The 72,089-nt window shown below is 38.3% G+C and overlaps 3 protein-coding genes and 1 long non-coding RNA gene across 4 annotated transcripts; 1 reads left to right on the top strand and 3 right to left on the bottom strand.

Annotated features, from left to right (window-relative positions):
- The first annotated feature begins 2,646 nt into the window (after positions 1–2,646).
- LOC121051148 lies at positions 2,647–4,583 on the top strand. Its single transcript, XR_005805269.1, has 2 exons — positions 2,647–3,480; positions 4,201–4,583. It is a non-coding gene; the product is annotated as an uncharacterized LOC121051148 (long non-coding RNA).
- A 37,451-nt stretch (positions 4,584–42,034) lies between these two features.
- On the bottom strand, positions 42,035–45,312 carry LOC112189196 (AP2-like ethylene-responsive transcription factor AIL1). The gene is made up of 9 exons (XM_024328470.2): positions 44,913–45,312; positions 44,213–44,810; positions 44,034–44,116; positions 43,799–43,807; positions 43,509–43,597; positions 43,341–43,414; positions 43,187–43,237; positions 42,929–43,005; positions 42,035–42,837 (listed from the first exon to the last, which is right to left on the bottom strand). The coding sequence occupies exons 1-9, from the start codon at positions 45,106–45,108 to the stop codon at positions 42,281–42,283; spliced, it is 1,734 nt and encodes a 577-aa protein (XP_024184238.1). The 5' UTR covers positions 45,109–45,312; the 3' UTR covers positions 42,035–42,280.
- A 14,157-nt stretch (positions 45,313–59,469) lies between these two features.
- Positions 59,470–62,041, bottom strand: LOC121051309. The gene is made up of 7 exons (XM_040513530.1): positions 61,782–62,041; positions 61,382–61,594; positions 61,200–61,292; positions 60,987–61,100; positions 60,207–60,662; positions 59,848–60,108; positions 59,470–59,727 (listed from the first exon to the last, which is right to left on the bottom strand). The coding sequence occupies exons 1-7, from the start codon at positions 61,869–61,871 to the stop codon at positions 59,470–59,472; spliced, it is 1,485 nt and encodes a 494-aa protein (XP_040369464.1). The 5' UTR covers positions 61,872–62,041.
- Positions 62,042–62,431: 390 nt separating this feature from the next.
- On the bottom strand, positions 62,432–65,842 carry LOC112184731. Its single transcript, XM_024322969.1, has 4 exons — positions 64,976–65,842; positions 63,393–64,771; positions 63,189–63,294; positions 62,432–63,097 (listed from the first exon to the last, which is right to left on the bottom strand). The coding sequence occupies exons 1-4, from the start codon at positions 65,840–65,842 to the stop codon at positions 62,432–62,434; spliced, it is 3,018 nt and encodes a 1,005-aa protein (XP_024178737.1).
- Between the last annotated feature and the right edge of the window lie 6,247 nt (positions 65,843–72,089).

The following is a 72,089-nucleotide window of genomic DNA, read 5'->3' as shown; positions in this document are numbered from 1 at the left end:
GTCAGCAAACAAGAGAACCATGTCAGAGTACAAAGTGACATGGTCTGTGAAAATAAGCAAAGTTGTAAAAACAAGCAGAACCTGCACAAATCCGACCCTTATTAAAGCTTAACATGTTCCTCTTGCAATTTCTAGAAACATAAACGAAGGCAGCGAAATTGGAGTAAGGGCTTACCTTATCAACCTCCATTGAAGCTAGATTTGAGCTGAGCATAGATTTGAATCCTAGCTGCGACTACTTTGGAGATTTTGCAGATTTAGACTTCTGAAATCTGAAATTTGAGCTCCGTTTAACATATTGCTACTGCTTTTACATGAAATCGAAGAAAAATTCATGAACCAAGTTCAAAATTGAAGAAATACTTACTCTGCTACTGCGTTGACTCCGTCCCTGGGGTTTTAGGGTTTATGTTTTGAGGTTTACGTTTTGGGATGTTGGGTATTGGGTTAGTGGCATGGGCGTAAATTTTGATGAAAACTAAGCATTTTGGACATTTTTCATTAAAATTTGGAGCCAAAGCCTGCTTAATTTAGTTTTGGGTCTGGACTCATGTCTTTATTTGTATAAATCTATTTAATGATAGATTTTCTATGTTTACATCTTTAATCTGGTGTTACTCTATAATATTCTAGAGTCATTTACGTCAAAATTAGTAATTTTGGAAGACCTTATTAGGATTTGTTCATGAATTAAAAAAAGTTTCAACATGTAGAATAGGGAAAATCGTCCAAACAGTATCTTAATTTTTCTAGACTATTAATTTTCATACCTATACTTCAAAAAATATCAAAATAGTACCTGAGAGTTTGAGTCCGACCCAATTTTCGTACCTAGAAACAGTAAAATCGTTAATAGAGTTAACTTTTGAAGGATATTTTCGTCATTTTACTATTCACCGTCTCCATCCTCTTCTCCTCCTCCACCGAAACCATCAAAAAGCCTGCAACGTGTCACTCATCTCCTTCCTAGCTCCACCCTCCCCCGCATCGTACCTTCCATGAACAGATCCTCTATATAAACGTTCCCTCACTTCTCCCTTCCCATCAGACCATCACTCTCACAAACCCAATTTTTATAACAACAACTCTTATATTTTTCTGTGATTTTTTTTTTCTTTTAATCAAAGAAAATGGAAAACCCGACCCTGGCCGGTCTGTTGAAGAAGGCCGCCTCGGAATTCCTGAACCGCCGCGCTATTTCCGTTTCCAGCAAATTCGACTTGACCCATGCCCGATTACATGAGCTCCGTCGGAGAAAACCGGTAGCTAAAGTCTTCAACAGAACGCCGGAGAGAACTGGGTTTTCATCTCCGTCGGAGTTTTCGACGGCGGCGAGGCTGGAGTCGAGTTCTCCGAGCTTGGTTGTTATGGTTTTCCATTTTCCGACGAAGATTTTGATGGAGTAGGTGAGGGAGATGAGGGACGAGATGGACTGAATGGCTTGCCGGAGACTTGATTCTCCGGCCCCGGAGACTTGATTCTCCGGCCGCGGAGGGTTGGTCTGGTTTTTTGCCTTGACTGCTGCTCTGCTCTTCTTCCCCCATTGTGGTTGTTGGAGCTCAGTCCCTAAGCTTGCAGGTAAATAACTTAGTACTCCAACTCCTGAAGTCCATCACTTTCAACAGGACTAAACAAAAAAAGTTACTTTCTCTAATTATGTGTCATATGATTATGGTGTATGACGGTGTACATGATTTTCAGGCCTACAAAGATGGGGGAAGACCGGAAGAGTTGCAGGTTGAGGTGGATGAACTACCTGAGGCCTTATTTGAAGAGAGGTCCATTCTCACAGCAGGAAGAGAATTTGATAATAGAGCTTCATGCAGTTCTGGGCAACAAGTACTTGATCTTTTTTCTTTTCTTTTCTGGAAATTATTCAAGAGCTTTTATTCATCTTCTGGGTTTTAGAGAAAATGAGGTTTTGTGCTACAACAGGTGGTCTCAGATTGCAGCTCAATTACCCGGAAGGACAGACAATGAGGTGTTGGTGATGGTGAAAAGAAAAATAAACACTAATTTTGAAGATTAGTGAAAAGAAAACTATGATTTGTTGAGTTTCTCATGTATTGTTGCAACTGATACGAGTGTCACTTCGAATACTCATACATGTGTTATTGACAAGAAAATGAAATCTTAGTTCACAGCCCCTCCAAACTCTAAACTCCAAGGAGAAAATAAAAGAACTAGAACTCTGGTCATTGCACATGCTAATGCATAGACATAATTTATGTTAAATAAATTAACCCAGTAAGAGAGGTGATGGTTTCGGTGGGGAACCCAGTAAGTAAATTAACCCAGTAAAAGAGGTGATGGTTTTGGTGGAGGAGGAGAAGAGGATGGAGACGGTGAATAGTAAAATGACGAAAATATCCTTCAAAAGTTAACTCTATTAACGATTTTACTGTTGCTAGGTACGGAAATTGGGTCGGGCTCAAACTCTCAGGTACCATTTTGATATTTTTTAAAATATAGGTATGAAAATTAATAGTCTGAAAAAGTTCAGACACTGTTTGGACGATTTTCCCTGTAGAATATATAAAGCGTCTTATACAGTTGCGGACTGTTCCCCGAGACAGTGTAATGACGGTTTTGCCCTCGGTCTTTTTCTTTAATTATGGTTGTCTTTCCTTCAGTTACGAACTTCCGATCCTGAAAAGGTCGGCAACGCTCAAATCCCTGCTTGCGTCCTTGGCTGCTCAATCACACAGCAACTGGTAATTCATCTCTCCCTCGGTTTTTCAGGTCAATTGCTTCACTCCCTTCCCGTTTCCTTTCACAGTTCACATAAATCTCCAATCTTTTTATTTTTTCAGCAAAAACAAACTTCCAGGTAAATTTGGATCCTTTAGGGCTTTTACCTTCTTGGGCTTTTCTGATCACTCTGAACTTTTGTTCTGGGTCTGTTTAATTTGATCGGTTTCTTTGATTTCTGAGCTGAATTGACAGAGAGTGGGGGTTGATCGGTTCGATTAGGTTTTGGGTGTCAACTATTTGATTCGAAAGTTTGGTTTTTCTGAGGAATTTTTAGTGTGCCTCCTTTGTCACCGTTATCTTCTCACCCCTGTTTCAGATACAACCAGCTTCTAATTCATTGATTACTTACCAGAAACTATAAGAAGTTGTCCATCTGCAAAAGATAATGATGATGATGATGATTTAGGAGTTTGCTACTGTAAATATCTTAGAGATGATCGATGAGTTTAATTTCTCTATACTAAGCAATATGGTTGAAGAAGTCATATTGTGCTTTTCTTGGAATTGTTTATTCGTTTATTATATAATGAAATTGCTTCTGATTTTCATCAACTTCTTTAAGCCTTTTGTTTTGGTTCCTTTGATTATAAATATAACTAGCCTGAACAACTACACCTCGAACTTGACCATTTATGAAACTGATGCTATTGTTAATAGCTGTTAAGTTAGTGCGGCTGTGGAAAAGTGCAAACTTGAAGAATATAGGATGACATTTTCTCTTTCTTGGTAAGATTTGGGTGTTCTTCGGTTATGTCAGATTATGGTTTTCATAGATTTATTGATAGTGTTTTCTGCAAAACTTATATTTTTATAGGCTTTGTTTGTCTGTTACTTTTTGTGATACAAGCTCTTTGTTAAAGGTTTAATCTTTTTCTATAGTTCTAGACTACTTTGATAGTCAAAGTTTTGGTCCATTGTTTGTGCCTTGGTCATTTTCAAATGTGATAGTTGGGGCTCGAAGGCCATTGGGATGTCAAACAAGGAATAAAGTAATGTTTTTTCTTGGTTAAATCAATCAAGGGTTGCGTTTGAGCTTTGTAATCAATCAACAGTTACCTATTGTGATTTTGTATTTGTGTTCCTTTCTGTGATGCAAGCTATTTTATAAATTCTGGTAAAGACTTTTTCTCTATCTCTTAGGCTAATTTGGTCCATGGTTTTGATGCCTTCCTCATTTTCAGACTTCATTGTTGGGTTTCAACTGACTCTTTGGATTTTTCTATTAATTAGTACTTTCCTAATTGTCCTACTCCTAATAGCAATTAGTATGAAGGACACTGATGTCTAAGAAGGAATAATCTAAAAATGGTGCTTTGTAATTTTTTTTCTTGGATAGAGGCAGCCATTTCCTGCATAAATATACCAAATTCAATATTAACACCTGTGGCATACTTTGGTTATGTTTCACTTTGAGGCTATGGCTATAAAGAAGGCTTTGCAATACAGATTCAAAGAAGTGAGCTTTCTGTCCAGACCAACCACTAATGGTAATGAGTTTCGACTTTCAAATGCAAGCATTCAAGAGTATGTCCCAAGCTGGTATGCAAATTTGATGGAGAAGTACATGAGAAAGCCAGCAGGGAATTGCTTGAGAAATTAAAAGACATTGGAGACGAGGACATCCGCGCCTTCCATTGACAACAGCAACAATTTGGAACCTTTTAGACGTGGTAGTGGTGTTTGCTATTTGGCCTAGATTTTGCTAAGATGTTTCATATGCTTACAAAGCTGGAAGTCTCATAATAAGTACTCCATTATTTTTACTTTTCTTCTTCTGTTTTACAAACACTTCCATTACAGAACTAAATAGAAAGCTTTGTTCAACACAATACTGTCAATTTTGCTTTGGTTTCATTATCCGGTTGCCAGCATTAACTTCATTTAGAAGTTTTTAGTGTTATTCCTTTATTTGTGTTGTTAAAACATATTAATTTGAGGTATGATATACTATTTTATCACTTTCATCAAATAGCACCTCATTTTGGTTTATGTTGATGATCATTGTGAATTCCTTTTGTAAACCTAAAATGTTCACAAATCGATCATAATCTTTTGCAACATTTGACACTTTATAACAGACCGGAAATCATTTTTTTCCCTGTGCACAAATCTGTCATAATCTACTTGAGCAGGAACCTATAACATTCCCAAATTGACATATTTTGTCAGTAAACCTTGCATACAAAATGGGTAACAGTAACAAACCCCCGCGTGTATGCGGCGGGTACTATTTCTAGTATAATATATGCTAGACATACAGTTTTAGCAAATCCCATACAACGCGTGTAAATCAAATAAGTATATAATATATATTGGGCAGGTTGGGTTTAGCGGGCAAAGCGTTGGACACATGTTCATTGTGGTGGACGGTTTCTGACCCAATAATTTCTTGTTTTGTGTAACAAACTAACCCAACCCACCAAAATGTGAGTGAGCTGGGCCGTGGACCAACAGAGATGCCCACTCCTTACCCATTGACATTTCACTTTTTGATAATTTCCATCTTAAATTTTCTAATTTCTACCAACTTACTTGTATTGGCAATTTTTCCATCCATTTTTGTATTTCTTTTTAAAATTTTCGTTAACTTACATGATAGGTTTGAAAATAGAAAATAAAAATACTTGCCTGCTTGGCATTAAGAAATATTTCTTTCCAATTGTTTGTGTGTGTTTTTTTTTTTAAGAATAACTTTCCAATTGTGCATGTCCTTAGAAATATTTTATTATAAGAAAAAGAAATCGTGTTTGATGGAAATAATGAATATAACCTCATGTGCTAAGCACATGAAGTTAACTTAAGTGAAATTTTTTTATGGTTTACTAAAAATATGCTGGCAAGGGATAGACAAGTGGAAAAGAAAAATAAAACACATTAGGTGTAGTTATCGAAATTAAAATGTTAAGAGCTAAATCAGCAAATACTATTGTAGTGTATTTCCCTTTTTTTGGTGTGTGTTTTGAGAATTTATGTTGTTTGTTAAAGGAAAAGCACATTATGTGCCTTCGTCAAAGAAACTGACGAAGAGGGAATCAAGCAATTACAAATCACAGCTCAATCAGCATTTAGTATCATCAATGTAATTGATATTTCCGTTGTAATCTTATCCCTATATAAAGGGGTTATGAATGAAACGAGTAGACCAGATTTCCAATCTCATTTTACTTTAACACGTTATCAGCATGCTCAGAGCCAATAGCCAAAGAAAAAATCTAATTTTCTAGTTTCATTCTTCTTCCCGTCGAAAAACAAATCAAAACCCTAGAAGAAGAAAAAAATTTCTTCTTTTTCTGCCGCCACAAACAACAACAATTCTCAAAAAATAATAATAATAATAATAATTTCTCCGTCCAAGACCGGCCCCATCCAGACCGGCCTCACCTCCAGATCCTTCGCCCAGCCTCTCACAACCGGCGGCGACCACAGCCCCTCCAAATTCTCCTCTCCAGCCCTCATTCCCCGTGCTACTGCAACAATGCCACAGAAACAGCAGCGCACCGATCTCCATCTTTCCCGGCGGTCTCCACTCGATCCCAGCCCACCTGCCAGTGCATCTGCGCAGATCGCCCTCCACACCTAATTGCTGCAGACAGCCAATCCCGCCGCCAGAGGACTAACGCTGTCAAACTCACCGTAAATTCCGACGTCCGTGATCGACCCGAAAATTGAAAAGCCCGGCCTGCAGCAGATCCCAGCAGCAGCGCGCCCAGCCTCTCATCCCCGCCGACTTGCTTCCCGGCACCCTCACCCCGCCTAGCCCAGTCACCGGCCCGCCCAGGCCCTTCGTTCCCTAGCCCGTTTTGCAGTCTCCGGCATCGACGCAACAGCTCTGCATCGAAGAAGAAAACCCAAAAAAGAAGGGAGATAGAAAAAAAAAAAAAAAAAAAGGGCTGACCCGGCCCAAAGAACAGGTCCGGCCCAGAAAAAAAATCCCGACCCAATAAAAAAAAACAAATGGGCCTTGAGTGTGATGCGGCCCAGCAGAAATAATAAAAAATATATATATAAAAAAAAAAAAAAAGTAGGCCTGCGGCCCAGAAAAAAAAAAGCAAAGAAAAAAAAAAGGCCTTGTGGCCCACTGTTGAAAAAAGAGGAAGCGGCCCAGTTTTTCTCAAGCCCAAAAAAACATCGCTACGCACGCCTGCATCAACACGCGCATGTGCTAGGATTGTTTTATTTTCTCGAAATCAAGTATGTTTTCTTTATTTTATTTTATGATTTTAATCAAGCATGTGAATTTTATTTTCTATTTTTTTAAGCATGCTTTATACCTTATTGTTTATACATTTATTACATTTTGTTATTGAGCATGTTTAGTTAGATAATTTTGATAATTTCAAGTATGTCTTGTTATTTATGCTTTATATGATTATCTTTAAGCATGATTATATATTTTATTGTTTTTATTTTGTTATATATTAATTATGCAATTTTGAAGCATGTTTTGTGAATTTTATTTACGCTTATATAATTATTCCTACGCATGCCTTTATATTATGCTATCGTTTGTATTTTATTTTACGCATGATATATATTAGGTGTAACATATATATTTGGTATATATTTGTGATTTTGAGCATGCCATGTAGTTTATTTTAATATATGCTATGTTTTTATTATTTATTACGTGCTATGATTATTACTTGTTTAGAATGCTATACAAAAAGAATTGCGTTTTGCCATGATAATGAAAGTTCATGCGCATTATAAATACACACTTACTGTGATAAAGTATTGTCAAATAGCATCGGAAAAAAAAATGTGACCATTACGAATCTTGGTCTTGAAATCTAATTCATATTTTTGGAAAATAATTCACGTGGATGTCTTTATGACTGCGTAATTTATATCTTCCCTCTTGTTTTATGTAGATGGCTGATCCAACTCGACCTGAGTTTGACAATTTGGACTTAGAAGGACTTGAGTACCATCGTTGGGTTTCTGATATGGAAACTGCATTTGTGGCAAAAGACTACACTGCCACCATTACTAACCCCAAAGAAGATGAACTATCTAATAAGGTGAAAGCAGATACCTTACAGTTTCGGAGGTGACATATTGATACTAGCCTACGCTAGGAATACCTACAGCTGAAGACACCCAAAGAACTGTAGAATGCCCTTAAGGGATGTTTTGAGAATATTCATGAAACTTTACTCTCAGAACTGACCGTTCAGTGGAATGAAATCCGCTTACTTGACTAAAAATGGGTAAAAGACTTCAACAAAGACATGTTGCGCCTCAAGGCACGTCTCAATTTCTATGGAATGAAACTCACAGAAAATGATATGATATGATCTACAAGACTCTTACCACTTTTCATACTTAAGCAATTATACTAGCGAATCAGTATAGCGAACCAGTATAGGCTGGAGTACGATAACAAAAGAATCACAACCTTCAACAAGCTGATCAACCTACTGCAAGTGGCTGAGAGGCATAATGAGGTTCTTTTAAACAATGCCAGGCCTTTTGGGACAAAGAAAATTCCTGAGGCTAATTATGGCAAAGTGAAAGGTGGACAGAACCTCAATGCAAAGGGGGTTGGACGTGCTGATACCTACCCACATGGCAACAATGCACCCCGTGGAAAGGGACATGGGGGTCATTATATGGACCGTGGAGGCCCTCCCAATGTATGGCGCAAAGATGGTGGTGCTGTCCCTAGTGGTCATGGAAACAAGGTGCAAAGGGCACCTAAGAACCCTTCAGTCAACCAGAACAGAGTTGGCAATGAACCATGCTATAGGTGTGGAATCATTGGGCATTGGTACAAGAACTGTCAAGCAAGCAATTGCAGACTTCAATGGCACAGAGGAACTTGCTAAGTCAATGGATGCTCTCAATCTTGACTGATCTGTTTTAATTTTCAAAAGACAGTTGTGAAGGCATAATGCCTCACTTTTAATTAGACTATTGATTGGTCTTAAAGTTTATTTTCAATCATGGATTGATGAATAAGATTTCTGAACAAGACCTTGATTTGATTATCGTTGGCTTATTAATAAATTTTGAATTTTATTCTGAAGCACTGAATTTATTCAAATTTATTTACTATACACATTTTTACACGGTTCGACATAGCACTATAAAGATGTAAAGCAATACATCTAGAGAAAAAATTATTAGAATGAAAAGAATATCATTCTACGCAAATAGAAATACTCTAAAGAATATGAGCTATATTTTCTAAATACCTCCCATTTATTTGTAGGAATGAATGGAGGAGAACTTGAGTGCTTAGATGATAGTGGGACTACCCACACAATATTAAGAAATAGACAATTATTCATTGAACTAATAGCCTATAATTCCTCTGTGACTACGATGATTGGATTATCACAACTAAAAAAATGGAGAGGAACTGCCAAATTTTTGCTGCCTAATGGCACAACATTTTAAAGTCACAGACGCTCTATATGCACCAAGAGCTAATCGAACCCTGTTAAAGTTTCAAAACTATTGTGCCAACGGTTATCATGTAAAAACACACCGTGAGAATGGAATTGAATACCTTGATATTACATCTAATGACTGTGGAAGGAAACGCATCTTAAAGAAACTTATGAGTGAATCTAGCGGACTGTACCTCACTACGATTCGGATCATTGAATCCTATATTGTCACCAACAATGAAATGTGGGACACTGACTCATACAGGCTTTTGCATGACCGCCTATGGCACCGAGGTCGTGACATGATGATCCGTATTTTTAAAGAACTCACATGGACATCCCTTCTTTCGAGTGAAAAATGGGAGAAAAATCTGCCACATTGTAAGGTGTCGGTTCTAGTATTGCTCAAATGTAGTCATTGCCTTCTGAAGTACCAGAAGCACTACCTCCCTCCCATTATGCCTCATTGACTAGTTCAAAGACACATCACTCATTTTGCAAAGCCTGCTCTTTAGCAAAAACAGGATCGAGAACTTCCTAGGCTAAAGATACAAAACAAAACATTTCATTCTTACAAAGGATACAAAGAGATGTCTGTGGACCTATCCATCCAGAATGCGGACCATTCAAGTTCTTTACGGTTCTGGTAGATGCTTCGACAATCTGGTCACATATCGTTTTATTGTCCACAAGAAATGCTGCAATACTCATAGCACAGATTATACGTTTAAGGGCTCACCACCATGATCACCCTATCAAGTCTATAAGGCTTGATAATGCTGGAGAGTTTACATCAAAAGCATTTGATGATTATTGCATATCTATTTGGATCGATGTAGAGCATCATGTACCCCATGTGCATACACAAAATGGTCTTGCAAAAGCCACCATCAAAAGGCTACAGATGGTGGCTAGGGCATTGGTCATGCGCACCAACATGCCTATATCTGCATGGGGTTATGCAATATTGCACGCAGCTTTACTTATTCATTTAAGACCCACAGCAAGCCAGCCATTTTTTGCGTACCAGTTGGTAACTGGATATGAGCCTGACACTTCACACTTACGCATATTTGGTTGAGCAGTATATGTGCCTATTGCGCCCTCACAGCGCACCAAAATGGGTCCTTAGAGACGATTAAGTATTTATGTTGGATACGAATCCCCAACAATTATCCGCTTTTTGGAAACCTTGACAGGCGATCTATTTACCGCTAAATTTGCGGACTGTCACTTTGATGAGACAGTCTTCCCGTCATTAGGGGGAGATAGGAAAAAGGATTTTCCAAGGGAACGACAGGAATTGTCGTGGTTTGTCCCCACTCTGTCTCATTTTGATCCCCACACTTCACAAAGTGAAAGTGAAGAGAAAAGAATAATCGATCTTTAGAACATAGCAGATTCGATGCCTGATGCGTTTACTGATATCGAAAAAGTGATGAGATCACATATACCAGCTGCAAATGTGCCTGCAAGGTTAGAAGTCCCCACCAAGGGGCTCGGTGCCACAGATAGAGGCACTGCAACCGCACTTAGTGGAGGTGTGGTTGAGGTCGTGGCTCCCCAAGGAAGAGGGGGAGGTCACTTGGTTCGATTGACACTCACCCAAGGAAGAAGAGGGCGAGTAAGGCACAAACCAATCATCAATGTATAGAATCCCTCTCATGAGATTGTCTCTGATTATAGTTATGTCCATGAATCAATACTGGAGGACGCTCCGATGTTAAAAATGATTCCAGAGAACAAAGAAATCTCAGAGGATTATGAGAGTGCGTATGAGTTGATAGAAAGATCTTCCATACACATTTATGATATATACTGTTGCTCAAGAAATCATAGAGCACGATGATATTGAACCACGCTCTGTTGCAAAATGACAACAAAGAGCAAATTAGCCTAAATAGAAAGAAGCTATCCTAGCAGAATTAGATTCTCTGAAAAAGAGACAGGTATTTGGTCAGGTAGTGCTAACCCCACCAAGTGTAAAGCCTGTAGGACATAAATGGATCTTTGTCAGAAAGTGTAATGAGAAGAATGAAGTCCTCAGGTACAAGGCTCGCCTTATGGCGCAAGGTTTCTCACAACGCCCTGGAATTGACTATGAGGAGACATTCTCTCCCAAAATGGACGTTATAACGTTCCGCTACTTAGTTAGCTTAGTAGTTTCCAAATGACTGGAAATGCAGCTCATAGATGTGGTTACTGCATATCTCCATGGGGATCTAGATTCAGAGATATATAAGAAAGTGCCTAATGGCCTTACATTACCCAAGTCAAGCGACTCTAAACCACGGAGTGCGTTTGCAACTAGGTTCAAATGCTCACTTTACGGATTAAAACAATCCAGGCGGATGTGGTATACCCGTCTAAGTGACTACTTGATTGGGAAGGGATATAAGAACGATGAATTATGCCCCTACGTATTCATAAAGAAAACAAGTTCCGGATTTGCAATTGTAGCAGTATATGTCGATGATATGAACATAACAGGTACTCTTGATAAAATAAGAGAAACCGCGAGCTATTTGAAATCCAAATTTGAGATGAAGGATCTTGGGAAAACTCGATTCTATCTAGGCCTTGAACTAGAACACCGAGTTTGTGGAATACTAATCCACCAGTCTGCATATGTCCAAAAAGTCAGGCGATATAACATGGACAAAGCCCATCCTGCTAGCACTCCCATGATCGGTCGAAGTTTGAATGCAAGGAAAGATCCATTTCGTCCAAAGGAAGATGACGAAAAGGTGTTGGGAGCTGAAATTCCCTATCTAAGTGCAATAGGCGCATTATTGTACTTAGCCCAAATTACTCGACCAGACATTACATTCTCAGTGAACTTGTTAGCTAGATTTAGCTCAGCACCAACGCAGCGTCATTGGAATGGTATCAAGAACATTTTCGATCCTAAAAGGAACCATTGACTTTGAACTGTTCTTCCCCTACCGAGAGACAAGAGGGACCGCATATGGAATTGCAATCCCTAAAGGAAATGTTGATGGCGAAAGAGCCACTCACTACACTGAAACACCAAATGACGTTTTGGTTGGTTTTGCTGATACTGGGTACCTCTCTGACCCACATAAAGGTCGTTTCCAAAATGGTTATGTATTCACCATTGGGAACACGGCGATATCTTGGAGATCAACTAAGCAAACCCTTGTGGCTACCTCCTCGAACCACTCAGAGATCATCGCTCTACATGAGGCGGTCCATGAGTGTGTATGGTTAAGAACTATCATCACACATATTCGAGGGACTAATGGTTTGAGTTCTACCATTGAAGAGCCTACTTGCATTTATGAAGATAATGCAGCTTGCATCGAACAGATGAAGCTAGGACATATCAAGGGTGATAATACAAAACACATATCGCCAAAGTTTTTCTACAATCAGCAACAACAGGCCCTCCTCAAGATTCAAGTGAATCAAGTAAGGTCGGAGGCGAATGTGGCAGATTTGTTCACCAAATCATTGCCTAAGGCCATATTTGAGAAACATGTGAAAAGCATAGGAATGCGAAGACTTTCCAAGCCCCCCTGATCAATGTAAGTATTAGGGGGAGGTGTAGACGTCAGGGGGAGTCTAACACACGCATGTCATACTCATATGTAAAAGGTGCGTTGTGCTCTTTTCCTTCGACCAAGGTGTATTTTTGTCCCACAGGGTTTTTATTATTACTTGGCAAGGTTTTTAGTGAAGCAACAACTCATGCACCATTTCATCTTTGACTTGGAGCAAGGGGGGTGTTAAAGGAAAAGCACATTATGTGCATTCGTCAAAGAAACAGACGAAGAGAGAATCAAGCAATTACAAATCACAGCTCAATCATCATTTAGTATCATCAATATAATTGATACTTCCGTTGTAATCATATCCCTAAATAAAGGGGTTATGAATGAAACGAGTAGACTAGACTTCCAATCTCATTTTACTTTGACATTGTTTTGTTTATTTGTTTTTATCTAAGTAAAATTGATCAAAACAATGAGAGATGTCACTTCAATAAAATTGACAATGATGAATGTCTCAAATACTTGCGTAAGCAGAAAATCTCACAGCAAAATACGCACTATCCTAGGTTTTCTCTCCACCAAGTTGAGAGTTGGTGGCATTCATTCTCACCTACTATGGGAGCTTTTGCCAGAAGTTAGTCTTTGATCTCAGGCTCTGTGCCTCTATTTTTTATTGCTATTGTTTCTCTTTCCGTTTTATGTCTTCCTTTTGAGTCTGCTTTTATCTGTTTGTCTTCACCCCAGTTTCGTTTTATCTTTTCCTCTCAAACTATTTGCTATCCTTGTCTACTGCTATCTCTGGCGACTTATATGTTTTTCCCTCTACTTTGATTTGTAAATATGCTCCTTAGAGATCTGTTCTAAATAGGGTTTGCCTATTACTGCACATAAATCCGTTTACGGTGGTGCAATATGGCATTGAACACTCTTTGGGTGTCGGTGCCTTGATCCCTTTATGGATCTTATCTGTCTCTCTTCTTTTCTAGTTCCTGTTTTGGCAGAGGATGATCTACTTTATGGAGTTGGTTTGAGTTATGTGCTTCTACTCTTTGATTCTGGATCGGATTTGGCTATGCGTTTTTCTATTGAATCCGCCATTGGTGTCTCCTTCATTTTCTCGGTCTAGTTAGATTACGATGTTGGTAGCTCTTTTCTTCCCGGCAGCGAGGCCTTCCTCATTGTTAGTCTGGTGGTGATGTGCGTGGGGTCGCCTGGATTGGGCATGTTGTTTCTTTCCTTCGCTTTATTTTGGGCCTTGGTGTCCTCTTTTGTCTCATGTTTGTTTTGGAAGACCCGTTTGAGACTTCTTTCTTCTCATATTTCTTCTTTAATTTAAGTTGTTGTTCTCTATTTTCAAAAAAAAAAAAAAACAACACATTTAAAGAGGCCCTGCCCGGTTGACCTAAGCATGTTATTCTAACGGGTCGAGTTCGGCTGAGGAATATGAGCCTAGTGACCTGACCCGAGCATGAAATATTGTAGCATGCGATTCGGCCCATTAGTATAATATAAATTTTTTTCATTTCTAATATAAAGATAATATATATTTATGAACAAAAAATTTATATTTGAGTGTAAACAATAAACTTACATATAAAAGATAAGAGAAAATGTTACAAACAGTACCCGAACTAAAGCTCATTCTTAACTTCAGTACCCGACTACGTAAAACTATCAATTTGGTACCTCAAGTTTGAACTCTGACCCAAGAATGGTACACGTCATCTATCACGGCGTTAACTAGCTAACCACATAACATATTTTGAGGGCCTTCATGGTTTGCCACGTAGCAAAGACTTAACGTCGTGATGGACGGCGTGTACCATTCTTAGGTCGAGCTTCAAACTTGGGGTACCAAAGTGATAGTTTTGCATAGCCGGGTACTGAAGTTAGGAGTCGGCCTAAGTTCGGGTAGGCCTTATCAACGGGTCGGGCCGGGCCAAGCCCGGCTAATTGGTAGCGGGCTTGGGCTTGGGCCGGGCCTTACTCCATTTTTAAATAGTAGCGGGCCAGGCCGGGCCGGGCTAAGCCTTGCGAGCTTTTTTGGGGCGGGCCTTGGGGGCTTTAATTACAAATAAAACTTTAAAGATAATATTTTTTATAAACTTATATTTATATATCATACACTCCAAAGAGAAACCTCTATCAACTTAAATAAAATGGAAAAACCGACCGTTGGATGAGATTAAATTATGAGTGTGGTAAAAAATTTAGCCAATTTCACCATATTTTTGAATCCGATCGAATTGGTCAACTGTCCTTACTTGTATGTTTTCTTGGTTGACCGATAGCATGACGACCGCGAAACGTGCTTATTTTTTCACATCATGTCTGTAAATATTCCATCGATGGATGTGCGTGGACATAAGATAAAAATTTCAATTTTAATTGCAAAGATGTTGGCCTATATCAATTTGCCTCCTAAAGTCGTATGACTTGTATATTGCATTTAAATTGTTGAGGTTCATTCTAAAGCAACCATGAAGTGGAAAATGAATTTAGATAAATCAACCGCTCGATTCAAAGATTGTAATGTTTTATAGTGATTGTAAAAAATTCAGCTAATTTGATTCTCGTTTCGAATTCGATCAATTAAGTCAAATTTAGTTACTCTTATAAACCTATATCTATATATCATACACTCCAAAGAGCAACCCCTATCAATTCAAAGAAAATGGAAAAATTGACCGTTGGATGACATTATTACAATAAATTATGAGTGTGGTAAAAAATTTAGCCAATTTCACCATATTTTCAAATCCGATCGAATTGGTCAACCGTTGTCACTTGTATGTTTTCTTGGTTGACCGATGGCATGACGACCGCGAAACGTGCTTATTTTTTCACATCACGTCTGTAAATATCTCATCGATTGATGTGAGTGGACATAAGATAAAAATTTCAATTCTAATTACAAAGATATTGGCCTATATTAATTTGCCTCCTAAAGTTGTATGACTGGTAAATTGCATTTAAATTGTTGAGGTTCATTTTAAAGCAACCATGAAGTGGAAAATGAATTTAGAGAAATCAACCGCTCGATTGAGAGATTGTAATGTTTTATGGTGACTGTAAAAAATTCAGCTAATTTGATTCTCGTTTCGAATTCGATCAACTAGGTCAAATTTAGTTACTCTTATAAATCTATATCTATATATCATACACTCCAAAGAGCAACCCCTATCAATTCAAAGAAAATGGAAAAATGGACTGTTGGATGACATTATTACAATAAATTATGAGTGCGGTAAAAAATTTAGCCAATTTCACCATATTTTAGAATCCGATCGAATTGGTCAACCGTTGCCACTTGTATGTTTTCGTGGTTGACCGATGGCATGACGACCGCGAAACGTGTTTATTTTTTCACATCACGTTTGTAAATATTCCATCGATGGATGTGTGTGTACATGAGATAAAAAAAAATTTAATTTAATTACAAACACATTGGCCTATACCAATTTTCTTCCTAAAGTTGTATGACTTATACATTACATTTAAATTGTTGAGGTTCATTCTAAAGCAACCATGAAGTGAAAAATGAATTCGGAGAAACCAACCGCTCGATGGAGAGATTGTAATATTTTATGGTGGTTGTAGAAAATTCAGCCAATTTGGTTCTCGTTTCGAATTCGATCCACTAGGTCAAACTTAGTTACTCTTATAAACTTATATTTATATATCATACACTCCAAAGAGCAACCCCTATCAATTCAAAGAAAATGGAAAAACCGACCGTTGGATGAGTTTATTACAATAAATTATGAGTGTGGTAAAAAATTGAGCCAATTTCACCATATTTTAGAATCCGATCGAATTGGTTAACCGATATGTAGAATATATATATGCACTAATGCACATATTCTATATAGAAGTATAAGAACTTCCACACACACACACACACACACACACACACATATATATATATATATCCAGGGCCGGTCCTGACATTTTGAAGGCCTGAGGCAAATAATTAAAATGTGGCCTCACATAAAAAAACCATATAATCGAACAAATTTTTTTATATATATAAATTAAACCCCTACATTAATAGTAATGCAAAAAAAAAAAAAAGGTTTTCAATTCCAAAATAATTTCTCTTAGAAGGTGAAAAAATAAAAAAGAACAGAATATAATATATTCTTTACAGAAGAAACAATGAAAAACAAAGGGCAAATACATTAGTATTCAATTTCAAAATATTCTTTCCATAGACGCTAGAAAAAGAAGGAACAAAAAAAGTTTAATTGAAAAGAAACTAATTAAGAAAAAGAAAAAGACAAAAAAAGTGTAATTAAACTAATTAAGAAAAAAAAAAGGGTCGTGACCACTTACCCAATTTCAACCTAAAAAATGCCCACTTACTCCACTAAGAGTTTTTTGACCCCATTTACCCAATTCAACATCTACTGACAATTTTACCCCTATTAATCAAACTAAAACTCACATATCTCAATCCTCTCAGACTATCTCTCCTCTCTCTCTCTCTCTCTCTCTCTCTCTCTCTCTCTCTCTCTCTCTCTCTCTCTCTCTCTCTCTCTCTCTCTCTCTCTCTCTCTCTCTCTCTCTCTCTCCAGCCGGCAGTGGCGACCACCCCTTCAACACCTTCTTCGTCGACCTCGATCCTGGCGCCGGCTAGCACATCCCAAGCCCCATCTTCGTCGACCTCTGCCACTCACCGAACACCGTTCTGGTACCGATCACTGATTTGGTGCCGACCATCCTCAATCATGGATCACCGATTTGAAGCTCCCATCCCGCTGCGGTGCCGGAACCTCACCAAATTGAGACCGATCGGAGATGGGCTGTAGGTGAGCGACTGGAGAAGATGACATGGGGAAGACGAAGGCGGAGATGGGCTGCAGGTGAGCGACTGGAGAAGATGACATGGGGAAGACGAAGGCGGAGATGGACTGCAGGTGAGCGACTGGAGATGGGCTGCGTCGGGGCTGGGACCGGTCATAGATGGGCTGCAGGTGAGCGACTGGAGAAGATGACCTAGAGAAGATGAAGGCGGTCCAGTCAGAATCGTGCCGGAATCGGGCTGGAGAAGCATGGGTGTCCACAGGGGAACTTTGGGTGGCCGGAGAAAAATTCTGTTGTTTTTTTTTTTCTGATTTGGTTGGTTTTTTTTTTTTTTAATTCTGATTTCGCTGGTTTTTTTTTTTTTTTCTGATCTCGATGGGAAGAGCTCCGAGAATAGGGAAGGAAAAAAAAGTGAACGTTTACAATTGAACATATAAATTGATCAATTGTGTCTGTAGTGTATTCATTTTTGTTCACTTAAGGGCAATAATATGATTATTGGAGGGTAATAATATGATTATTGGGGCAATAATATGAGTATTGGAAGGCAATAATATGATTACTGGGGGGCAATAATATGATCAATTGTGACCTATAATGTATTCATTTTGGTTTTGGGAGTTTATACAATTCACTGGACGGAAATAATATGAATTTGGGAGGCAATAATATGATTACTGGGGGAATAATATGATCAATTGTGACCTATAGTGTATTCATTTTGGTTTTGGGAGTTTATACAATTCACTGGACGGAAATAATATGAATTTGGGAGGCAATAATATGATTACTGGGGGCAATAATATGGTTACTGGATATTATTAGGGACCGGTCGTCGGATTCCGGTCAAGGTCACCGGTCGCAGGATTTTGATCACCGTTCGCCGGATTTCGGTCACCGGCGCCCTGCCACTGGTCATTGGAGGCCGGCAAGGTGGAGGATGACTTCTCTCTCTAAGTGAAAAAGAAGGATAGGGCAAAAAAGTCTCAAAAAAAATAAAAAAAAATTAATTGGGTAAAGGGGAAATAATCTCTTAGAGTGTTTTGGGTAAATAGAGTTAAAAAACAGTTTGTGGAGCAAGTGGGTAATTTTTAGCCTAAAGACGGGCAAATGATCATGACAAAAAAGAGGCCACTATGCTTTGAACTTTGGTGCTGCCAGCAACAGCAAATCTATGTTGCCACTGCAGTAGCGTGGCCATATTGTAGAGTATACGCAAAAGACAATTATAATTATACAATGAATATATGTAAAATTTAAAAAAAAAAAAAAAAAACTTGGCGGAGGCCCGCAGGAGAGTGGTGGCCTGAGGCGGCTGCCTCAAGGCCAACTCTGTATATATCCATATATATATAAACACACACACACATATATATATAGATACATATATCTCTCTCTATATATATATATATATCTATATATCTATATATATATATATAGATATATCTATATCTATATCTATATATATATATATATCTATTATATCTATATATATAGATATATATATATATATATATATCTATTATATCTATATATATAGATATATATATATATATATATATATATCACTCTCTCTCTATATATATATATATAAACACACACACACACATATATATATATATATAAACACACACACACAAATATAAATCTATATGTGTGTGTGTGTGTATATATATATATTTATAAACACACACACAAATATCTACATATATATATATATAATATTTTACGGACTTTTACGGGCCGGGCCTAGCGGGCTTTTACGGGCCGGGCTTATCTGGCCTTTGGCTGGCCGGGCTGGGTTTTTGCCGGCTTTTGGCGGGCCGGCCCACTACCCACCAAGAAGGGATTTTTAACGGGCCGGGCCGGGCTTTTAGCCCTCAGGGCCGGCGGGCCTCCATTGGCCCACTTGATCCGCGGGCATTTTGATGAGGCCTAAGTTCGGGTACTGTTTGAAATATTTTCTCAAAAGATAATATATATTTGAGTATGAATTTGGATTCCGTTCAGACATTTTTGCTGAAAGTTTATTACATTGTAAACTAGTTTGTATACAATGAGCATTTGTCACTTATTTATCTATTTATTTACCAAAAAAAAAAATCAATAGTTTAGGAATTAGTTATGGTTGGTGATTGGATTGTGTATAGTTGAGACTTGAGACTTTGAGTGGAACTGGTGGTACACGAGTTGCAACTTATAATTATAATATTGGCTTCGATGTTAAAGTAAAATGATAATTGGAATTGTCTACTCATTTCATTTTATAGCCCCTTTATATAGGGAGAAAATTACAATAGAAAGAACAATTACAATGATGACATTAAACGTAATTGATCCGTAATTGTGCTTATTGATGGTAATTGCTAATTGCTTGATTCCCTCTCCGTCAATTACTTTGACGAAGGCACATAATGTGTTTTTCTTTTAACACTACCCCTTGTGCCAAGTTAAAGACGAAATTGTGCATGAATTGTTACCTCACTAAAAACCTTGCCAAGTAACAATAAAAACCCTGTGGGACAAAAATACACGTTGGTCGAAGGAAAAGAGCACAACACACCTTTTACATTTGAGGATGACATGTATGTGTTAGACTCCCCCTGACGTCTACACCTCCCCCTGATCTTTACATTAATCAGGGGAGCTTGGACAGTCTTCGCATTCCTATACTTTTCACATGTTTCTCAAATGTGGCCTTAGGCAGTGATTTGGTGAACAAATCTGCCACATTCTCCTCAGAACTTACTTTATTCACTTAAATCTTGAGGAGGGTCTGTTGTTGCTAATTGTAGGAAAACTTTGGCGATATGTGTTTTGTATGATCACCCTTGATATATCCTAGCTTCATCTGTTCGATGCAAGCTGCATTGTCTTCATGAATGCAAGTAGGCTCTTCAGTGGTAAAACTCAAACCACTAGTCCCTCGAATATGTGTAATGATAGTTCGTAACTATACACACTCACGAACCGCCCCATGTAGAGCAATGATCTCTGAGGGGTTCGAGGAGGTAGCCACAAGGGTTTTCTTGGTTGATCTCCAAGATATCGCCGTGTTCCCAATGGTAAGTACATAACCAATTTGGGAACGACCTTTATGTGGGTCAGAGACTTATCCAGCATCAGCAAAACCGACCAAAACGTCATTTGGCTTTTTAGTGTAGTGAGTGGCGGTTTCGCCATCAACATTTCCTTTCAGGATTGCAGTTCCATCTGCGGTCCCTCTAGTCTCTCTGTAGGGAAAGAACAGTCACAAGTCAAAGGTTCCTTTTAGGTATCGAAAATGTTCTTGATACCATTCCAGTGACGCTGCGTTGGCGTTGAGCTAAATCTAGCTAACAAGTTCACTGAGAATGCAATGTTTGGTCGAGTAAATTGGGCTAAGTACAATAATGCGCCTATTGCACTTAGATAGGGAATTTCAGCTCCCAACACCTTTTCGTCATCTTCCTTTGGACAAAATGGATCTTTCCTTGCATCCAAACTTCGACCGATCATGGGAGTGCTAGCAGGATGCACTTTGTCCATGTTATATTGCCTGACTTTTGGACATATGCAGACTGTGGATTAGTATTCCACAAACTCGGTATTCTAGTTCAAGGTCTAGACAAAATCGAGTTTTCCCAAGATCATTCATCTCAAATTCGGATTTCAAGTAGCTCGCGGTTTCTCTTATTTCATCAAGAGTACCTATTTTGTTCATATCATCGACATATACAACTACAATTGCAAATCCGGAACTTGTTTTCTTTATGAATACGCAGGGGCATAATTCATCGTTCTTATATCCCTTCCCAATCAAGTAGTCACTTAGACGGGTATACCACATCCGTCCAGATTGTTTCAATCCGTAAAGTGAGTGTTTCAACTTAATTGCAAACACACTCTGTGGTTTAGAGTCACTTGACTTGGGTAATGTAAGGCCATCAGGCACTTTTCATATATATCTCTGAATCTAGATCCCCATAGAGATATGCAGTAACCACATCCATGAGCTGCATTTCCAGTCCTTCGGAAATTACTAAGCTAACTAAGTAGCGGAACGTTATAACGTCAATTACGGGAGAGTATGTCTCCTTGTAGTCAATTCCAGGGCGTTGTGAGAAACCTTGCCTTGTAAATCAGGACTTCATTCTTCTCATTACGCTTTTTGACAAAGACTTATTTATGTCCTACAGGCTTTACACTTGGTGAGGTTAGCACTACCGGACCAAATACTTGTCTCTTTGTCAGAGAATCTAATTCTGCCTGGATTGTTTCATTCCATTTAGGCCAATCTGCTTTTTGTTTACATTTTGCAATAGAGCGTGGTTCGATATCATCGTGCTCTATGATTCCTTGAGCAACAGTATATATCATCAATGGGTATGGAAGATCTTTCTATCAACTCATACGCACTCTCATAATCCTCTAAGATTTCTTTGTTCTCTAGAATCATTTTAAACATCGGAGCGTCCTCCAGTATTGATTCATGGACATAACTATAATCAGAGATAATCTCATGAGAGGGATTCTATACATTGATGATTGGTTTGTGCCTTACTCACCCTCTTCTTCCTTGGGTGAGTGTCAATCGAACCAAGTGGCCTCCCCCTCTTCCTTTGGGGAGCCACGGCCTCCACCACACCTCCACTAAGTGTGGTTGCAGTGCCTCTATCTGCGACACCGTGCCCCTTGTTGGGGACTTCTAACCTTGCAGACACATTTGCAGCTGGTATATGTGAACGCATCAGGCATCAGGCATATGTCACTTTTGCGATATCAGTAAACACATCAGCTGGTATATGTCACTTTTGCGATATCAGTAAACGCATCAGGCATCGAATCTGCTACGTTCTGAAGATCGATTATTCTTTTCACTTCACTTTCACTTTGTGAAGTGCGGGGATCAAAATGAGACAGAGTGGGGACAAACCACGACAATTCCTGTCGTTCCCTTGGAAAATCCTTTTTCCTATCTCCCCCTAACGACGGGAAGACTGTCTCATCAAAGTAACGATCCGCAAATCTAGCGGTAAAGAGATCGCCTGTCAAGGGTTCCAAATAGCGGATAATTGTTGGAAATTCGTATCCAACATAAAACTTAATCTTCTCTGATGACCCATTATGGTGCGCTGTGAAGGCGCAATAGGCACATATACTGCCCAACCAAATATGCGTAAGTGTGAAATGTCAAGCTCATATCCAGTTACCAACTGGTACGTAGAAAATGGTTGGCTAGCAGTGAGTCTGAAACGAATAAGTAAAGCTGCGTGCAATATTGCATAACCCCATGCATCAGGCAGGTTAGTGCACATAACCAATGCCCTAGACACCATATGTAGCCTTTCGATGGTGGCTTCTGAGAGACCGTTTTGTGTATGCACATGGGGTACAGGATGCTCTACATCGATCCCAATAGGCATGCAATATTCATCAAATGCTTTTGATGTAAACTCTCCAGCGTCATCAAGCCTTATAGACTTGATAGGGTTATCAGGGTGGTGAGCCCTTAAACGTATAATTTGTGCTAGGCGTTTTGCAGCATTTCTTATGGACAATAAAGCGGCATGTGACCAGTGTGTCGAGGTATCCACCAGAACCAAAAAGTACTTGAATGGTCCGCATTCTGGATGGATAGGTCCACAGATATCTCCTTGTATTCTTTGGAAGAATGGAATGTTTTGTATCTTTAGCATAGGAATGTCTCAATCCTATTTTTGCTAAAGAGCAGGCTTTGCAAAACAAGCGTTGTGCCTTTGAAATAGTCAATGAGGCATAATGGGAGGGAGGTAGTGCTTCTAGTACTTCAGAAGGCAATGACTGCATTTGAGCAATACTAGAACCGACACCTTGCAATGTGGAGGATTTTTCTCCCATTTTTCATTCGAAAGAAGGGATGTCCGTGTGAGTTCTTTAAAAATACGGATCATCATGTCACGACCTCGGTGCCATAGGCGGTCATGCAAAAGCCTGTATGAGTCAGTGTCCCACATTTCATTGTTGGTGACAGTATATGATTCAATGATCCGAATCGTAGTGAGGTACAGTCCACTAGATTGACTAATAAGTTTCTCTAAGATGCGTTTCTTTCCACAGTCATTAGATGTAATATCAAGGTATTCAGTTCCATTCTCACGGTGTGTTTTTACATGATAACCGTTGGCACAAATAGTTTTGAAACTTTAACAAGGTTCGATTAGCTCTTGGTGCATATAGAGCGTCTATGACTTTAAATGTTGTGCCATTAGGCAACAAAAATTTGGCAGTTCCTCACCATTTTATTAGTTGTGATAATCCAATCATCTTAGTCACAGGGAAATTATAGGCTATTAGTTCAATGAATAATTGCCTATTTCTTAATATTGTGTGGGTAGTCCCACTATCATCTAAGCACTCAAGTTCTCCTCCATTCATTCCTACAAATAAATTGGAGGTATTTAGAAAATATAACTCATATTCTTTAGAGTATTTCTATTTGCATAGAATGGTATTCTTTTCATTCTAATAATTTTTTTTTCTAGATGTATTGCTTTACATCTTTATAGTGCTATTTCGAACCATGTAAATATGTGTATAAAAAAATAAATTTGAATAAATTCAGTGCTTCAAAATAAAATTTGAAATTGATTAATAAGCCAACGATAAGCAAATTCAGGTCTTTGTTCAGAAATCTAATTCATCAAACCATTCTTTAAGACCAAATAATAGTCTAATTAAAAATGAGGCAGTATGCCTTCACAACTATCTTTGGAAAATAAAATGAATAAAGCAGATCAGTCAAGATTGAGAGCATCCATTGACTTAGCAAGTTCCTCTTTGCCATTGAAGTCTGCAACTGTAAGGTTGACGTTTAGGTCATGACCTTCTTCTTCCATATAGTGAGCCTCTTGTTCTTTAGACTCTTTATACCTCTTGTAATTTGCTGCTACTCTGTTGTTTGCTTGGCAGTTCTTGTATCAATGCCCAATGAACCACACCTATAGCATGGTTCATTGTCAACTCTTCCCTTTTGCATCTTGTTTCCATGATCCCCATGTCCCTTTCCACGTGGTGCATGGTTGCCACGTGGGTATGGATCAGCACGTCTAAACCCCTTTGCATTGGAGTTCTTTTCACCTTTCATTTTTCCATAATGAGCCTCGGGAATTTTCTTTGTCCCAGTGGGCCTGGCATTGTTGTTCAAGAGAATCTCATTATGTCTCTCAGCCACTTGCAGTAGGCTTATCAACTTATTGAAGGTTGTGATTATTTTGTTGTCATACTCCAACTGATACTGGTTCGTTAGTATAAAAGCTGAATTAGGAAAGGTGGTAAGAGTCTTGTAGATCATATCATCTTCTGTGATTTCCCTTCCACAAAAATTGAGACGTGCTTTTAAGCGCAACATGTCCTTGTTGAAGTCACTGACCTTTTTATAGTCAAGCAAGCGGATTCTATTCCACTGAATAGCTAGTTCTGGGAGTAAAGTGTCATGAATGTTCCCAAAACGTCCTTTAAGGGCATCCCACAATTCTTTGGATGTCTTCAACTGAAGGTACTCGCAGCGTAGGCTAGGATCAATATGTCGCCTCAGAAACATTAAGGCATCTGCTTTCACCTTATTAGATAGTTCATCATCTTTGGAGACAGTAATAGTGGCAGTGTAGTCTTTTGCCACAAAGGCAGTTTCCATATTGGAAACCCAATGATGGTACTCAAGTCCTTCTGAGTCCAAAATGTCAAACTCAGGTCGAGTTGGATCAGCCATCTACATAAAACAAGAGGGAAGATATAAATTACGCAGTCATAAAGACATCCACGTGAATTATTTTCCAAAAATATGAATTAGATTTCAAGACCAAGATTCGTAATGGTCACATTTTTTCGATGCTATGTGACAATACTTTATCACAGTAAGTGTGTATTTATAATGTGCATGAACTTTCATTATCATGGCAAAACGCAATTCTTTTTGTATAGCATTCTAAACAAGTAATAATCATAGCACGTAATAAATAATAAAAACATAGCATATATTAAAATAAATTACATGGCATGCTCAAATTTCACAAATGTATACCAAAATATATGTTACACATAATAATAGCAATAATATATCATGCGTAAAATAAAATATAAATAATAGCATAATATAAAGGCATGCTTAGAAATAACTATATAAGCGTAAATAAAATTCACAAAACATGCTCAGAATTGCATAAATAATATATAACAAAATATATATGGCATGTTCAAAATAAAGTATAAACTATAGCATAATTAAAACATGCTTAAACATAATTATTTAAAACATAAATAACAAGGCAAACTGTAAAAGGATTAATATTATCGAACAAAACATGCTTAATAACAAAATAAAATAAAAGCATAAACAATAAAGTATAAAGCATGCTTAAAAATAAAATTCAAATGCTTGATTAAAATCATAAAAACAAAATAAAGAAAACATACTTGATGTCTAGAAAATAAAACGATCCTAGCGCACGCGCGTGTTGATGCTGGCGTGCGTAGCGATGTTTTTGGACTTGAGAAAAACTAGGCCGCTTCATCTTTTTTCAGCAATGGGCCACAAAGACTTTTTTCTTTTTCTTTTCTCTTTTTTTTTCCTGGGCCGCAGGCCTACTTCTTTTGTTTTTTATTTTATTTTTATTATGTTGGGCGCAAGGCCTGCTTCTCCTTTTTTTTTTTTTCTTGGGCCGGGTCACACCGTTTTTTTTTTTTTTTCCTTCTTCTTCACGTGTTCTTTCTTCCTTTTGGTTTTTTCTGGATTGCAGATGGAGAGCTGCAGCGATGGTGCTCCTTGGGGAGTCTGGAGGTTGGGCCGGGGCTGGAATGGTGGGTCGCCGGTGTTGTTGATGATATTGGGTAGCTGGTTATGGATTCAAGCAAGAATCAACTCGATGAGGAAGATGATGGGCTGTCTAGATCAATGTGTTGGGTGCCGAGAGCAATTTGCTCTTGGCTGTAGGATGCAGCAGCAGTGTGGTGCAGGCGGGTCGTGCAGCAGGCTCGGGGCGTGGGGCTGCTGTCAGGCGGCGAGGGCTGACTGGAGGCCGGTCTGGGCAGGGAAGAAGAAGAACAGCTGCGGATGGATGTTGGGGCGCGAGTCTGCTGCAAGATGCGGGTGGGCAGATCAATTTGTTGGGTGAGGCCGCGCAGGGGAGGAGGCGGGGTGATGCTAGGCTGCAGGGATCGGACGTGAAGGTGATTAAGGCCGATTTGGTCCGCCGGAATGAAGCGCTGTGGCGCTGGGGCGCTAGGCCAGGTCGAAGGCGCTGGTGCTTGGCCGTAGAAGAAAAGATTTTTTTTTTTGGGTTGCGGCAGAAAGAAAAGGAAGAGAGATTTTTTTTCTTCTAGGGTTTTGGTTTTTTGACAGAAAGAAGAAAGAAACTAGAAAAATTAGGTTTTTTTTTGTTTTGTTTTTCTTGGCTATTGGCTCTGAGCGTGCTGATAATATATTAAAGTAAAATGATAATTGGAATTGTCTACTCATTTCATTTCATAACCCCTTTATATAGGGAGAGAATTACAATAGAAAGAACAATTACAATGATGACATTAAACGCTAATTGATCCGTAATTATGCTTATCGATGGTAATTGCTAATTGTTTGATTCCCTCTCCGTCAATCACTTTGACGAAGGCACGTAATGTGATTTTCCTTTAACATTCGACTAATTTTAATTGTAGGCATAAAATGAGTACGACAAGACACGCTTCTGGGCCCGGCAAGTTGTGAAATTGAGCCATGAGCCGGGTTGAGCCTAATGTTTAAGTATATGGGCCGACTCTAGCTGGCCCGAAGCCCGATTAAGTGGGCCGGGCCAATTTGTTTGCCACCCTCCTTTTTTTTTTTTTTATCTATGCATAGACAAATAAGAAAGGTATCATTGCAAAATTTACTAATTAATTTACCGATTTTTATGCTATATTCTATTTCATTTGCTCCCTATAAAATTCAGCTAAGATTATTGCAAGACCCGAATTGGTATTACTAATCCGTCCCTCTGTCATACACCCTTTGTGTGTCACACTGTCATGCATGTTGGTAGCAAAAAAGAAAAGAAAAAATCTTCCTTTTTTTTTTTGAAAGGTCCAAATTGTTTTTCTTTTTTCCCGAAACAAAGCAAATCTCATCCATAGCTGGGACGAAAAATGACATTGTTAAACATCTTGTGGAACAAGACAATGAATGCAACACAAGTACTACTACATTTGCAGATGGCATGCATGCCATACTACACCCAAGTAATTTGACCTTTCCTTGTCGGCAAATTGACAAAGGTACCCTCCTCATAGCCATTCATAGAAAAGGAGCAACAAGGTCACATGCGTGAGTGGGAGAGAGAAGAAGAGCCAGGCCTTTGGTCCATAGCTATAGTGCAGTTCATGAAGCTAGAAAGAGAGAGCAGGAAGCATATTTGGCCGGATCCAAGTCCCCCAGCGGCAGCATGCAGCATCATATCGCAGTCTCTTTTTGACAGTGTCGATCTCCCCAAACCCAAACAGTGCATGCATGTCAGCCCTAACCGTCCTCTAGCTCCATAGCTCTCTCAGTCCCAGCCAAAACCCTAGCTCTTGTCCCATCAAAATTCCTCGATCTTCCAATAAAAGACAGCGAAAGTGACCTCTTAGCTCTTGTCCGGTGGCAAATTGGTCATTGAGTTATGTGAGCTCCACTTTGAAGAGAGAAATGTTGGAATTGCAGGGACAGATAAAGAGAATAAATGGGGAAGGGATGGGCCAAAGCTGATGAAGGAAATATCGCCTTCATCTTATGAATACACAAGGCCTTTGCAGCTTACCAACACATATATGGATGGTTGCATGCATGATGTTGATATGCTTCGGAAATTGGTGCTCACCTTCCTTTTTTCTTTCTTTACTTGTTTAAGGGGTTAAATGTTGAGACACAGTACCTGTCTAGAGGCACGCGAAGCGACTATAAGAATGAAAGCTTGTTCCCATAGTCCCATATAACATTATTGCATTTCGGATGCCGACCTCTGCTTAATGCTAATTGGAGTAAACTGGTTAAACTAGGGTTTTGCTTGAGCTTAATTGGATACCCACAAGTATGTGCAGCCGTGTAAGGTGACTGATTCTGCATACCTGTGTTGAGTGTGGGATTGATTTAATTTGATAATTATAAGGTCGAGTGTTATACTTAACTTACAGTACAATTCATGTCACACATTAATCTAAACAATTTGATGTAAGTTAATCTTTTCTGAATGATAAAAGTTGTAATGACATGAAGGAGTATGCGGTTATTATAAATAAAAGATAACAAAAATATTGAAGGTTTGTAGATAAAGAATATTAATGTGCATTGCAGTAAATTATCGTAGTGGTGACAATGAAATAAAATCTTTGATATGAAATATCATATTGAGTGACAATATATGAAAACTTTAGCTTACTTTTCTTCTTTGTCAATTAGATTTGGTAGATGATATTTTTAGAGAAATTAAATTATAGGTATAATTGTAAGCATTTAGATTAATTTGTCGTAACTCTGATATTAAGTAATGTTCATAATCTTATATTCTTAAAAGTCAAATATGTTTTCTTAAAAACGAAGTGTTGTTATATAGTAAATATGGGCCAATACTGTTCATTAATCATTCAACAAAGTAGTTTAAGTAGTTTACTTGCTTCAATTATTATTTACAGGTACTATTTGATTTTCTATTTTTAAATCTTTGATTTATGATCTTGTGATTTTTACCTTTACTTCATTGTATCTTGGTTGGGTACTTTGACAATTGACGATTGATTGCGTTACATCAAAAGCCAAAATCAAAGAGAAAAGAAACCAATGAATGGGTGCAAGCACTGCGTGCAGTACATTTACGTATAGGCTTCTCTTGCAAGATCCAAAATCCTCTTCCCAATTAAAGCACAGAGCAAGCAATACCTATAGCAGCTGGTAAAGCTTAGATACTATACTTGCCGCAGACTTGACAAGAAACACCCCAGACGAGCATGCAAAACAGAGCCCTAGAATTCGACTAGTCCTACACTGATCTCGAGTCTCTACACAACTAAGATAAAGTCTTTATTGAAAAAAATCTAAAGATAAAGCCATCTCTGATAGCCGCTAATTCTAACCCTAATTGAACCCCTCAGAAATCAGACTAGTACTGGTGCCTCTAAGTAAGGGGCAGTGTAGGGTTTTAGGGGTAGTACGGTAGCAGCGATGATCGATGTTGAAATGTCTCTGGGGCTGTGAAGAAGGAAGGGGTATCTTAATTGTCCTTGGAATAGATATTGTCTCTTTCTGTGCGTTGTTTAATGGATACGGATCTGCTTGTCAGGTCTTCTTGCTTGCTTAGATACTCGAGTGGATCCCGCCTCCTGCCCCAAAATCTATCTCTAAATTTTCTTCCTGCAACATATCCGTACGTTAAATGAGTTGGAACGGATTGGATAACAATAATAGTTGGAATGTTGGATATTCGAAAAAATTAGCAATAATCAGCATCACATTCTCTTAAACTTCGAATATCTAGAATATCTAAAAAAGAAAAAAAGAAGATAATATTCTCGAAACTACCAGTGAGGGTGTTAGCTACAACATTTTTTCTTCTTCTGATATTTTTCTTAACTTGGAACATTTTCGGTTAATGTGTAAACCTTACTTGAATTTTACATTTATTGGTACCTCATATTTTCTGAAATTTTAATGAAATTTTTAATAAAGAGAGTCTCAATATTTCGTGATATCCAATATTTTTTATCATCAATTATATTTCACGTACAATTTGTTAGCTTTAAGACTTTTTTGGACAAGTTCTTTCTATACATTTTACTCAACATCATAGATGTTTTATTTAAAATCAGTAGTCAGTCTATTAGACTTACATTTGCTCTTGATATTGGTTAAGGGATAAACCTTGAGAAATGGACTGATTGAATCATCCATTAACACATTTTAAGACAGTGTTTGTCAAATTATACATAACAAACATAATTACGAAAAGGGAAAATTTCACAAACAGTACACCAAGTAAAGATCACTAATAATTCTTATACACAAAGTTTTAAACCAAACATTTCGGTACACGAAATCTGAAACTCGACCCACTATCAGTACACGACGTCAATTTTTGACACCAAAATATCAATTATGCCCTTAATTCTTTTTTTTTTTAATAATTTTTTTTTCTGTTATTTTTTTTTCCTTCGTTTATAAATGACTCGAGTCATTTTTTTTCTGTTATGCGAGATGAGGAAGGCGGAGTTGGAAGCGAGGGAGTGATCCCGGAAGAAGGAAGAAGAAAGAGATAAAACGAAGGAAAAAAAATAACAGAAAAAAAAAATTATTAAAAAAAAAGAACTGAGGGCATAATGGACATTTTGGTGTCAAAAATTGACGTCGTGTACTGATAGTGGGTCGAATTTCAGATTTTGTGTACCGAAATGTTTAGTTTGAAACTTTGTGTATAAGAATTATTAATGACATTTACTTGGTTTACTGTTTACGAAATTTACCCTTATGAAAATTCACTTTACTGTCCGATTTAGGTCTTGCCATGTGCCATCACTGCCATGTAGTAGTCAATAACAATAAAACATGAGAAAATTCAATATATTTAGTCAAATTAGGTTCAAACATGAAAGCTAGGAGTGAATGAGCTTGATCTGTACCCCTCGTTGTTCAACAATTCAATTGCTCTACAACCTCTACTTATGAATGCATAGGGTCTTCACCAATCACTACCTGTGTAACCCTCACAACTTCTTCGTAATGGCTCAGCTACGTGCCTCTTTTCATATAAACCTCAAGGGGCTTCTATAGGAACGGCCTGAGGAGTGCCAACTCAGGCAGCCTCCTCAAGCACCCATTTCCTGAAAAACTCATATTTATATAATTGTCTGAGTTAAATATATATATATATATATATATATATGTCTTTCTTGGCTAAGGATGTCCTTACCTTAGCTTAGGAAAGGATTTCAAGTTTTTGACCACTTTTCAGCCACATATTCACATCTTAACCATTCAATTTTTATATCCTAATGTATAGATCACTTCTGAAAAATTTCAGCCAAATTGATAATTGTTAAAGTATTCAAAATTGCAATTTACAATAATGAATACAAACGGTTTCGGTTTGACACATTCGGTTCGTTGATTAGTTTAATCGAGTTTGATATCTTAACAATCATCAATTTGGCTGAAAATTTGCAGAAGCGATCTATACATTATGACCTAAAAACTGAACGGTTAAGATGTGAATATATGATAAAAAAGTATTCAAAAACTGAAAATCTATTCCTAAAGCTAAGGTAAAGATATCCTTACCTGAGAACGACTATATATGTGTGTGTGCGCGCGCGCGTAAGTGGGGTAGCGGACAGGCAACTTTTAGACATATCAAGATACCATCTTTTAAATTGTCAAAGAATTAAGGGTTTTTCACATATTGCATGCATGGATCAGTTCCTAGAAAAATAAACACACAATTTAAAAAGGTTTAGTTGTCCGAAATGAATTTCTAGGTCTTTTGAGCTTCTCAAAAAACCCCAAATCATGAGCGTCGCCTAGTTTAAAAGACTTTCCCCGACCCTAAAATTTACATTTCTTCAATGCTCAAAATTGCCAACTCTGAACCAAGAGGCTTGAGGTTCATGTACATTTATTTTCTTTTCTACTGGATTACTGTAAAACCCGTGCAGCCATGCTTTAATGGAGAAAAAAGTAGACTAACGGGTTTGTTCTTGTGAACTAGAATGTGAAGATTGGAAATTCAGTTTGGCAATCAAGTTGAAGCCCCCAAAAGGTCTTGTCTTTCACATTTGAAGCTCTCCTCAGAGAAGAAAGATGGGATATATCTCTAGGCTTGACTTAGGGTGTTAAAACCGAGATTTGCATGAATTTGACTCGGCTTTGATTTGATTAGACTCATGGATGCCTGAAATTGAATGCCTGCAGAAGAAGCAGAGAGCTCTGCAAATCTCTGGGCTAATGCCTAGTCATGAGCGTGATGACGACGACGAAGAAGCAGAAGGACATTAGAGGCCACCGGGCACGCAAATTAAGGCTCCTTTGCTTTTCTTGGATTCTCTCCCTTCGAGTCAAAGGGCGTGTCCCACTTCTTTGACTTTTTTTACCACACCGCCAGTCCTCCATTCTCCGCGCTTCCATTTTTTTGTTTTGTTTTTTATTTTATTTTTTTAGAAGAATATCACAAAGGATACAGCTATTTCTACCATACTAAATATTCTGTTAACTGTATAATTAAGTTTTTCCTTTAAAATCTCAAAATTGTCCTTAACAACAATTATTAACAAAAATAAAATGAAAATGAGAAATCAATTTTATTGATAAATCCATTTTATCATCTCTGTTTTCTGTACAAAAAAAAAAAATTATCATCTCATCTTCTTCATTGCTAGCCTACCAAACAATTAGTTAGACAAAATTTTCATGTTATATCAACAAGTGAAAAGAATTATTGGTTAGTATTGTTTTGTTCTACTTCATGTGATTCTAGGTCACAGTAGTTGATGAAGGGAGAAGATGGAGAAGAGGAAAAAAACTGAAAGAGTAAAAAGAAACTAGAAGGCATGGCCGCATGGGTGTGTTTTTTTCTTTTCTTTTCCAGTTTCACATTTTCAATGGTGATATTTTGTTTTTAATCTAAATCATTTTAGGGTGAAATTTAAAATTTCAAGATAATTTTTTTTATTGTAGGGTGAACAAAGTATTTGGTGGGATGGAAATAGCCTCACTGGCCCACCCCATCACTAATGATCACTTAATTTTTACATGTTCGACACTTTGGTCATTCACTTTTTAAATATATAACTTTATTTACTCAATTTTAATTATGTTATTTACTTTAGTCAATCCGTTAATTTTTTCATTAAAAAAATTTTATTTGTCACAATATCAAAGATATTTTCGTCCGACCAGTTGTGAAAAATTGAGAAGTATGAATTAGAATGATTGAAAGAAGTGATTAAAGTAAGAAAAAAATGCTCATTCGGTGACTAAAGTGATTGACGGAATAATAGTTGAGTGACTACAATTATATATTTGAAAATTGAGTGACCACAGTGTCGAATGAGTCATAGTTGAGTGATCATTTGTAAAATTTTCCTTTCTTTTTTTTGACAATGGGTAATTAGAATTAGCCCAAAAAAAAACAAAGACAGGTAATTAGAACTTTATTTGTAAGAAATTAAAGTTACCACGGTGATAAAGTTATTAATGATGCATATCTAGCTACAACTACTAAAGAAAAAAATTTAATAAAAAAAAAAACAGAAATTTTTAAAGAAAAAACAACCTCTAGAAATTGATAAATGCAAGACAAAAGAAAGATCCAGATACTAAAAATCAGGAAGTCAAGATGCTCAATGTTGCAGCATCCTTTAGAAGTTCGTGTTGCAACAAAACAGGCACCTTCTGATATGTGGCCGAATTTCTACCAGACCGTCCATATAGAATTATCTGCAACCCGAGAATGTAACCATCTTCTGTTGTTACTTAATGTTCTTGGCAAGAAAACATAGCCTCGTGTCTCCACCAAAGGTTTGCAAATACCATTATCAATGTTAGAGGTGGGCAGAAACCGAACCGAGAGCAGAAAACCGGTCGAATTGGGCCGAAAAAAGGATTTCCGTTACCGAACAGAAAAAAACAGTGAAGAAAAATGCATCAAACCCAATCGGACCAGATTGAACCGGGCTGGAACCAGGTTCTCACTCTGAACCAACCAGAATAAACAGAACCGGCCGAATTTATATAAAATATTAATTTTTAATAGGTGTGAACTTCTAATTGGTTTCAGGTGAACTTGACCTTAGCTGATCATAAAAAACCCTAACTTATGCGACACTCACTCTCAGACTCATTCACTCATTCATTCTAATAAAGCCGTTTTCTTCTCTCTCTACTCTCTAGAATATCATACACAACCCCGAAAAATCTCCTCATCTATCCCCGACTCTAACTCAGCCACTCATTTCTCCTCTCATCTCTCTCGATCAACCACTCTCTCAGTCTCTCACAACCGCCGACCAACAACTACCACGTGGCCGACCAATGCCGCCTACCAACACCTTTGATATGTACAACGCCGAGCAAGATCCTCAGCCTACCAACGCTGCCTGCCAACCCCTTCGATCTGCACAACGCCGAGCCCGACCCTTCAATCTTCGATATGCAATTCTGCACAACGGCGCCCACCAACAATGATGAGCGACGATGTCGATCAACCGAAACCGAACCGGGCCTACTTGAAAGTTCGGGTCACCTGAATTTTTCTACCTAGTCCATTAACATTCAGTTTCCGGTTCTAGTATTCAACCCACCGAAGAATACGGATCAGATGTAGTTTTGGCCCAAAACCAGTCCGACCCGACTCGCGCCCACCCCTAGTCAATGTCAAAACCATTGGCTTGTGCAACTCCTAAAACACAAACTAGAGCCACAAGAAGTAGAGTACTAGCTGAAGTGAGAGGTTGTGACTTCGACTCACTTGTAACATTTGAGTTGTTTATCTGATAAAAAAAAATACAACCAAAATTAAATTGATCCAAATTAAAAGTCGGGAGGGCTGAAAGAGGAAGCTTCTTCACCCAAAAGAGGGGGGTTTAACATGTGTAAAAGTTTTACTTAATTGAATTAGAATAACATTCAATGTATCGCGGTATTGTAAACTACATCTAAACCACATGACGTGTGTGTTGGTATTAGAATTTTTACACAATTATAGTATTTTTACTCAAATATACTGCATTTTCTCTACATAAAAACTTCACTTCTCAACAAATAGCGTCAGTTGTTTTCATAATTAACTGAAATTGTACTTTTTTTTAGTTGTATCGCGGTATTTCAACCTACATGGAACAAACAATGGCATAATACATGGGAGCGGATCCTCTCCTGATCTTTTATTTGCCTAATCTTATCTAAGCTTTGAAGAAGATCAAGACACATGTATCTTATAAATCTAATGGTCTAGAATTCTAAAACTTCAGCTACTTTGTTTCTTTCCTCTCTCTCTAGTTCCTCTTTTCCTACAGAGCCTTCTCGTTGTCTCCCTTTCTCTCCCTCCTGTTCTTCGTCCCTCATCAGATAAAAATCTTCTTACGACACCAAAAAAAAAAAATCTCTCTCTTTTCAATCTCTGTTTTTGCCACATCTCTCTCTCCTTATCAATCTCTTCTGCACTTAATCAAATCGCCACAAATCAAGTTAACTAATTTCACTACAATCCTCTGAGTCTTTAACTATCGCTTCCAACGCCTTGTTCCCATGAATCAGTTCTATTTTCTACAGCACCATTACAACCTTTAAATAATCATAGTAATGACTAATGAGGTTGCAAAATGGAATATGTTCCTTGTACCTAAAAAAAAATGGCATATGTGTTGACATGTGAGTCATGTGAAGGCAAAGGCAGCAAATCTTGACTTGAAGATTATGGCTGCAGCAGCACACCTTGTGTAATTAATGCAGCACACCTTGTGTAATTAATGTTAGCACACCTTGTGTAATTAATGTAGCCGTAGTTCTTGACTTATATATTGTATTCACACTTAGCTCTATGCAATTTGTACCTCTATATATATCCTCCAGTTTGGAGAAGAATATATACTGAAAATTATAGCATAAACCTCTACATTTGACATGGTATCAGAGCAGTTTAGCTCTTGAGACCGATATCCATATTCCGCTGCCAAAAATACCCCTTCTGATCTATCGATCACCTCTTTCTCTCACTCTCTCTTTCTCACAAATCTTTAGCCTGTTGGCTTTGTTGAATCTTTAGCTTGTTGGCTTTGTTGGTGTCAGTACCTCTTTCTTTCTTTTTTCAAGCAAAGGAGACTTGGTATAAGTTGCTACTCCAAAACCAAGTCATCACATTATATCTTTGGAAGAGAAAGTTGCCTCTCTTTATTTTTCTCCTTCTATTAAAGCCGACCCACTTCCCCACACCCTTATATTCAGGTTTTCAATGGCTGGCCTTGATGCTCCACTTTTAGAAGGAAGAAATACCAGCAATTCTGGACTTCAGAAAATTGAAGTTTCTGTTCAACACCCAGATTCTTCCTCAAGTTCATTCGGAGGAGCAAAACTAAATGGACCTGGGAATTACAGGACGTGGAAGAAGATGATTTCCGCTCACCTTCGTGGAATCCATAAGATGGGTCATGTCGTCGGTACCATTAAGGCACCGCTGAATGAAGAAAGTGAAGAATATGTCAAGTGGGAAGATGCTGATGGACTTGTACTATCAATTTTGTACAAAGCCATGACTGATGAGGTGATCCAATTAATCATTGGGTGTGACACTGCTGCAGAAGTTTGGAAGACACTCAATGATCTCTATCTGAATGAATCAGATTTTTCTCAAATCTATGAGTTGTTGTGCAAGGCAACAAGGATGAAGCAAGATGGGCAAGCAGTTTCAGTGTTCTACACCCAGCTGAAAAATGTTTGGGCTGAGATCGATCAGCGACGACCAAACAAATTGAAGAATGCTGAGGATATTACTTGGTACCAAAAAGAAAAGGAGTTGGAGCGTGTGCACCAGTTTCTGAGTGGATTAGATGCTAGACATGACAGTGCCAAAGGAGAGTTGTTGCGTCGGCAAGAGACTCCTTCCCTTACTGAGGCTTTTACCTACATCCGTAAGGATGAGTCTCAGCAAGACAGCACAAAGGCAGTCTATTCTGAAATCTCCAGCCTGACAATCCAAGCGAAACCCCCACGGGCTCAAGGTCCACCTCCTGGCTTCAGTACACCACGATCAGGATTACAACCCATAACTCAAGGTTCATATCCAGGCAGGTCTGTATGTCAACATTGCAAACTACCTGGACATACCAAGGAGACTTGTTATAAGTTGGTTGGGTACCCTGCTGGATACTTCAGCAAACCCAAACCAACTGAACATCGAGGCAGAGGAAAGGCAGTTGTCAATCTTGTTCAGAGTTCAGAGTCCTTTGGAGTCGTTGGGCAAGATTATACCACTAGCGGTGATGGCCCTCCCTCAGTCTCAATGGTTGCTAGACGTACTGGTAAGATCGGTATGGCTTTAAAAGTTTCTAACTTTGTTGGTTCAGATACTTGGATTATTGATTCTGGTGCTTCAGATCATATGACCTATAATAGGAAGTATTTTCTTACCTTATCCACCCCAAATGTGTCATATGTTACAAATGCCAATGGTGAATCATTTCCAGTCCTAGGTATTGGGTCCATACGAGTCACACCTACCTTAGTATTGCATGATGTGTTGTATGTGCCAGACTTGTCTCACCACCTAATCTCAGTTCCCCAACTGAATACTCAATCCTTGTGCTCTGTGACATTTTTTCCCATGTATGTGGTGTTTCAGGATCTTCTGACCAGGGAAGTTATTGGCAAGGGGTATATGAGGGGAAGACTGTTTCATCTGGATCAAGCTTATGCCGGGGAGAAGCCAAGGAAGAATGTCCCAGTCGCTTTGACAATGGCTTCTAAAGAGCTCAATGAAGTCTGGTTATGGCACAGACGCTTAGGGCATCCTTCATTCAGCGTAATGCGTAAAACTATGCCCTCTTTATTTGTTGGCATTGATGAGTCGACCTTACATTGTGAAACTTGTGTTTTGGCGAAAAGCCATAGAGTCAACTATCCATTAAGTCGTTCTAATAAAAGTTCTAAGCCTTTTGAGATTATTCACTCTGATGTATGGGGACCTTCTCGAGAACCCACTGTTTCTGGAATGCGCTATTTTGTCTCATTTATTGATAATTGCACTCGATTATCATGGGTAGCATTGCTTAAGTCTAAGGATGCTGTGTTTTCTGCTTTTCAAGCCTTTGAAAAATTGATTCAAACACAGTTCAATGGTCATATCAAAGTTTTTCGTTCTGACAATGGAGGGGAGTTTGTTAATCATGATTTTCAGGAATATTTCCAAGAAAAAGGTATAATCCATCAAACCACTTGTCCCCAAACACCTGAACAAAATGGTGTGTCTGAGCGAAAAAATCGTCATCTCCTAGACATAGCAAGAGCATTGCTATTTGGTGCTCATATGCCCAAGTATCTTTGGGGTGAAGCAGTTCAAACTGCCTCACATCTTATTAATCGTCTTCCTTCCAGTGTTCTTCAGGGGCGCATTCCCTTTGCAGTCCTGTCAACCCATGTCTCTATTCCTTCCTTCCACAATCTTCCTGCTCATGTCTTTGGTTGTGTTGCCTTTGTCCACATTCCCCAAAATCAGAGGTCAAAGTTAGATGCCCGAGCTCTCAAATGCGTCTTTGTAGGTTATGGTTCTCATCAGAAAGGCTATAAGTGCTATCACCCACCTACACGAAAGTTCTATGTCACCATGGACGTGTCATTTTATGAAGATATGTGTTATTTCTCCCCCAACAACACCTCTCTTCAGGGGGAGAATGAGTTTTTTGAAGAGATGTTTGTTGGTGGAGAGTTGAAGAAGAATAAAGACACAGAAGAAGAGAGTATTGACATCCCGGAATCAACTAGTCAAATAGTCGACCAGTTGAACGAGGAAACCAGCGAAATAGACATAAATGTACTCGACCAGTCAAAGGATATTTTTGACCAGCCGATTTCTGAAGCTGAAGAAAACTCTATTCCGGCTTTCCCCTCATCTGATACTTCACCCCTTGATGCCGAACTTTCTGGTCAAGAAGCTCCATCTCAGGTATGTCCAGTATCTTCATCTAGTAACCCTATAGAGTCAGTCTCCTCTACATATGTGTTACCTAGTAGAACTACTCGTGGTCAACCAGCAAAAAGGTATGAACCTTCCATAACTGCTAAAGCCAAATATCCAGTATCTAACTTTGTGTCACACCATAGGTTATCTAAACCTTATGCATCATTTGTGAATCAAATATCCTCTGTATCTGTTCCAAACAAAGTGCAGGAAGCTTTGGGAGATCCAATGTGGGCTAAGGCAATGGAGGAAGAAATGGAGGCGTTAGAAAAGAATCACACCTGGGAACTTGTACCACTTCCTCGTGGTAAAAAGATTGTTGGGTGTAGATGGATTTTTACTGTGAAACATAATGCAGATGGCACAGTAAGTAGGTATAAGGCGAGATTGGTGGCTAAGGGATTCACTCAGACATATGGGATTGACTATGATGAGACTTTTGCTCCAGTAGCCAAGATGAATACTGTTCGGGTATTGTTGTCTCTTGCAGCCAATCTGAATTGGCCACTTCATCAATTTGATGTAAAAAATGCATTCCTACATGGGGAGTTAACTGAGGAAGTGTACATGAGTCTTCCTCCTGGGTATGCATCAAATACACATGGTGATGTTGTTTGCAGATTGAAGAAATCCCTTTATGGACTTAAACAATCACCCCGGGCATGGTTTGGCAGATTCACTCAGTCCATGAGACACTTTGGATACAAGCAGAGCAATTCAGACCACACCTTATTCTTAAAGCACCAGAAAGGGAAGGTAACTGTGCTTATTATATATGTGGATGATATGGTAATAACAGGGGATGACTTGGTAGAAATTGGAAGTCTTCAAAAGAAGTTGGCTTCTGAGTTTGAGATGAAGAATTTGGGAGACTTGAAGTACTTCTTGGGGATTGAAGTAGCTAGGGGGAGAGATGGCATCTTCCTATGTCAGAGAAAGTATGTGTTGGATCTCTTGGCAGAGACAGGCATGTTGGATTGTTCTCCGATTGACACTCCAATCGAGCAAAATCACAAACTAGCAGAATATCCTGATCAGCTTCCAACTGACAAACCAAGATACCAGAGGTTAGTGGGACGTCTGATTTATTTGTCACACAGATTGGGCTGGTTCTATCACAGACAGAAAGTCTACATCTGGGTACTTCACCTTTGTGGGAGGAAACCTTGTTACATGGAGAAGTAAGAAGCAAAAGGTCATTGCAAGATCAAGTGCTGAAGCTGAATATAGAGGTATGGCACATGGAGTTTGTGAACTTCTGTGGCTACGAAATTTACTACGAGATTTGGGTGTTAAGCCTAAGTCAGCAATGCAATTGTTCTGTGATAACAAAGCAGCTATTGACATCTCACATAATCCTATACAACATGACCGAACAAAACATGTGGAAGTTGATCGACACTTCATTAAGGAAAAGTTGGATGCAAAGTTAATCTCCTTTCCTTTTGTTCCAACCGAGGAGCAATTAGCAGATATACTTACCAAAGCTGTATCTAGCAAGTTGTTCCATGACTCACTTAGCAAGTTGGGTCTTCGTGACGTTTATGCCCCAACTTGAGGGGGAGTGTTGACATGTGAGTCATGTGAAGGCAAAGGCAGCAAATCTTGACTTGAAGATTATGGCTGCAGCAGCACACCTTGTGTAATTAATGCAGCACACCTTGTGTAATTAATGTTAGCACACCTTGTGTAATTAATGTAGCCGTAGTTCTTGACTTATATATTGTATTCACACTTAGCTCTATGCAATTTGTACCTCTATATATATCCTCCAGTTTGGAGAAGAATATATACTGAAAATTATAGCATAAACCTCTACATTTGACAATATGTTCCAGATAACCAAGTTTTTCTTTTTGGCAAAACAACAAAAAGAAATCCATGTTCTTCTTTTCCTTCGTACCCAAAATCTCAGGCATATATTCTATCATTCACCCCTGTTCTTAAGTAGAGGACCTATATTCATCTATGAATCTGAATGCAATATCAACGAAATCAATAACTTCAAAATGGAATCTCAAAAATGAGCACAATCACCACTGTAACTTCTCTAAAACATCATCGAAACCCACTTGAGAGTGTTGTAAAGGGTGTTGAATGAACTGGTATACAATCAATTGTGTTTCTTCTGGGTTTGATGGTATCAGAGTCTCCATGGCTCACGTTGATGCATGATGCGCCGCTTCTTGGATGGGGTTCGGGTGATTTCCAGTCCAAGATTCGAGCTCCTTCAATTGTTTTGGTTGATTATATTCTCTTTACTGAACTTGTTCTTCATCTCTCGAATTTTGGATCTATTCTTGCTTTTCTTGGGTTAATCACTGATGGTTTTCCATGAAGATGAATTGAAGGAGTCATCACTACAAAGGAGAGAGAAAGACAAGAGACAGATGGGGAATGAAAGGAAAAAACAAGGCATGAACTAGTTGTAGGCCATTAGATTCAATATCGACACGTGTCTTGATCTTCTTCAAAGCTTAAGTAAGATTAGGCAAATAAAAGATCAGGAGAGGATCTTCTCCCATAATACATATATATCAAAACAGCAACCATAAATGGTTAGCTGATAGCAGTTTTGGTGGGGTTGAAGACTTGAATATAGTTGATGAACCCTAATGACAAACATTATTTTGGAACATATTGTTTCCCCAAATAACAACAAAGTTTTCAAGTTCGGTTCTTTCTAGATTACATCAGGATTTTGTAGGTTTACCACCATGTCCCTATGCCAGAATTACCAGCTGTTCATCTATACAACACCCTTTCCAAATTTCAAGTGTAAATTATCAGTATGCACTGCTAAAAAAGATGAATGGGGCATCCAGAAGCTTACCATAACCCAAATTAATGGAACAAATATAGAACAAATGAACATAACCAGGACTTCATCTTTCAAAAGGTGCCGCTGAACTTTGTTTTTCTTTGAAGCAACTTCCATTACAGTTAATAATATCTAACCCCAAAACATTAACTGCAAGAACCTGGCCGATTAAAATCCATATTTCCTTCTAACATTGTTTTTTACTACCACCTACCTAGTGCCTAGTACCTAGCATAAGCTTCATTTCCACCACAAATTAACCAATTCCTAGAGTAATTTGCGCTTCTCGATCCCATAACACACTTGTTCTCAATCATTCCACAATGCAAACATAGGGACCTGTTGAACCAACCCAAGATTCCCAAGCCGGCTATGGTCACTACCACCATTGCCATCTTCATACTTAGCACCCTGCAGAGAGCTGAAATAAGCATGAGAATAGTCACCTACACTGAGACCAAACTCACTGTTGGATCCAAATTCGCAGCATTTAGGGCTTTGAGGGCAAGAAGAATTCCTGCTGCCTGAAGCGGCAGCCAATGTCACAGTGTTGGCCTCAGAGTTTGGATTGTCATTCCACACCATTTCAGCCAAATTCTCATCACAAGGTTCTTCGCTGTTTGTTATGGCCAAAAGGGGTTGTGAAGAAGTAGATGAAGCACAAGAATTGAACTCCTGATCATTTGGTGCTGCTGGAGCCGGGTCTTTTGGTGACGGGCGTTTGGCCAGGTCACTTGTAATGAGTGTGGAGCTTGAGCAAATCCTCTTTACATCATACCTACTCATGTCAAAGTTGGTCACAGCACTTGTGCCCCTAAACTTGATTGCTGCTATGTCATAAGCCTCAGCTGCTTCTTCTTGTGTGCCTAAATGATGTTAAGAATGTCACATAGGTACATTACCCAACTTACTTAGAATTAAATTTTTTCAACAATGAACTATGAGTGAAAAGCTTACTAAATGTTCCAAGGTACAAATCCTTGTTTCCAGCAACCCTTCCAATTCTAGCTTGCCACCTTCCATGTTGATGGTGTCTGAGGAAAATAGAAGATTGGTGGGGCTTTAAATATGTACTAAATTTACATGTCTGGTATCAAATCCATATCCAAAAATTTACAATAATGTTTACCTATTATTGCCTATGATAATTGAAAAGGCTGCAAAATTGCAGTAAATAATGGAAACTCTATTATTAAAGTAGGTTTTCTGCCATACCTTGTCACTCCTCTGTACACAGAAGCTCCCCTTGAAAACCCACTGCTTTTCCTGTAGAACATAATAAAGAACCACATATTTGCTCAAACAAAGAAACAGAAAAAAATTATGGTCCAAAAGAGATCCAGTAGAAAAAGTACTAAAGGGTTTATACCTCCTCAAGTTGGCTACAAATTCTTGCCTTGTCATGGTCTTCATCTCTTCCAGCTCTTTCACATAAGTGCTTATCTGAACAGCAATATCAAAAAATTAACACTCAAAACAGATTTAATTACTTTGAGAAAACAATTAAACTTGATTTAAAAAAACCCAAATTACTTACAGGGAAGTTAATATGAGTAGTTGGACCCCAATACTTGAGTGCAGCTAAATCATAAGCCTTTGCTGCTCTTTCTTCCTTATCATATCCACCTGATGGTGGTTTTGCAGATCAGGAAATGAGATATTAGGTTTTATAAAAATCATGCACACATTCCAATACAATATATTATATTTGTCAACACAATATAAAAATTGTTCAGAACTTCAAATGCCAAAATAAATTCTTGCCGAAAAACAAGGTCCAGAAAAAACTAATAAAGAAAACAAACATGGAAATGGAGTTTCACCTACCAAGATAAACTGCAGTTGCAGTAACGGTAGTAGTGTTGAAGATGTGAAAAAAGATCCCATCCACAAAATAGATGCATGTAAGAAAATACCAGACAGTCAGTATATTCCTTTAACAAACAAGAGTACCCAAATAAAAAAAAATAAAAAGAAAGGGGAGAAACTTGAGGTCTTCATTGAAATGAAAATGTAAGCATATACAAGAAAAGAAGGAAAAAAAATGCTGATTTCTAATTACCTTGCCTTCCTTTCCTTGTTTGTCCTTCTTTTCTGCAACTGTTATCCCACAGATGGGCCTCGTATCTCCCAGTCCATCTATGCCTAAACCAGATAGTTTCAGCAACACAAAAAATTAATCATAATTGATAAAGCTAAATCCATAGCAAAGAAAGGGAAAAGAAAATTAGTGTTATGTACCTTGTTACACCACGATACTGAGAAGTTCTCTGCCCAAAAGTATCAATAGATTTGCGAGTGACTGGTTCTCTTGCGGAGGACTTCCCACCTGGCCTTTTCTTGCTCTCCACCATTTGCACTTGAGAAATTGGAAGCATACCACCATTTTGCAAGGTCGGACTCATAGTCAGTGAGAGATTAGACTGAAAGTTATTGCTACCATTTTCCTGATCAGATGGTGATTTTACATCAGCGTATGGAACCACTACAGTCTGGCCTAACCAAGACTTGTACATGCCATTGGTACACGGGACAAGGGCACCGCCACTTTGTGGGTTTGCATAGTAATGGCTGTAAGGCTGAATCAAGCTCTGATGATGAGATGGGTCTGTGGAATTGGCTTCTATTTCACTATTAGGGTTGCTGAAATTTGGGGCCTCATTGACATTAATTTTAGAGTCCTCTTGGTTTTGGCAGTAAACTTTGGTTTCATCACCAGGTGGTGAGTTTGAGTAGCAACTTCCCAAGAAATCCTCGAGCTTAGGACCCTCTTCATCATCATCAACTGGGTTTGTCACACTTGTTGCACCCACCATGCTATTCTCATAAGACCTCCAATCTTCCAAAAATCAAAGTTAGATTAACTTGAGTTAAGAATAATATCAAACACATGCAGAGCAAGAGCAACACCAAGAAATTAAACATGCAAAGTGCGCAATACCTTCAGAACCATTAGGACGCCTGAAAGGGTCAGCAGCAAAGCAAAGAGAACCATCAGAGCGCAAAGGCATGACTGACATGTGAGGAGGGAAACCCACAACTCCATGGTCTTGTTCTTGCTGATCTTCTTCTCTTCCATCAAAGCCTTCATGGATTCTCAGGTGGGGAGTGAGAGAGAATCCCAGCCAATTACTCATGGTTCTGTTTCTTGTGTGTTTTCTCTATCTAAAAAACTTTGGGTGCTTTTGGGATCTTGAGCTCAAACTTCAAAGATGGTAGTAATTGTTGTTGTGGGGAGGAAGTTACTTGCTTTCATTTCATTGCATAGATTTACTTCTCAGTCGTCATGGAAGCCTTAGATTTGTCCTTGAAGGTCTAGATACTGTATATTAATATAGAGAGGTGAACCCAAAAACAGATTTGTGCAAAAACTACAAAAGCACCCCTGTCTTTATATTCTTGGGTCTGTTTCTGTTTTGTATTGAAAACCTTGGACTTTGTGCCCCTTCTTTCATTTCTTTGTCATAGCTTCTGCAGCGGTGATGGCCATACCCATGGCACATAGACATAATGTAGACAAAGAGATAATACAAAATTACTCAAAAGGACACATACTTTAAAAGTTTGATCAATAATTTTGAAAATGTTCGCTGTGGAGACTCAAAACGGCACCTTGATATTTCCTCTCCATCAGTTAAGAAACTACCGGAACCAAGAAACAAGTTATGAACTTTGTTGTAGCTTTGACAGCTTCAGTAAGGAATCTTAGTTTGGTTTTGAAGGAAGGAATGGAGAGGGTGGAGACTGGAGAGAGAGGGAGGCAGGAGGTTAATCCGTTAAAAGTAAAAACTAAATAGTTCTTAATCATTTGGATTATTGGTTTCTGTTGTAGAGAATTGGAAAAATGTAATGTATTCATCTTACCATGAGATTTATATAGGGCTACATCACGTATACAAAAAGCAATACATAATAGCTATACTAATCAATCGCACATTACAAGTATTGAAATCGCATACATTAAGAGTAGGGGTCATCATTTGGCCCTTCAGCCCATAGGGCCGAAGCCCTACCCGGCCCTTGCATTAGGGCTGGCCGGCCCGACCCTTTCTCAAATAGGGTAGGGTAAGGGCCATGCAATTGAAACCCGGTCTGGCCCTTCGACCCTACTCGTTTGAGCCCGTTAGGGCCAAGCCCGGCCCGCCCGTTTAAGTCATAATATTTTCTATTTCTTCTATTTTAAAAATAAATTTCTCTTTTTTCTATAGCATACAACTTATCTCTTTTTTGGTAATTGATTTCCTAAGCTTTATTTTCTTTAATTCTTGTTTCATTTGTTAAATAAAAATTAATTTAGAGATTTAGAGAGATAGTTAATTAAATATAACCTCATTAACTAATATTTATAAATGTTATAACTTATAAGTTAATCTCAATATATATATATATATATATATATATATATTAAATATGATCAACGAAAAACAATGAGTCTTATATTGCCTATATGACCATGGTGCCACATTTTAAGGAAAAAAAATAATGTATTTCTTTTTGTGAAACAAATTAAAGCCCTTTTAGGCCCATTTCGGCCCTATTTGGAAGGCCGGTCCGACCCGACCCTTTTGGACCTAGTGACTCGGGCTTTTTGGGCGGGTAAGGGTTAGCATATTTAAGCCTCGGCCCTACCCTACCCGGCCCTAAATTTTGTTGACTTTGACTAGGCCCGGCCCGACCCTACCCTAAGCCCTAAAATTTAGGGTAGGGCCGGCCCCTAGCCCGACCCATGATGACCCCTAATTACGAGTCTGTCAATCGCATACATTACGAATCTGTCAATCGCATACATTAAGCAATACATATTGCATTAATAGTCATTATCATTCACAACACTCCCCCTTGGATAAGCCCTAAAATTTAGGGTAGGGCCGGCCCCTAGCCCGACCCATGATGACCCCTAATTACGAGTCTATCAATCGCATACATTACGAATCTGTCAATCGCATACATTAAGCAATACATATTGCATTAATAGTCATTATCATTCACAATACTCCCCTTGGATATTCCATGTCAATAATGTTGCCTCTGCTATGTGCTTCTAAGTTGCCTCATCAAAAATCTTGTCAAGTAATAAAAATCCTGTGGGAAAAAACAACCTTGGTCGAAGGAGAAAAAGAGCACAACAACCTTGGTTGAAGGAGAAAAATAGCACAACGCGCGTGAATGTGGAGTAGTCGATATCTTCAACACTCCCCCTTGTGCTGCTCAAACTCAGTGATGACGCTTTGATCATTGCCTCACTAAAAACCTTGTTAGGTAACAAAAACCATGTGGACAAAAATAACCCTGGTCGAAGGGCAAAAAGAGCACAACACATCATTCACTCTTCGAGATCGAACATGTACACATCATACCTCCCCCTGATGTCAAGGTCTCCATTTAATTTCTACAATTATGGGAGTTCGGATTACTTTCTTAATCCGATGCTCTTTACATGTTTCTCGAAGGTGGATTTAGGTAATGACTTGGTAAACAAGTCCGCTATATTATCCTCTGAACGGATTTGATTCACTTCAATATTTAGAAGTGTTTTTTGTTGCTGATTGTAAAATAACTTAGGCGATATATGTTTGGTGTTGTCGTCCTTGATGAAACCTAACTTCATTTGCTCAATACAAGCTGCATTATCTTCATAAATGCATGTAGGTTCATCTGTGGTAGACTTCAAACCACAAGTTCCTTGAATGTGTCTAACTACAGACCTTAGCCATATGCATTCTCGCACGGCTTCATGTAGAGCGATAATCTCTACATGATTTGAGGAAGTAGCAACAAGGGTTTGCTTTGTAGACCTCCAAGATATCGCAGTGCTTCCCATGGTAAACACATAACCCGTTTGGGAGCGACCTTTATGAGGGTCAGAGAGATACCCTACATCAGCAAAACCCATCAAGACATCGTCATCATTTTGATGGAAGGGAAGAGGAGCACAGAAGGTGGCGTTTTTCCTTGTGGAGTCCGATCCCACACTTCCGTTATTTCTTTTCTCTCTGTAGGGATAGAACAAGCCCATATCAATCGTATCTCTCAAGTATCAAAAGATTGTCTTTATGTCAATCCAATGGCGGCGTGTTGACGCAGAACTGTGTCGAGCTAACAAGTTCACTACGAATGAGATGTCTGGTCTTGTGCATTGAGCTAAGTACAATAATGCACCTATTGTACCTAGATAGGGCATTTCAGCCTCTAATAAGTCTTCGTCCTCATCCCTTGGACGAAATGGATCTTTTTCAGGCTCAAGACTATGACCGATCATGGGAGTACTTTATCTTCATTAAAGCGCCTTAATAATTTTTGAGTATATGCTGACTGATGGATCATATTCCCATCACTATAGTGCTCGAGTTCTAGTCCGAGGCAAAACTGTGTTTTCCCAAGATCTTTCATCTCAAATTCTGATTTCAAGTACTTAGCAGTTTCATTTAACTCATCCAGAGTTCCAATTAGGTTCATGTCATCGACATAAACTGCTACAATTGCAAATCCGGAACTTGTCCTCTTTATAAACACGCATGGGCATATTTCATTGTTGACATATCCCTTCCCAATCAAGTAGTCACTTAGACGGTTATACCACATCCGTCCGGATTGTTTCAATCCATATAGTGAGCGTCTCAATCTTATTGAAAACGAGCTCCGTGGTTTAGAGCCAGTTGAGTTGGGTAATTGAAGTCCATCTGCAACCTTCATATATATCTCTGAATCTAGATCCCCATAGAGATATGTTGTAACCACATCTATAAGCTGCATGTCAAGTTTTTCGGGAAACTACCAAACTAACAAGGTAGCGGAATGTTATAACGTCCATTACGGAAGAATATGTCTCCTCGTAGTCAATTCCAGGGCGTTGTGAGAAACATTACGACACAAGGCGGGCTTTGTATCTAACAACCTCATTTTTCTCATTACGCTTTTTAACAAAAACCCATTTATGGCCAACATGCTTTATACTTGGGGGTCTCAGTGTTATAGGCCCAAATACCTGTCTCTTTGTTAGAAAATCCAATTCAACCTAGATTGCATCTTTCCATTTAGGCTAGTCTGCTCTTCGTTGACATTTTTCAACGGAGCGAGGTTCGATATCATCGTGTTCTATAATTCCTTGAGCAATAGAATATGCAAACGCATCATCAAGGAAAATAGAATCTCGATTTAACGTCTCATGTAAACTAGTGTAATTCATGGAGATCTCCCTATTCCCTGGAATTTGTTCTAACATTGGAACGTTCCCCAATGATGTCTCTTGGACATAACCATAATCCGGAATATCTTCATGAGACGGGTTATTTATGTCGATGATTAATGGATCTTTCTGTGCCAAACTCGCTTTCTTTCTCGGGAGAGAATCCATCGAACCTTCTGGCCTCCCACGTTTCCTTGCTGAGAGCCCGGCCTGAGCCACATTGCCATCACTATTAGTGGTGGTGGCGCCATGCCCAATACCCCTAGGGGGGGTGCCATGTCCATGATTTTTAGGGACATCAATCCTTGCAGGCACGTTTGCAACAGGTATATGTGATCTTGTCACTTTAGCGATATCAGAAAACGCATGAGGCATAGAGTCTGCTACTTTCTGAAGATTGAGAATTCTCCGCACTTCAATTTCAAATTGTGCGGTTCGGGGATCAAGATGAGACAAAGTGGGGACAGACCACGACAATTCTTGTCATTCATGTTGAACATTATGGTTCCTATCTCCCTCTAACGACTGGAAGACTGTCTCATCAAAGTGATAATCCATAAATCTAGCGATAAATAGATCGCCTGTCAAGGGTTCTAAGTACCGGAAAATGGTTGGAGAGTCATATCCAACATAAATGCCTAATCGTCTTTGAGGACACATTTTGGTGCACTGTGGCGATGCAATTGGCACATAAACTGTACACCCGAATATGCATAAGTGTGAGACATCAGGATCCTATACAGTAACCATCTGGGACGCAAAAAAGAGTTGAGTGGTAGTAGGCCTCAGACGAATGAGCACAGCTGCATGCAATATTGCATTACCCCAAGCAGAAACAGGGAGATTGGTGGGCATAACCAATGCTCTAGCGACCATTTGAAGTCTTTTAATGGCAGCTTCTGCGAGACCATTTTGGGTGTGAACATGAGGAACAGGGTGTTCAACCTCAATCCTAATGGACATGCAATAGTCATCAAACGTTTTTGATGTAAACTCTCCAGCATTGTCAAGACGAATTGACATAATGGGATGATCAGGGTGGTGAGCCCTTAATTTAATGATTTGTGCTAGGAGTTTAGCAAATGCAGCATTTCTTGTGGACAATAGCATGACATGTGACCATCGTGTCGCTGCATCAACCAACACCATAAAATATCTAAATGGTCCGCAAGTTGGTTGAATAGGTCCACAAATATCACATTGGATTCTTTGTAAGAATGAAATATTTTCCTTAGTGTCCTTTGCATAGGATGGTCTCGATCCTAATTTGGCTAAAGAGCAGCCTTTGCAAAACGAAAGATGGGCTTTAGAAGCAACCAGAGAAGTATCCGGTTGAGCCACGAGTCACAATTGACTTTAGAAGTAGAAAAAGGAACTAAGGAGGTATTGGTGGCGTCAATACCACTTTTGGGCCGCAGGGGGTAGGCGGCGCCAGCCCTACCTTGGATCGAATTTTGGTTCTGACTTCTTTTCGTTTTGAAAAGTGGATGTCCGTGTAAAGTCTTTAATATACTGATCATCATATCACGACCTGGGTGTCCCAAACGGTCATGCCAAAGCCTATATGTGTCAAAATCCCATAAGTCATCTTTCATGACATGGTTGGATTCAATAATTCGAATAGAGCGACACATAAGTTTCTCTAATACTCGTTTATGTCCTTAGTCATTAGAGGTGATGCAAAGAAACTCTTGTCCATTCTCACAATGTGTTTCCACATAAAAACCATTGGCTCTTATATCTTTAAAACTCAATAGGGTTCTTCCAGCCCTGGGAGCATATAGAGCTTCGGTGACATTAGTGCTTGTGCCATTTGGCAACATAAATTGAGCTGGCCATGAATCAATTGTGATGGTCCAGCCATCGTAGTTACAGAAGATCGACTAGGCGTCATCCATAGAAATAGTTACCTATGTCGCAATATTGTATGTGTGGTGCCACTATCAACAAGGAATTCCAACTCTCTAGGAAACATACTGAAAAATAATAAAGTTCAGAATTAAAACATGTCCATGACATTGAATAATAATACGATACTTTATTAATAAAGATAGCCAATGATTATATCAAAGGTCCCAAAAAGTCTGATCCAAAATAAAATCAAACTAAGACACATTGTAGTCACTCTATCTGTTTGGTAACTTCAATCAAATATGACCAGGAAAGTAGAGAGAGATGTTGGTGGAGCAAGGCTCTCTTAAGCAGCATTAATCTCAATGACTTTTCTAGACATCATATTTCATTGGGTGCACCACATAAGAAATGTTTAATACAATTATCATTTATTGACTAAGGCATATTGCCATTACAAAAATTCTTGAAAAATAAAAGAATTATTCTAATCAAAGTCTGCAGCATCCTTGTGCACTTCATCTTCAGCTTTGAAGTCCTCTATGGTGAGATTGACATCTCCACCATCTTCTTCTGCAAGGTACACTTTTTGCTCCCTCAGGTCCTTGTATGCCCTGTATCTTGAAGCTAGTTGCTCGCTTGCCTTGCATTGCTTGAACCAATACTCACTTGATCCACATCGATGACACATGTCATTGTAGTTGCCTCCCTTTAATTGAGGTGCACGTTGTTGGCGTTCCCTAGGAGGGTTGACGCCACCACCACGAGCCATGGCGCCTCCACCACGAGCCATAACGCCAGCACCTAGACTAGGGATACCACGACCACGTCTCCCACGTGTGGCATTGCCACCATCTGTATTCACACCAAACCTGCAGTTTCCTTTCTTGTTAAGGCGGTTATATGGACCCATACGTCTCTCATATCCCTTATTCATAGGGTTCCGCTCCTTACGCCCTCTTTTGGGTGCATTATAATTCGCCTCATGAACGCTCTTAATTCCAATGGGCCTTAAATTATAATTTCTCACGAGTATGTTATCATGTTTCTCTACTACAAATATGAGATTGATAAGCTGATGAAACCTTGTGATCCATCCAGCATTGACTTTAGTGCGGTATTGCTTTGATACCACAATGGCTGAAACGGGGAAGGTGGAGAGAGTTTTCTCAATTGGCTCTTGCTTTGTGACTAGTTGTCCACAAAACCTCAACATGAACTGTAGGCGAAGAGTTTCTGAATTATATTCAGCAACAGACTTGAAATCAGCAAAGCGCAGATTGTTCCATTGAACCTTCAAGTCAGGGAGGAATGAATCTTGGACATTGTCAAAGCACTCTTCTAGCGCTACCCATAGCTCTCTTGCATCCTTGATCGACATATACTTCAATCTGAGTGCCTTGTCCATATGGTATCACATCAAGATAACTGCTTGAGCATGTTTTGTAGGTGTTCGCACGAACACACGATCCAGGTTAGGTGCCTGGATTATGGGTAATATTCCCTTTGAAGTGAGGTGGTTCTCAACATCGGTTACCCAACTGTGGTAATCTAAGCCTGTTGAGTCAAGCATGGGAAAGTCAAGTCTAGGTTCATTTGACATCCTGAAAATAAGAAGAGAAGATATATTAGTTTTGAAGCTAAACTTCCACGAAAACTAAAATAATAAGATTTCCGTGCTATGCTACCAAGAAAACAATTTCCAAGAATCTCTTTTGGATTAGACCAAACAATAATGTTTTAATATGGTCACAATTTGATGCTTACGGACACTCTTAGTCTGAGCATTACGAACACTCTTAGTTCATACGAACACTCTTAGTTCCTTAAGCGTGAATCCCCACAATTCCGCTTTATTAAATAATCGAACTCATGTTCGTATATTGAAAATCTTGTAGAAAATAAAGGAATTTAAAAGACAAGAAAGCAGGAACTTTAATCTTTAAAACTTACTTGTTGAAATTTGGAGCAGATTCGCTTCTAAACAGCTCCCACTTTGAATAGTGTACAGATCTCAAAACGACTCCAATAAGACTGAAATTTGGAGGTCATATAGAAGAGGCATAGAAAAACAACTTTTATGAAGGAAGGATTTTGATCTGAGGTCCCAATCAAGAAGTTTCTCGGCCTACAAACAGGCTGATCTGCACATGAATGAGCGTGTTGCTGTGCTACAGGGGCAGCAGGCATGCGACGATGTTGCAGGGGTAGTAAGAGGCACATGGGTGCTGAAGGGCTGCAGGAGCAGCACATGGTATGGATAGCAAAGGCTAGGAGCTTGTGGCAATTTTTGGTGAAAGAAATTTCGGGTGTTAGGGTTTTTTTTCTTGGCTAGGGCTTGGGTTAGAGTATCATGCTAATAACATGTCGTAGAGAATTGGAAAAATGTAATGTATTCATCTTACCATGAGGTTTATATAGGGTTACATCATGTATACAAAAGACAATACATAATAGCTATACTAATCAGTCGCACATTACAAGTATGTCAATCGCATATATTATGAGTTTGTCAATCGCATACATTACGAGTTTGTCAATCGCATACATTACGAGTATGTCAATCGCATACATTATGAGTATGTCAATTGCATACATTAAGCAATAGCTATTGCATGAATAGTCATTATCATTCAAAACAGTTTCTTCATGTTCATACACTATTTGGGTCGACTGCCACAAGGCTTTTTATTGAAAGAGTTTCATTCTCGTATATATACCTTTTTAGCTTCTGAATAAGCTACACGAGTGGATACCATGTGTGATCCAACCATTTTTTTTTTGTATCTCTCTATCGTTCTAATATTATTAGTAAAAAATATAAAGAAATTCTTAAATATGTTAATATGAGAAATTCTAAGTTCTCTCTATCTCTCTCTCTCTATCGGAAACGTAGCTTCTCTTAGGAAAAGCCACCGCCACTTCCTATGTTCTGTCTGATGGCACGTTGTCATGACATCGTTGTCGGACGAGCCTCCATGTTCTCAGAGCTAGTCTGCTCCTCCCTCCGGCTTGGAGGCAAATTAAGTGCCTTGGCGCCGGATTTGTTCGACGCCTTGATTGTATTCGGATCAGGTCGAGGATGGTGAGATTGTGGTGTTATTGAAATCGAGCACAATGGGGTCTATGTGGTGGAGGTGGGGGATTTGTCGGTTGCGGGCTAAGTTTGCAATGGCTTCCTCATGGTCGTGTGGGTGCTGAGTTTGATATGTTTGGCTGGCATAGAGGGTGGTTGCTATATGTACGTTCTTCTAGTCTGGACTAAGTGTGGTGTGCATGTGTGGCAGTGTTTAGAGGCGGCTGGCGTCCTGGCGGTTTTTGGTTTGGGTTGTGGTCAAAGGGTGGTATGTTGGGCTTCCATGTTATTGGGCCAAGGGCAGGGGTTGTATCTTGGGCTCAGTCTGTTTAGGATTTTTTTAATCTAGCATTGTTTAGGTTTTTTAAGCTAGCATTGTTCTCTAGGGATGCCCCCTTTGCATGAGGTGGTCCTAAAGTTCCATGAATAAATCAGGGTTAGTTATTGGTTTGGTTTCGGTCCTTTCACTAGTAGTGTTAGGTTATTGGTTATTTTGGTCTTAATTTTAGGATAATGTTGCATGTTAGGTTACCCTAGTTTTCTTGTTTCATTTTTAGCCATAGGGCTCTCTAAGGATAGCCCAATCTTGCCATAGCTCTACTTTGGGTGAGCTATTTCATTTGTAATGTTATCTACATTTGATATTAATGAAAACATACTTTACTTTAACGAGGACCTTATTTACCTTAATGATGACTTTTTTCTAGTTGCCACATGAGTCCTCAAAGTGGTAAATATTACATGAAATAGGACATGTATGAGAAACATTAACGTACCATAGTTTTACCTAAAATTAGAACCTGAAAAGAATTTGAACACCGAGAATAGAGCGTGAGTTTTGTTGACCAAAAATTGCAGAGTTTTATCAATTCACATGATTACTTTTGAAGATAATTAATGAATTTTCAACGGTTGAGACATCTTCTATATGTCTTACATGAGCATTAGAAACCTTATTTCAATGAATTTTAGTTTTTAACTTGGGTTGAAGTTTAGACCTATTTGTTCCAAAAACCTATTACTATAGCATGCGAATTTTTGTGTAAATTTTAATTTTCTAAATTAGGTAAACTTTTTCATGCCTGAGTGCTAAATTAAGTCCCTAACACGTGTGAAGTTTTTTTTTTTTTTTTTTTTTATCTTTTCAAAAGTAGATTTCATTAATCCGAGAGTCAGAGTAGTAAACGCATCAAAATAGAATTTAAAATAGGGTTAAATACTGTTTACTCCATGAATTTTTACTCAAAAAACACTTCAGTTCCTATCCTTCTAATTTCACACGTTTACTCCTTGTACTCTCAATTTTAGACCAATAGGTCAATTCAATTACTCTCCGTCCAAAAATTTCATTAAATCGCTAACGTTGCAATCCCTTTCCTGCTAAAATGTATATTATACCCTCAATTGATCTTTTTTTTTTTTTGAAATAATCTTTTTTCTTTTTCTTAATTTTTTTTTCTCTGTTTATCACTTCTTCTTCCAGCTCTCTCTCTCTCTCTCTTCTTCAACTTCGCCATACTATTGTCCTCCTTTCAATTTTCATTTCCAACAAATTGAAACTCCAAATAGAGCACAAACAAACTGAAACACTTTCTCCAAACATAGCAACAAAGAAACTAAAACTCAAAATTGACAAAACAAACAAGCAATTACTCACCAAACTCCAAACCTGACCTTTCTTGGCAACAACAAAAATTGGATACAAAGCAATTGCAAGAGGCTATCATTTAATTACAAACTAAAAAGCCTAATTCAATCACAAATTTGAACAACAGTACCATTTACCATCATAAAACCTAGATCAGGCAACCACGGTCAAGAATCCATGAGGATCCGGATTCCGGCAACCACGATCGGACAAAACAGAGGGTTCAACAAGAGATTAGGCATGTTCAATGAACCCAGAATGATTGGATTACCATTCTTTCTTGTTCGATTCGATGAATTAGAAATTGATTCAATTTTCAACATTAAAGAATGGAGAAGATGAAGAACTATGGCAGTATCATAGTCCTAACCTATAACAACCCCAAGCCCACTGGTCGACATTTATCATCTCCTCCTCAGATCGGATAATCTTTTCTCTCAACCTCGATTTTGAGTTCGAATTGAAGCTCCAAACAGCTGCTCTACCTTTCAGGTTGTGAAGAAGCCACGGAGAATGGCCGCCTGACCCGAACCTAGCCCAAGGATTGAATTGCAGAAAAGTGGTAGTGATTTGGGTAAGGATGAAGGAATTGAGAAGAATTTGGGTCAGTTGAGGAAAGTGAAAGCGTCAATTAAGGGAAGTGATTCTTCTGTGCCAATTCAATTTGAGGGAGGTGAAATCGGAATCCAATAGATGGAGAAACAAACAGGGAAAAAAAAAACAAAACAAAAAACAAAGAAAAAAAAACTTTTCAAAAATAAATAAATAAATAATTAAAAATGTGAGGGTAGAATGAACATTTTACAGCAAAAGAGACTGTCACATCAGCGATTAACGGAATTTTTGGACGGAGAGTAACGGAATGGACCTACTGGTCTAAAATTGAGAGTACAAAAAGTAAATGGGTGAAATTAAAAGGACAGTGACTGAAGTGTTTTTTTGGGTAAAAGTTCAACGAGTAAACATTATTTAACCCTATTTATAATTAGTATCGAGCTTAGAAGCTCTAATGTATCATTCGTGTCATTTAGTATTTCACATGGAAACTTGTGAAAGTATTTAGTGGATTCCTGATTGTTTAGACATGTTTCAAATATGTTATATCAACCTCATAACCTTTATTTTTCAAAAAAATTGTGTTTTGACTCCCGTTTCAAATTTGGCTCGTTTTAGGTTAAAACTCCTAACGTATACAATTGTTAAGGGAATTTCACGTATCAACTGTTGTTTAATTTTTTGCAAGGTGCAAATTGCGACCTTAAAATATCGTGGAAACCATTAAAAAGTGTGGACATTTGTATAGTTTATGATGATTGAGTGCAAGAGTCTAATTTATCTGTTCACACACTACTAGAATTTTTGCCTTTTACATCGGCCAAAAACCGATGTTAAAAAAAAAATCATGCGATGTCTTAGTGGGTGATGTTAAAGATCACGAACAAAAAGACATCGGTCAAAAACCGATGTCCGGATCCACAATAGACATCGAATAAGCTTATGGAACCGATGTAAAATAGTTATTATGATAACATATTAGTGTGTTTAGATATTGTTAAACCTTCATATTTTGGCATTTAATGCTTAATGAAGTATAGGTCCAATAGCATAGATATTCATTTTAACATCGTTACTCATATTAGAAACGATGTTTATTATGGTATCAGACATCAGATTATTTTCATTTTGCCTGCCGTTTATGAGGTTCACACATATTTTCCATATATCCTACTATTTAAGATTCAAACTACATTCCTTAATATATAATAAACGATGTGCATTACTATAATAAACATCGTTTCCTTTTATACAGCGATGTCCACTTTACTATTAGACATCGTTTCCGAAATTGTAAATCGATGTCTAGATTGATTCTGCACATCGTTTCCCAAATTGTGAATCGATGTCCGGATTGATTCCGGACATCGTTTCCCAAATTGTGAATCGATGTCCGCTTTGATTTCGGACATCGGTTCACAATTTGGGAAACGATGTCTGGAATCAATCTAGACATCGTTTCCCAAATTGTGAATCGATGTCCGCATTGATTCCAGACATCGTTTCCGAATATGTGAATCGATGTCCGCATTGATTCCAGACATCGTTTCCGAATATGTGAATCGATGTCCGCTTTGATTTCGGACATCGGTTCACAATTTGGGAAACGATGTCTGGAATCAATCTAGACATCGTTTCCCAAATTGTGAATCGATGTCCGCATTGATTCCAGACATCGTTTCCGAAATTGTGAATCGATGTCCGCATTGATTCCAGACATCGTTTTCTAAATTGTAAATCGATGTCAACATTGATTTCATACATCGTTCTCTGTAGTTTACATCGACGTCGATTAGTTTTTTAAACATTGCTTCTTACTGAATACGTCGTTATCCATGAAAAATGAGACATCGATTTTAGTTTCGAAACTGATGTATAATCTCTTTCTAGACATCGTTTTGTAGTTTAACGCTGATTTGAAACAGACACATATACATCATATCTTTTATATGAGATGCTGTCCAAGAAATGCATTATAGCTGCTAAAATGCTTGTAATCCACATTCATGACATTCTGAATTAATTGAATATGGGGCATTGCATTAATTTCTGTCTAACAGCAGAATTGTTAATAGTTTCAAAAATATGCAAAAACACCCCAACCTACATCAAGGCTAGCCCAAAATAAACCATTGCAATAACAATATGCAACTGTACAACGTTCTGCTTCAAAATGATTCTACAAAATCTAGCTAGCCTTACTCAAAATCACTTTGGTAGAGTCAGCATCTATAGCAAAGTCTGCAAATAGTCAGCTACTTCAATGCGGACCTCGTCAAGTTCATCTTGAGTGTATGCTTTCCGAGTCTTCACTGCCCACTATGAATATATTCAATAACATAAGTCATAATCTGCCCACATAAGTCATAATCTGCCCACTATAATTAAACCAAAGTTTCCATCATGATGCATATACCTTGGTCGGAAATGAAAGCGTGTGATCATTTATAATGTCCTTCATGTATCGCATTACACAATAGCCACACTCAACTCCACCCGGTTGTTTAGGTACACCCTGTTTATTCACATTATTGAATTAGAAAGTTCATACTAAATAGAATATTGTAACTTAATCAACCACATATATCATACTAACCGGAAGTAGTTTCAATTTTGGCACCTTGTTAGTCCTACCCGTTTCAGCATTGAAACTTTTAATTGCACTGCACAACCAAACAATGTCATTATCTAGCAGAAAATAACTTAGTTATAGACAATTGAAAATAAAAAACCAAGGACATGCATGTGCTAACTTTATCACAGAGTTCCCCCATGCTTGGTAATGGATTGATTTTCCCAAAGGGTCCAAGATGTAGATTTCATCCTCCCATATGATTGTCAATATCCAATGTTCCCTACATTATTAATGTAGCCCACATAATGTATTCCCAACTAAACAAACTGCAGCTGACCACCAAAAGAGATGAAGAATTCTTACCCCGGATTGTAGGGCATAAAGAATATGCGATCAGCTTTTCCCTCTTTCAACCGATTCACCAAGTAGGAACTAAAATCTGATCTCTCGCAATTATATGTAGCAGCAGGATCAATAAAGGCAAAAGTTTCCAACTCGTCTCGTTCAGTAATAAATTCATGTAGTTGCCTATGTAAAAAAATCTGGGATTAAATTGTTGAAACGTGAGACATAAAAAATCAAAAATCAGGTCCAAGTAAGAAGGTGCTTACACCATGTATGCTGCTATCACTCCTTGGCCAATCTTTTTCATTTCTAAGAGATCAATCACATTCTCAGTCAAAATGAAGAGTTGTTTGTGTATGCCAAAGATATTGTCATCCAACACAGTGGTTATTGCCTCACTAGTTTGTTTCATGATTGTTGTGGCATGTTTGTACAATAACTTACAGCGCTTGGGCACCATTGGAGAAAGCTCAACTTTATCGAACATTGATTTGACGAAATCCATATTTCTTTTCTTTTTCTGTTAGCAAAGAAATTGGATGATATCATCATTTAATCAAACTAACTATAATGTGTACTCCTATAGCTGCAATATAAAACAGAACCTACAATATGCAACAACATATAGGTCCATATATACCTTCACCGGTTGTCTTCGAATAACAAACTCCTCAGGCCAAGCCACGTGACTTCCAACCGCTTCTCGAACCAATTCCATCTCACCCATTATAGGGAAAGGTAGTGGTGCATCGCCTTGAATCTCACCATCCACCGACACTCTAACACACCCCTCCTTCAATGGAGCTCCATGTATCATCTTGTTAATATCCACGTCATCAAATACGGTACCAAAAGCAACTATGTTGCTGATGGTATTCACTGCCAACTCGCAGGTGCCACCCTAGAAGAAAAATCATATTCACAAATTACCAAATAGCAATGAGATTACACATTAAAAAAAGACAAATATTGAAATTGGAATAGGTGTAATATATTTACCATATCTGCAGGGGGAGGAACAATCTCACAATCATCTACATTTTCTTGCACATTGTCAACATCAAGATTAATTGGCCTTTTCTTTTCTTTATCATGGAAACTGCCTTTATCAGATATAGGGGAATGTGGTGTATAGGTTGCCTTTTCTGTTATCAATGCTTCTAATTGAGCAATCCTTTTATTTAATAGCTCTTCTGCCTTTGCTTGTTTTTCAAGAATTATTTTCTTTGTCTCCTCCAGCTCCCGATCACGCTCTTTATCACGTGCCAGTAATTCTGCCTTAGTAGTTCTCACCCTTTTCTGCTTTGGAAGCTTAAAGTAGGTAGACGGATTTACGAAGCCTCCAACACCCCTTACCCTACCCGAATGTTCAGGAGTTTCTAGTGCTTGAGATAATACATCACTACTCCCTGAAATTTCTAGCTCACCCTTCCTTTTCTTCTCCATCAATTCATCCTGATAAGATATGTAAAGATACATTACAGGAGGTTATAAACTATAAATTATTGAAAACTCATCAAAAGTTGCAGCACAACTAATACAAAATATGTAGTATCAGGCAAAGAGCTTATTGTTATACTCCAAAACATCATATCAGGAGGTTATTCGTGATTGTTGCCTTTCAGATTCATGCCACCCTAATCAAGTTGAGGAAGGATCGATTAACAATAGATTTAAACTTAACAATACTTACTCATTTCCCAAACCTTTAAACTACTTTCCAATGTCACCATCAGATTCATGTATGCCTAATCAAACAACAGTTTCTATGATACTTACTATCTTTGTTGCAATCGGTGTCACTTCCTCACTTATCTCCCCATTTTTAAGTACACGGGCCTTCTTCCATAGAATTGCACGGTCAATAACATCTCCTTCAGGCCAAGAATGTTTCTGTGCAGCGGTTAAAACTTAATAGTAAATACATTGTATATAAAGCGTTTAGAAATCATTATGCTAAAAAATGGATCACAAGAACAGCTTATAACTTACCAATTCCTCCTCTAGTCCAATATATCCCTTTCTTGATAATCTATGATGGTATTTTCTCTTCTTGACTCGTTTACTTTGGTCATTATGAAGTTTCTGCACAGAATATTAAAACTTCAAATCAACAATTTTTTTGTGCACGGTTCAAATCAACTATAACAGCCTTCTATGTAAACTCATCATACCAGCCATGCCTCTGTAGTCCTCTGACTTACAAACTCCTTCCATGGCAACAACCCAACGAATGCATACTGCTTTGGTGGCTTTCTCAATTTCTTCTTCTTTCCCAAGTATGGCAGCACATACTTATTTGTTAAGTTGGTCTTGAATTGTCTCCATTTAGTGCCAGCAGATGTCAACACCAATTTCTTGCTTTCAGGGGCCACTTTGAATGTATCCTGTGCAAAGATGAGTAATGGACATGTAAGAACAAACTGGATATACTCAGAAATTGACAAATAACAAATCTGGCTGCACAAGTTGGAAAAAAAAGTGGAAATAACAGTAGCTTGCATACTTCAAAACTCAATATTCATATTGGTCACAATTCATTGCAAAAGTTAGGAGAAAAATCAGTTCCAATACCTGGACGTCGATCCAAATTTTATCTTTCAATTCACCGTCTACTTCGGGCCAGCTTACAATGTTAATGGGCACCATTTTCCGCGCGAGCATCCCTATATATGATTGCAAAGTGTGTCGTACTCGTCCATTGGGATTCCCCGTGTCGGTGTATGTCACTTTAAATTTTTTCCCAAAGCTTTCTTGATCACAACCTTATACATTTCCACCACACTTCGCTTCCCTCTTCTTTTAGTTGATTCGGTGCTTGTGATGGTCTCTGCAGATTCAGATTCTGCTTTCTTATCAGCCACCTTGTCAGCCTCAGAACAAGTCTCCAAATTAGAATGTTTCTTTGACTTCTTATCAGCCACCTTGTCAGCCTCAGAACAAGTCTCCAAATCAGAATGTTTCTTTGACTTTTTATCACTTTCAGCCTTTTCCTTCTTCTTCGAACCCATTGCTTCCAACTATCTGTTGGCAAAGCACAAATAAATGTTATAGGCAAACAACACACTTGAAAACAATAACCTGCTAAATCAGTAAATAGTGAAGTGTACACCAAAGGCTATCACGAACAAATGCACTTAAATAAATCACATAGTTGATTCAAAGTCATGAAACAGCAATTAAAAAGTGTTTTAACTTCAAATACAATACAAATACAAGCCTAACTATTGTTCTCTTGGAGAGGTGAATTGGTCAACCCAAAACCCCTCCACATTCGCTCTCATGTAAGTGGCATCAGGCTCATTCTCCTCTTCATGACAAGGCGAAGGTATTTCTGCACAGAACGGTTGATGTTCCATAGAGGTGTCCCCTAGATCATCTTCATAGAAACAGTCACGGTAATCTCTGTTTGGGGTTGTTAGTACAACGGACCACTCTGCATCAATGGGATCTTCCACATAAAAAACTTGTTTCACTTGACCAACAGAAGCAAATCTGTCTTTCTTATGGCCTTGCCTATTAAGGTTTACCAATGTAAAACCTAACTCATCTTGTTTAATTCCTTTTTCATTCTCTACCCATCGACACAAAAACAAAGGGGCCTTGAAATCATGATAATCAACCTCCCAAATCTCTTCAATGACCCCATAAAATGTCATATCACTCTCCACCGGATTTTTATCCTTGGCACTCGATACCTGCCAAGTTTTTGCCACTAAGGTAACACCACTATTTTGGACAGCTCTAGCATTGTCTCGCTGCTTTGTGAAGTATTTAACTCCATTATATCGATACCCTCCATAACTATGCACCGTAAAACTCGGTTTTCCAGCTAGCCACCTAATTGTTTGGGAAACCTCGTTAGGATTTTCCTTCATTTGAGCTGAAACCTGGTTACACAATAGGCATATTATGTCAACTTTTGCAATCTATACACTTCATTCTTACACAGATAAACAGCTGAACAGAATATGTACTCACCTTGGCTTCAAACCAATCAGCAAAAGTACGATTGTGCTCACTAAGGATCCATTGTTTACTCTTCTTCTTCCCAGCATACAGCTGCTCTACAATGTTTTTATGTGCACTGTCCACATAAAATAATAATGAGGATATATCTGCTGCAATATTCAGAGTAGATTAAAATAAAGGAATAAGATAAAAATATAAGGTTAATGTACTTACATCTTATATGGATCCACCTCATCATTATTGGACAACACATGAAGATGTGCCTGATTTCTCTCCTTCTCATCAATGCACTTAAGTTTCGCAGTAGAAAGTGGGCCACAGAGCTTACTTTGATCCTTAGGAACTCCAATTGGATTACAGCGTTGAAAAAACTCGGAGCAAAACTCCATAGATTCTTCTCCAACATAACTCTCGGCTATACAACCTTCTGGATGAAAACGGTTACGAACATACCCCTTCAAAACTTTCATAAACCGTTCAAATGGGTACATCCATCTATAGAAAACGGGACCACATAATCGCACTTCTCTAACTAGGTGCACAGTAAGATGTACCATTATGTCAAAGAATGAGGGAGGGAATATCTTCTCTAGCCCGCACAAGGTCAAAACCAAATCGGATTGCAACTTATCCAATTTTGAGACATCAACTACTTTGGTGCACAAAGCATTAAAGAAGAAGCACAGCCTCATTATGGAGATTCGAACATGCTTAGGAAGCACCGAACGAATGGCCACAGGAAGCAACTGTTGCATTAATGTATGACAATCATGTGACTTCAATCCATACAGCTTCAAATCATCCATAGACACCAAATTTTTTATGTTTGATGAATGACCATAAGGAACTTTCATAAACAAGAAAGAAGTACACATTTTTATCTTCTCTGCCCTTGACAAAGTATATGGGGCAGCAGGTACATAGGTTTTTTTCTCCCCAATATTTGGACCCAAATCAAGTCTAACACCCATGTCAACCATATCTAAACGGGCAGCCACACTATCTTTTGTTTTAGAAGGCATGTTTAGTAATGTACCAATCACACTTTCACAAACATTCTTCTCAATATGCATCACATCGAGAGCATGGCGAATATGAAGAGATTTCCAATACTCCAAGTTGAAAAAAATGGATTTTTTCTTCCAAGAAGAAGTACCGGCAGAATCAGAGTTCTTCTTTTTTCCCTTGCCATACTCATAGTTAATATGTTCTACCCTCTTAAACACTTCCTCTCCGGATAGTGGTGTAGGTGCAACTTCAAATTCTTGTTCATTATTAAATGCTTTTTTCTCCCTCCTATAAGGATGATGACGAGGTAGATACTTACGGTGGCAACCATAAGACATTTTCCTACTATGGGGCAAATGTATGGCTGAAGTTGTATCACCACAAATTGGGCATGCTTTGTAACCTTTAGTGGTGCACCCCGACAAGTTTCCATATGCGGGAAAATCATTGATGGTCCACAACAAAACTGCTCTTAGAGTAAAGTATTCTTTCCTATGAGCATCATACACATCATTAACTCCAGCCCACAGAGTCTTCAAATCATCAATTAATGGCTCTAAGTAAAGATCAATGTCATTTCCCGGCTGTTTTGGACCAGAAATTAATAGAGATAACATCATAAACTTTCTCTTCATGCATAACCATGGAGGAAGATTATAAGTCACCAATATTACGGGTCAACAACTATACCTACTACTTAGAGAGCTATGTGGGTTAATACCATCTGCTGACAATGCTAACCGAAGGTTTCTTGATTCACTAGCAAATTCGGGCCACTTATAATCAACCAACTTCCAAGCAGGAGAGTCGGCTGGATGGCGCATGTGTCCATCCTTAGTTCGCTTATCCTCATGCCAAGTGAGCATTTCAGCTGTTCCAACAGATCTAAACAAGCGCTTAAATCTGGGAATTATAGGAAAGTACCACAACACCTTGGCGGGTTGGCCAACTTTTATAGTTTTATCTCTCTTTAACTTCCAACGAGAGACACCACACTTAGGACAAGTAGTTGCTGCAGAAAATTGTTTCCTATACAATATGCAGTCTTTAGGACATGCATGTATTTTCTCATATTGCAGCCCTAAATTGGTGAGAGTCTTCTTTGCCTCATAATGAGTTTGAGGCAATACATTATCCTTTGGAAGGAAAGACCCAACGGTGGCAAGTATTTCAGAAAAGCAAGTGTCACTCATGCCAAACCTAGCTTTCAAATTATGAAGTTGCACCAATGCCTCTAACTTACTGTGTTCACTATCTTCAAATAATGGTCTTTCTGCTTCATCAACAAACTTAGTAAACTCATATGACTCCTCATCATAATCACCTTCATTGAAAGCTACTTGACACATATCAACAGTTTCAGACCCAAATCGGGCCTTTGGAGGCAGGCCTAAACCACTAGGTGCACTGGCACAGGAGGACAATGTAGGTTCTCCATGCCACATCCAGTTTGTGTATCCCAAACTAAAGCCATAATCATACAAATGTCCCCTAATGACTTTAATCGACTTCTTTTTGAAATTTACACATCTTGCGCAAGGACAACGAATTCTCTTACGGTTACTAGCATTTTCTTCAGCAAAAATCAAGAAATTTTCAACGCCCAATTCGTACTTTAAAGTATCCCTATCTGCATTTATCCAAGATTTATCCATTGCTGAAATTTAAAAAAATGTAAAAAAAAAAAAATTGAAATTAATAAAGTCATGGCATCAAACCAAACTGAAAACTTCAAGAATTCATAAACTTCATGCACAGACCAAACTGTATAAGAGTTGGATTGCTTACCTGAACACTTATTTATCTTCAAGTGATTGTTGAAATTCTGAGTTCTACTGATGCCGAGGAAAAGGGATGTAATCTTACTGCAACAGCTGCAATCGGAGTTTTTATTCTTTCAATGGCATCTAGGCCTTCCTTTGAAAGACGAAGTTTTGTATGACCAGGATCTGGTTCCACAATAGGAAACCTGCATGCGCAATATTACAAATAACAAACCAGTCACGATATTGACAAAACGCAGCTGCAAAAGTTGCAAAGTTAATTTTCTGGGAGCAAATATGACAAAACAAATTTTTGCCAGTAAAATAGAAGAAACTAACAGGGTTTATTCAGTAATATGTATACATGTATTCAGTCATACAAGCTACATACTCACGGCTCTAGAGGACCTCCAAACTTTATCCTCACATGACAATCACTTCCAGAGTTTCAGCATAACAGAAAAGTTGTGTTCTTCATAGTGACTCAAACTATCCTATACTAGGATTCTGCCCTACTCAACAATTAAGAACAATTGGTCAACCCAAAACCCCTCCACATTCGCTCTCATTTGGAGTCCTAGAGTTCTCACCTCGTGAGAGCATAAGTTCTGATACTTTGTGGGATTGTAGGTCTATATGTCTAGTGTTTCCCTGTAAAAGGGTTTTGCATTTGGAGTTCTAAATCTTCTGGAATATTGGTTGGAATGCTGGAGGGTCAGAACCAAAATTATTACTGTAGATTGACTTTGGAAGACCATAGTTCTTAAACCAGTGGGAATATGGAGCTGAAAATTTGCAGAATCTTAGACATACATATCTCACATATGCCTGACAAACAGTTTTTAATTTCGTGCCATGTAGCTTCCACAGTTTTTAATTTCTCTTACATTATTGAATAACAAAGAATAGACATAAATCATTTTAATTTATCGCAGGTTGTATTGCTTCATAACAGTTGGTGTGGGGACTCTGTGTCATACTTTGCTGCGTTTAAGTTGGGCGTTTGAAGGTACATATTCATTTCTTTAATTTTCTGAGTGGTCTTAAGCTGTGTGAATGTGTTTTATTTGATTGAGCAAGTACTACCATTGTCATATATATTAGACTGTTTTATTTCAGATATTGCGTTCTTCTTATGGTATTACCATGTCTTTTTCCTTGTAGATTGCATTCTGTTATTGTAGATTGTTTCATTTTTGGCTCTCGTTAATTTACTTGATTTTTTATATGCATGAAGTGGATAAGAATAAAACCAATGGATAAATCATGGATGGAAGGTGACCATTGAAGTCTTGTGGAGTTGAAATGTTTTTCTAGTTTGTTGCATCAAATGCTTCTAATCCTATTTTTTGTTATGTCTTGCTCAAAATGTGATGAATATGATGACACTAAATGATAAACTCACAAACATCAGAGAGAACGAGAAGGCCTTTAGGTGATGGTTTTAGCTTGTGGGTAAAGTAGTGAGCATGAAAAATAAAGAGTATTTGGTAAAACAAATATCGTGGTTCTTGAGCTTTTTCTTTTTTCAGAGACGATTGGAGCTGTTCTATTTAGTTGGTGGGATGAAACCAGAAAATTAAATTGAGGGGTGCTAAATTTTAGGTTGCCAAATTCTTCCTCAAATTCTTTTATTTTATGCTCTACCAGAAATATCAGTCAACTTTGGAGTCCTAAAGTTCTCACCTCGTGAGAGCATAACTTCTGAAACTTAGTGGGATTGTAGGTCTATATGTCTAGTGTTTTCCAGTAAAAAGGTTTTGCATTTGGAGTTCTAAAACTTTTGGAATATTTGTTGGAATGCTGGAGGGTCAGAACAGAAAAAGTAACTGTAGATTGACTTTGGAAGGCTATAGTTCTTAAACCAGTGAGAATATGGAGCTGAAAATTTGCAGGAACTTAGACCTATATGTGTCACATATGCCTGAGAAACAGTTTTTAATTTCGTGATCTGTAGCTTCCACAATGGCAAACCAAGTACACCAATTTCGTGTAGAGGATCAGACCAGAAAACATTACTGTAGATTGACTTTGGAAGGCTGTAATTCTTAAACTAGTGGGAATAAGGAGCTGCAAATTTGCAGAAACTTAGACCTACATATCTCACATATGCTTGAGAAACAGTTTTTAATTTCGTTTCCTGTAGCTTCAACAATGGCAAACCAAGTACACCAATTTTGTGCCCTCTGTTTTGACCTGGTCATATAATTTTTTGTCATTTTTCAGGCATGAGAATCAGTATTGTAATTGCTAATATGTGTTGCTGAGTTTCTGTTACTTTATTAAATGACAACGAATGCCTTTAAATAATTTTAATTTGTTGTAGGTTGTATTGCTTCATAACAGTTGGTGTGGGGTCTTTGTGTCTTACTTTCGCTGCGTTTAGTTTGGGCGCTTTAAGGTACATATTCTTTTTCTTAATTTTCTGGGTTGTCTTAAGCTGTGTGAATTGTTTTATTTGATTATTTGATTGAGCAAGTACTACCATTGTCATAGATATTGGACTGTTTTATTTTAGACGTTGCATTGTTCCTATGGAACTACCATGTCCTTTTTCTTATAGAGTTGCATACTGTTATTGTAGATTGTATTGTTTTTAGGCTCTAGTTAATTTACTTACTTTTCTATATGCATGAAGTTGCTAAGAATAGCACCAATGGATAAATCATGGATGGAGGCTGACCGAAGAAGTCTTGTGTATGAGGAAGGAGTTGAAATGTTTTTGAAGTTTGCTGCATCAAATGCATCTAATCCTAATTTTTTGTTATGTCCTTGCTCAAAATGTGGGAGCACAAAAAAAAAGACAGTCAAAACTATTAGGGACCATTTGTATTTTAATGGTTTTAATCAAAGCTACAAGAATTGGATATGGCATGGTCAACCTCCGAGGTCATCTTGTCCAAGTCCAAGTAAAAATGTAGAAACAAGACAAGAAAGTCAGTTTGTGTCTGAAACAGTAGATATGTGTGAAGCTGCATGTGATGAGTTTGGTGGTGATTTAGATGAGTTTTATAAGTTCGTTGAGGATGCAGATCAAGAATTATATGAGGGTTGTCATAAACACACAAAGTTATCCACCTTGGTATCCCTTTATAATAAGAAAGCTAAGTATGGGTGGAGTGACATAAGCTCACATACTTGCATCACAAACTAATGTTTCAGGCCTGGGAATTGTGGAAACAAGACCAGACCCTAGAGATAAAGGACACATCACTTGACTCTGGTTCCAAAGAGGAAGTTTTGAAATTTATTCAGGTTGGTCTCTTATGTGTTCAAGAGTATGCAGAAGATAGAGCTACCATGTAAGAAGTAATATCAATGCTTACAAGTGATGTCACACCTTTGTCCGATCCAAAGCAACCTGCATACACTATTTCAAGAAGTGAAGCAGCTGGCTCAACGCTTACGTTACCTGATACAAGTTCAAATACAGCTTCAGTAACTAATGAATCCATGATTATGATGGAAGATAGATAAGTATGCTACTTAATGCTTGTAGAGACTACTGCAACAAAATAATAGGTCCTTTCATTTGATAAGTTCTGATCCCCATGAGTTTCATGGACCAGAGAGAATGCAGTCCAAATAACAGTTGTAGTAATAAAAAATTTGGCAATCACTTTTGTTAACATTCTGAGCAAACTCAACTACAAAGAAGGCACCACCTACACTCATGGATCTAGCGTCCTTATAACTTGAAGTGTAGTGCCCCATTTTCTAATTTTATTTTTGATTAGAGATCAATGAAGTTGTCTTGATAAGATCGAGGGTAACATAAATAAGAAAGAAAAGCAACAGAAATAAGATACATCATTTCCTTTCCATTTCCAAGTTCACCCAAAGTTACAGTCAAAGCACAGGACTGGTTATCACCTATTCCCTAAAACTGTACAAGGGATTACTTAAAAAGTTACATCTAATAGAAAAAAAAAACCAAAGCCATACAACCAAAAGAAATAATCAAACCCGTGTTTCAAGCAATCAGATACAAAGCCATACAACCAACCGAAATAATCGAACCCTCAACCAGGACCAGTAAGACAACCCCAGTTCTGACCTACCTCAAATAAACCCAAAAAACACAGAACAGATACTATTATAAAACAACTTTCCTAAAAGACCAAGTTTAAGCCAGATTTCAAGAAGCAATAGGTAAAGAACAAAAACAGAACCAATCCATAAACTGATTAATCAAAACAATCAATACCCATATCAGTACTCATCTCAAAGCTTCAAACTTTACCATCAAAGCCATCAATGAAGCACAAACACAAAAGCATGCACCTTCCTTGAAGCAAATCACATCAATAATGTGAAGCTTTTTAGTTGATAAACAAGCAAAATTTGAGATTGGCAGACCACTACTGGACATGTTTGCTACATTTGGTGAAATGGGTCCAACAAAGTTTGGAAATTTAAGCTTATGGTTTAGTTTCAGACCCAAAATTTGCAAAAACCGAAACCTAAAACTCAACAAAATCCCCAAAATTTCCCAAATCTGTGACAAACAATGACAAGAATTGAGAAAGAGCGAACCAGAGATAAAGAATGCCTTGAATGCTCCAGTTACACGGTAATGCAAGCTTCGAACTTTGCCCAGCTGAATGAAGAATAACTCTGTAGATGAAACACAATTCCTTGGAAGCAAAATAAGAAACAAAAGCTCAGAATGTAATCACACTTTCTAAATGGAAATCATATCTAAACAGAGTTCATTGATCTTTAATATTATTGTCTAATGGAACTCATATCTAAATGGAAATCCGAAAAAACATTCAAAACAAATTATGAGAGCTAAAACTCCACACCTTGGCTTTATCCTCAACTACAAAGTCATGAATCTCTGCCGAAAACTCCACACCTGCTGGACGGCCACCAACAACTACAAAATGCAAAATTCGAAGAACCAAGACAATCAAACTACTTGATCAATCATGAAGAAATTAACAAAGAATCAAACTTCAACCTATTGGGAAATTTAAGATTCAATCACCAAGAAATTGAATTAGTTTACCTTCGGGTTGGACTGCCCGGGCTGATGATTTCCCTGAGGATTTGTTTGCGATTCGAAATCCCTTCTTCTTCTTCTTCTACCCAGGTCACTCGGCTCTCTTCGCTCTCTCTCAGAAGTTTACAGTAGAAAGAGCAAAAGCCTCACTCCACAACAGTAACCGGGCAACTGAGCTTTAGTAGAACTGGCCTGACTCGAAAAAGATGGAGGACGAGGTGTCGAGTTCTGCTTGGATTCGAAGAACCAAGAGGATGGAGAGGAGGAATCGAGCGAGGAGTCGGTGTAGAGGCTGTCGAATAGGAACTAGGTCGAATAGAGGGGCTGTCGAATAGAGGCTGTCGAGTTCTGCTTGGATTCGAAGAACCAAGAGGATGAATGGGAGGAATCGAGCGAGGAGTCGGTGTAGAGGCTGTCGAATAGGAACCAGGTCGAATAGAGGGGCTGTCGAATAGAGGGGCTGTCGAGTTCTGCTTGGAATAGTTAGGGCAACTGGGCAAGTCAATTTTAGTCCAAATTTGTCTAAGTGTGGGAAACAACTTTTCATCCCCGCGTTTTCTCTCTAAAATTTTTAACTTAGCCGCTCTGCATTTTCGCCAAAATTTAAATCAAACCTTAGACATCAGTCAACAGTAAATAGCGATGTCACTAATATACATAGAAATCGGTATTTGAGAAATCGATGTTAATTATATTGTTTTACATCGCGTGAATTTCTCACCGATGTAATTGTCATGATGTAAAAGGCCAAAATTCTAGTAGTGACAAGATTACTTTTTAGCGCAATTAATGAATTTCCCACGACACAAACAACCTCCATATGTTTGACATTAACCTTTTTTTTTTTATCAATAAGAAACTTCATTAATAATGAACTGGTTACAATGAATTTGGGCAACATCTCTGACACAGAAATGGCCACTAGACTTCACACTGGAACTCTATAATGACTGACTGAAGGAGCCAGAAGGGCTCCGACTAAAAAAACTTGCACAATAACTATATGGCAGAGACAACATGCGCAGGAGCAATAGATCCGTAACATTAACCTTAAAAATCTCATTTTCAATGAAATTTATTTTCTATATTAATTAGTTTTTCAAGCGTAAGTGCTGAGAAAGACCATAGAAT

Source organism: Rosa chinensis, chromosome 2, assembly GCF_002994745.2.
Source record: "Rosa chinensis cultivar Old Blush chromosome 2, RchiOBHm-V2, whole genome shotgun sequence".
NCBI classification, from domain to species: domain Eukaryota; kingdom Viridiplantae; phylum Streptophyta; class Magnoliopsida; order Rosales; family Rosaceae; genus Rosa; species Rosa chinensis.
Note: the sequence above shows the minus strand (reverse complement) of the source record. Positions and strands in the feature narration are given on the sequence as shown.

Coding starts and splice junctions, on each gene's coding strand:
- LOC112184731 (XM_024322969.1), bottom strand. CDS start 65,842: ATGGATAAATCTTGGATAAATGCAGATAGGGATACTTTAAAGTACGAA. Junction 64,772..64,975: donor ACTCTCCTGCTTGGAAGTTG/GTTGATTATAAG, acceptor GGTCCAAAACAG/CCGGGAAATGACATTGATCT. Junction 63,098..63,188: donor CTGATTGGTTTGAAGCCAAG/GTGAGTACATAT, acceptor TTGTGTAACCAG/GTTTCAGCTCAAATGAAGGA.
- LOC121051309 (XM_040513530.1), bottom strand. CDS start 61,871: ATGCTCGCGCGGAAAATGGTGCCCATTAACATTGTAAGCTGGCCCGAA. Junction 61,293..61,381: donor GGACTACAGAGGCATGGCTG/GTATGATGAGTT, acceptor TATTCTGTGCAG/AAACTTCATAATGACCAAAG. Junction 61,101..61,199: donor TTGGACTAGAGGAGGAATTG/GTAAGTTATAAG, acceptor ACCGCTGCACAG/AAACATTCTTGGCCTGAAGG.
- LOC112189196 (XM_024328470.2), bottom strand. CDS start 45,108: ATGAGTAATTGGCTGGGATTCTCTCTCACTCCCCACCTGAGAATCCAT. Junction 44,811..44,912: donor GCGTCCTAATGGTTCTGAAG/GTATTGCGCACT, acceptor GATTTTTGGAAG/ATTGGAGGTCTTATGAGAAT. Junction 43,006..43,186: donor GTGTACAGAGGAGTGACAAG/GTATGGCAGAAA, acceptor TATTTTCCTCAG/ACACCATCAACATGGAAGGT.